This window comes from Mytilus trossulus, chromosome 8 (genome assembly GCF_036588685.1).
Source record: "Mytilus trossulus isolate FHL-02 chromosome 8, PNRI_Mtr1.1.1.hap1, whole genome shotgun sequence".
In the NCBI taxonomy this organism is placed as follows: domain Eukaryota; kingdom Metazoa; phylum Mollusca; class Bivalvia; order Mytilida; family Mytilidae; genus Mytilus; species Mytilus trossulus.
The window spans coordinates 44,874,863-44,937,907 of NC_086380.1; the positions used below are offsets into that span (position 1 = coordinate 44,874,863).

The window sequence follows — 63,045 nt, forward strand, 5'->3', positions numbered from 1 at the left end:
AGACAACGTAAATATATGATGGAAGATACAACGTTCTAGGTTATTGTAAATTTTAATTATGATTTTGATAAAACAGAATGCATATGTTTATATCAGCTTGAATCGCGTGATCTTTGAAAATTTCGCAAAATTCGTTCAAATAGATAATCTTGATATGCATACAACAGTATTTGTTTTTGTGAATTTCAAGATTTATATCAATTCAATTTTTCAATTCAAAGTTTTAATGCCATAAATATTTTACAGTTTGTGACATAAAACAAGAACAAAAACAAATAAAGACAATAACTAAGTAACTCAATATATATAACCAAATTTAGATAAATGTTAAAGGGTCCCCTGTCCTCAGTAATGTAGTCAATAGATTTAGCTCAAGTCCTTTTTAAGAATCAAATATGCATAATTACATTTACTCATGTTTTCATGTTAACAATCGTGTATACACTTTTCGAAAAACAATGAAAATTTCATTGTTGGATAATGATCTTTTTCGATTAAAAATTAATTTAATAGATTAAATATAATCCAAATGCATGCATTAAAAAAGAAACCTCTCTCATAATGGATACTAGGATAATGACTTTATCACACGATTCGTATTTCATTTACAAAAGACGAAATAAACAAAAATGAACTAAACACTGGCTCCTCTGGGATTTCAGCGGTTCCCTTATGTTTTATAATTTTGTCTTGAATTTATTTTAATCTTAAAGAATTTATAAGCTTTGAACATCGGATACCTACTATTGCCTCTAATTTAATAAAACATAATATTTGTGTAGGTGGATAATGTTTTGTACAAATAAAGAAGTTATAAATGTGTAGCCTTTTCATTGCCATTTTATCTTATAAGCCTGGTACTCTTAATTACTATTATCTAATTTGTGGTTTACTAATTGGATAGAGAGGTCGGACGTAGTTCAGCTCATTAGTGCGATGACCTCTATAATATCTAGAAAATGTTGAAATGGCTAAATTTTGTCTTCATCAATCATTTGTATGCTGCACACGTTCAAGCATACAAAAGCTAGACATGTGTTTAACCTCCGGGTGCGGCATTTTCTCGCGGCATTGAAGACCCATTAGAGGTTGTTATCTGCTCTTTTGTATGATTGTCTCCTGGACGTATTACCAATTTTCCATTCTAAATTTCATATATATAAAATAACTTTTTTCATTTAATTTAAAGGGAATTGAAAAAAGTGCATAACGAATATTTTCGAATGTAATTACTGTCTCACTAATTAGCATAATTATTTTTGTTACTGTTTGGATCATACACAACTATAATTTAAATGTTGAAAATATCTCAAATTGTACATACATTTATGTCAATTTCACATTTTCCTCCTTCAAATTAATAAAATGAAATATTTAAAGAATGATAGATACAAAACGACCATATAGGAACCATAATCATTGATTGCACCACTGTTGATATCGCTATCATTTGACTGCATATCACAAGTTCCAAATGTATTCCAACTACAGCTGCCATTTTGATCACGACCACAATATCCTCTGTATATTAAACATGGCTTATATAAAGGCATACACTCCTTGGAACTATTAAATGAAATTGATGTCATGTTAGTCGAGTCCACAGTTAAAGGTTCACGTATCTGCAAGAAAAATGTTGAAATAATGTGACCGTAACACGTATGTGTCTAAAACATTTTTTTTGTTTAACGAATAACTAAATGAAGAAGTTAAAGTAAATGATGCAGAGGCTGCATTTTCTGCATTCAAGAAAATCCAATGAAAATTACTTGCGATCCGGATTATCATAAACAAATGTTTATTTATATATGTTTTAAACCCAATTAAACAGAAACAAGTTTTCGAAAGGCTCACGTAGTGCATTTAACCATATTTGAAAAAAAATCAATGTTTTCTTTTGTTTTTACTTATTTTATAAAACTTTATCGGGGCATTTTATAGCTTTTTTATGCTGTATTGTTGGCTTCATTGTTGAAAGCCGTACAGTGCTTACCGTTATCAATATCTACGTCATTTTGCGTATATTAGATAGTTGTCTCATTAGTAATCATAGCAATCATTAAACATCTCCTTATTTTATATTTGAATTGAAATCCTGTTACTTTTGTTTAAATGAACAGATGTGTAACGTATATGAATATTTAAGAATGATACTAATAAATACATATCCTTACAATTGATTCTTAACGACAAATAGTTCATGCATGTTAAGGATTATAACAAATTTCTTTTTCAATACAGCTCATAGCATATAACTGATGGAAATTATACAAAGGCATAGTGACCTAATAACAGAAATCATTTTAGGATATTTATAGCGATGAATGACAATCATAATTTAATGGTATATATAAATGTGTTAATATTGAGCTTGATTTATTGCTTTCTTAACGACAAATAAAACACAGGTTTCCGGAATTACACGGCAGCATCAATTATATACACTGACAAAGTATTTTATCTAATTAAATCGATCAGATATGTTTATTGTTATGATGTATGCTTGTCTTCGTCTTAAACGTATGAACTAAGATGTGCAAATCTTACAAACTAATTCAAGTAACAATGTAACCGAGGTTATACGGCTTTAACTTTTGTATATTAAAAATATATTTGAAGCTCTTGCTATTTCTTCTTAATATATATATATGATAGGTAAAGATTACTATAAATCATGTTTTCATATATAACCATATATAATCTCAAGGCTTTGCCAAAGATATAATGAGATGGAGGTAAGTCGTAACTACTTATGTGAAAACTGGTACCTAATCATATCTTCTCTGTCAATTTCTACTGCTGTATTTAAAAGTAAATATATGTATGTCCTTTGTTCACTAGGTTACTGATTGGCAATCATGTCACAACTTTTTGCATAAATATATATATACACATTCTACCACTGCATCGAGACAGTTACAATTTCGATTGCAAAAAAATATTGCCAACGTATATTCTTATCTTTCACTTGCAGTTGGTTAATACTTAACGCTATAGACATTGTCTTAATCGGAACATTTTGAAAAATAACTGAATTTTCCGGCAAATCATAGAAGACCTAACCTTGTCAGGTGTTATATAAAAAGGCAAGAAATTACTAATCATTTTCTAAAATGTCATGCCTGAAAAAAGATAGTCAATTTAATGTTAATAAAATGCATGAATCTTACAGACATGTAGAATTGTAACTATATTAGTATCAACAGATTATTATTTTTTATTAAGGTATTAGACGCAGACTGATTTAAATTGTTTTTAGCTTTACAAGTTAAATACATGTCCTTAATATGAATACATACGATACCTGCACGACTTGATATGGATTATGAATCGTGACTCTCAATATTCAAAACCATCACAATAAGTCTTAATATGTGTGATAAGTATACATTAATGCACATCATTTCATATCGGTCAAAACGTAATGTCTATGTGTTTGCAGAAAGATTTGGTGTGCAATAGAGGAAATTCATAAGCATAGATGTGAAAACTGGTGTCTCGTAATATCTTTTCCATCAATGCCTGCTGCTGTGTTGTCAAAATGCATGTCATATTCGCAATCATATCAAAATGCCATATTACAAACATAGTTTTTGCTCAGTCTTTAGTTTTCTATGTTTACTGTTGTTTGTGTGTTGGTCTTTTTTTTTTAAGCCATGGTATTGTCAGTTGATATTTGACTGATAAGTTAGAATGTCACTTTGGTATATTTTGCCTCTCTTCTTTTAGGCGCAAACTGTTTACAATCCTTAACAGTTTATTCACATAAATATTTGAATACGTCATTAATCTTGATATAGACGCAACCTGTACGATTTCATATAAATTATAAATCATGACTCTCGTCCGTTTTGATTACGATCAAATGAAAATTCATTCTGATATTGAATGTTTACGTCTATCCGGTCATTACATAAAAATTACATACAAAAGTATGAATATCGTTTCTAAATGTACGAATGAAGCATTGCAACGTACAGTGCGGTGATAGTTTTACTATATATCTATATCAAACCGTTAAAGACTATGTGTTATATAATGGTAAATTTCATTGTAAGTTTTCATTTGTGAGATGGTCATGGCTGACTCAAAAAAGGTGTTTGATGAGTTAAAGCGCTAGCCTTATTTCAGGTGGAGTTGCCCCGATGCCATTGGGGGATAGGACTGGAGGTATATATAAATTTGCGTTCTTACATTGGGACTTTTGTCTGGAAATAATCATAAACAGTATAATTATAATGTTTCATACAAGTAAACATTCCAAGTATAAATAGTGAAAAAATAGCATTTATTCTTGGTAGTTATTTTTTTTAAATAAATCAATATGACTTTTAGCCTTTGGAACACACATTTCGATATCTCCTATAGACATTTTTTTCAAATATTACCCAATGAGGGTATCATTCTTTGGTTGGCGCTCTATTAGAGGAAAAACAGATTAAACAGATATTTTTAGAAAAACTATTTAAAACACATTCATATAAATTCAAGATCACCTTTATATAAAGGATTTAAAAAAAAAAACGCTATCGAAAACGAAATAAAGGATATTTAGTGATGAATTTAAACCTGTTATTGTGACTTTTTAAACTTTCATCACTTTTTGTTTATACCAGAGCCGTATACGTATTATAAACCAGATTAATCACAAAAGCCATATATCAATTGCTTTATTTCCAGTGTTTTTATTGGATATAAATAATATATTACCGTTTTTTTCTAAAGGTAAACAACTGCAGAATCTTAGTTTTAAATCTGCTGACATTATGTTAAATGTTGTTATCGAACTTGTATATCTTGGAGTATCATTTCTAGGAACATGAACTTTCACAGCAGCGAAAAGACATAAGCTGAGAACGCAACAGTGGCTATAATTTTTATGAACAATATTTTAAAAAGCGGAGGTTACATAATTTGAACATTTTGAAATGTAATCTTGAATTATTTGACAGTAGTTAAGCCAATATTACTGTACATGTGTGAAGTCTAGGGAATGGGTAACACCTCTGTTACAGCACATGCTATAGCACATGTTCGTCTTAAATTTTCTGACATACTGCGTGATCTTAACAAATCAACTCTTGACTTTGAATTTGATCAATTCTCACTGGATATTATTTATCAAATTACGAATTATTGAGCAAAGCTAGTAATTGGAGAGGAAAAGAAACGTCCTTGTATTCTGTATACAATCAGCTGGTTACTGATAATTTCAATGGATGCATAGTTTGATGTAAGAATGTGCTTTATAATTGTAGTCTATCAACTATAATTTATTAACAAATTTATAAGTAAAAAATGATTGTATTATACTGTTAAATTACGATTAACTGACCAGTTCAGAAAGACATGGTATGCTACTCTCCAGAACTTCCCGTTAGCTCTTTTAAAAATATAGATTATTAAAAAAAAACAGTCTAAATTTCGAAACCTACTTTAAATATTTTAAATGACACAAAAAAGGTTGCTTCATTTTGTAGTTTAAGAACTTTGAATCACCAAAACATTCCATAGAAATTGGTTAATGGCAGAATATTCAGAGAGAAAAGTGTTTTTGTCTTTCTGTAATTCCTGTAATATTGGCAACGAATTTCATAAGGTTTAAATTCTTCGGTACTAGACGAAAGTAGACAAACGCTATACAAGTATTATTTTGTGTGCAGACCATATATGATGTGCAAATTTATACGAATAATTAATAAATGCTTAAAATTTTCTGGGTAACCACTTGTTTTCTGTATTTTACATTTTACTTAAGTTTTATACTAGGTGTTTTAATCTATTTGTGTATATCTCTTTATAATTTTACTTTTGATTCCGAGAATGATAATACTTATTATAAAATCCTATCGGGCTGTCACTGGCTAATACAGGACTCTGTGAGGGGAAAATGGAAAAGGATCATAGAATATATGGTGTCGCACAAGCAATGCTCAGTGAAGAAAAAATACTAAAAAAATAGTTTAGAAATTACCATCCACACTGATCTCTGTCCACACTTGTATACAACATTCTTCCTTATAAAAAAATAAAATTGTGTACAAAACAAAAGGCATCCCTAATTATCGGTGTTCCTACCTGACAGCTGCAATCATAAAAATGTGTAATGTGCCGAACATCTTCTGATAAGGGCTCTGTGTATTCATATAGTACAGGAACATCCGTTGAGTTATCTTTGTTTGCTGAAAATAAATCCTCATTTACTACTGTCTAAATAAGACAACAACTCTCTACGTAGAAATATAATGATAGGATATGCATACGATTTGTCGTAGTTGTACAAAACATTAAGAAATGAATATCAAGAAAGAAATGGGGTTTTACCATTTCACCTGAACTTTATGCAATATTGATCTTATCTATATGTTTCGTGGTAGACAAGTGTCTCATGTTACAAATGCTAGCATACTTATCTCCAATTTGTGTTTAATCAAACTAACCTCGTGAATTGTTTTGATCATACATACCATATATTAGGTACTTTTTACTGGGTTCCATACTCTGATTAAAGTGTTCACAAACACCAAAACATCTTATGGATCCACTGAAGTTCTTGAGGAGACTTGATCCATTCTATGTTTAAAAAAGAATATCGTATACATAATGTTTCCTGTTTTCTTTTATGTTGTATACAAAACAAAATTGTCTTTCTAATAAGGGTCTTTTTTTGTGTCTGGTCCTACATTCAGTTGACGTTCTTTCATTTTGAAATGCATCACTGTTGCACTATCTAACCAGAAATGTACGTCTTTTCTGATATATCTGCATGGTAGCTTTTTGACAAGATATAGCGCTACATTTTTGTATAAAAACCATTCGTTCGTTGTCATGTTGAAATTTATATGCAAATACTCTAAAGATAATAAGATTGCCTGATTTATATTTTTATTACGTTTTGAAGCTAAATGTAAGGGTCACCAGTCCAATTCGGTGTGTTTTCTCTGATCCCTAGAGTGATTTTTATAGAGTTTTTAACAGACGATCGTTTAGCAAAATATCGTTTCATAAACTGAACGATTAACAGCGGTCAGTAAAGTTTAAATTGACATGATTTGTAACATACTCTCCGGAATGGGTTTTGTGGTGTGGGTTTTGCTCATTCACGGTTGAAGAATGCACGGTGACCTATTACAGTTATTTGTTCTATGTCAGTTGGTCTCAAGTGGTCTCATTGGGAATCATACCATACGATCTTATGTTCTTTGCTTGACTTCTCTGTTGACAAATCAAGAAATTATTAAGAAACTAAGGTTCCAAATCCCTCAGCCGAAGTTGGCTTGTTTTTACTTTCAAGTATTATTTTTTTTCTGTGTTTCTTGTGAAGGTATACCAAGAAAAGCGTTTCTGGAGGCACGAAAATTTATAAAACATTATTTACATATAAGGTATATAAACAAAAGATACCTTATAAGTATGTAGTATATCAACTTTGTATGTTCTGTTCTCCATATTTTCCAAGCGCTCTTCATATGTCGCGTTTTCAGAATCTGTATTTGTCCACTTTATAACACGTGCCTCAAATACTACAACATACATTTCATATCTATAAATTTTCCTTTCATTTTTTGTACATAAATAATGCCATTAGTTTTCTCGTTTGAAATGTTTTATATGGTCATTTCGGGCCTTTTATAGCTTACTATGCGATATTGGCTTTGCTTATTGTTGAAGGCCGTATGCTGACCTATAAATTTTAATTTCTGTGTCATTTTGGTCTCTTGTGGAGAGTTGTCTCACTGGCAATCATACCACATCTTTTTTTTTAATAGATATAATGTATTGCGTCAACTATCTTGCAATTTTCATATATTACAATCAGTAATCATGATTTTTCTGTGCCTAACATCATATTCTTTTTTAATTATTTGGAATTTAATCATTATTATTTCAAAGCAGTCAAATTGCAGAATAATTTGTGTACCAGGATACATTTCGTTAAGTATCACCAGTCTTGTTTAACAAACGATGTACTTGTACATGTATTTTCAAAACCTTAAATATACATGCATGTACTAAATAATTGCAGTAGAAACCTATAAAGCATATGAATGAATAAAAATCCATATTATGCATCAAATCAATTCTATTTTCGCATGCACCATGTGCATTTCTAAGCCTTATTGTCTCTGAATTATTTTTTACTGTCATAAACAATTTATTTTAATTTTAGTTTAGGAAACTTATTATGCAACAGGGTTTTGTTCTGGTAATTTAAGGAAAATCGTTTATATTAAATTTCTGCGGTTTAATCATATCTATGTTGCAAATTGTGTTTTGAATACATAAAAAATCCCCTCGGAAATCTCATTAATATTTTCATTTAATTTCAAAAAGAAAAAAAATATTTGAAAGATTTTGTTCATACAAAATAGACATAAAAAAATTTATGACATGAACGGATTGGACATATCCTCATTTTGCTGTTAGAATAACCTGCATGTAAGGTAATAGTTCGTTAGTCTCCATTGTTTTTCGTCACCACAATAGGTGCAGATAAATTGTTCAGATCTTCATCCTTTGATCTACACACTGTACGAGTAGCTGTCTCAATGGCAATTATACCACCGTGTGACTCTTTAAAAAAAAATGATCATTTTGTTATACAATGTTTTCAGTAACCGTTCAATATTAAATAAAAATATCGTACCGAAATCTGAATGGCAGAATTTGCTCTGAGAATGAAGATATGTCGGTATGCATCCTAGAATTTGAGAAACTATAGTAAGGAAAAGAAATAAATTCACAAAGACGGATAGTGGCTGAAGTAAGGACGACATATTTAATAGTGTATTTAGGTACGTATGAGTATACAATCAAAAATGTGCATAAAATGCCCTTAATGCTAAAAACATAAAAACATTAATAAACCTCTGTATTACGTTTCTTGTAAACAACCTCCAGCAAATGACTTGTCCATCTTTACTAAACAACAAACCACATACCATAAGGTGAATTAATGATTTAAAGGATTGGTATTAAAATAAACATGTGTGGGTAATATATATAAATAAAAGGAGATGTTGTATTAACGAGACAGAAATCCGTAAACACTTATAAGGGAATCAACAATCACAATATCACACAGAAAGAATGTGGAATAATTTTTTTTTTAAACAATGTCAATTTCAAGTGACCAATATCAGGAAAACTTAAAAATACAAGTTTGCTTCCATTAAAGTATGCTTCATAAAAATCATAAAAATTTATATATAAGATCTTATTTAATTTCCGACAAGCCCTATCATGAAAATTAGCAATTAAAAAACTGGCAAACGGATACATTGAATAATTGAGTATTTGTGATAATTGTAACGTTTCAGTTGGGAGAATTATATAGTGATGTCCATAACTTAGATACGCGTTACCAAGTTCAGAGATTTTCTAAAATGGATACGATCTCGAGAGACATAAAGAAGGGTCCATAGTCACTGAAAAAATAAGTGAAAAATTGGTTAATGGTCGTACACCAGGTCACATATTAAGAATGTAGCTTAAATGATCTGAGGTAAGATTAAACAAATCAAGATTTCAAAATCAATACTTTAAGCTGAAAGAGTATTAGCTAAGGATCAAAATAAACTAAACATATTGATGGGTCTTCGATCTCCTTTTCGATATATTTGATTCATAAAATATGGTGGGAAAAGGCTGACTCGGACCTTTACCTTATATTTGCTTTGATATTACTTGGGTCTTAAATCAATAATCTGCTTAAATTTTGTCACACGACCTTTTATGGGCTATTTAGTCTTATGTTAAAAGTTAATAGGTGTTATGGGGCAAAATATTTTACATTGTATCATAATATGGAAAACACCAAGGAGTCCGTACATTTGACACTAATTTCAAAACCCCACCTAAGTACATCCTAAACAATTCTGGGCCACAATTCTATAGTGTTGATGCACAGATTCTTTCATTGCTAGGTTAGACGTATTTTCAGCGTGTAAGATTGCCCTTCGAGAGAATAGTTTGTGACACTTTAGATGTCAAAACACCAATTAATTTCTCTAATTTTGAACGTATCCCTTCTCTGACACAAAATAGTGCTTTTAATGTCATTGTTTACTTAAACTAACCAAAAAATTTGAAGAAAATTATTGTGAAAGAAAAATATATTTATAACATTTTGAGCCAAAATTTACATGTCTATGAGTTAGCATAAAAAAAATCAGGTTAAATGTGCTCTATGGTATACTAATTTAAGATTTACAGAAAAGTAGGAGTTATTTTCAAATTGGTAGCACCTATGTTCCCAGGGTCACGTTTTTCTTATACGACTTTATAGGTAGGTTGAAAATTTGCATAAAGAAAGATGATATATGTACAATTCAGGATATTCCTGGTTTCTATGAAGTTAATCTTAAGATGAAATATTTAGATAACTGTGAAAATTGCAAAATTTGGTTGAACATGCAGATCGGATTTTTAATTGGTTGTCTAACACCTATATAGATACTACAGGAGCACCTGAAATGCCGATTTTTGGTAGGGTGCATATTGCTGAATCTAAATTGTCTTTGTAATGAGTTGTTGTCTTTTCGTCATTTTTCCTTTCATGGTTATATTGTTTTCAGCTTTTGAGTTTGCAATCTTTAGTCTTTTTTATATTACTATCAAAAGAGGAACATGTTCAGCTTATTAAAAGACGAAAATATAATAGTTTAATTAAAGCTATACCATGTCATAGAATACTTATTCAGCATTATTTCAATAGATATAAAAGTACACATTTTAACTGACAACACGGTTGAACTTTTGCTCTCGGTCTCATCTCGCTAGAGACAGCTTGATTGGTCTATTCCAAATCTACTGACGAGTTAATATAACTACTGTTGCCTCTAATTTCTCCCTTAAATTATAGTTGTCTTGAAATAATTTGACATAAAAATACATAACTGATCTAGGGTTCCTATACATTATTGACAAATGAAATAAAATGGATTTGTATACTTGTTCTATTAACAACTAAACAAGAGGCTCCTAAGATTCTAAATAACTAAGCTGGATATTTTTGTAGATCTTGTATCGATGATATTTGGCTGTTTAATGTTTATTAATGCATGTTTGTTACGTGCTATTTAAAATCTCTCTGTCTATTATAGTTTTTGCAAAACTGTAAACATCTGTTTTCAAGAGTGAACATGCTGAAATGTCTCGCCTGCTTTCTGGCCATTGATTTTAAGTTGAAAGTCCTGAATGCGAAACTTCACTACAAGTATCACATAATCTTAACCAGTAACATATAGTTTGATAAATTGTTCACATTGAGTCTTAACATGATCCAAGAAATAAGGTAAAGGTCAGACAAACAAAACAGGAAATGCTTGTACACCTTACAATCCTTCTCAACACCAAGTATAGTTGACCTTATGCTTAGTTTCTTAGAATTAAACTAAACCAGAAAACTTAACATTCACCAATGAACCCTGAAAATATGGTCAAGGTTTAGATAAACAATGACAGGCAGACATGCCCACCTTACAATCAATCTATGCATTAAATTTGGTTTACCTGTTGCTTATAGTTTATAAGAAACAAACTTAAACATTAAAACTTAATATTGACTACTGAACCATGAAAATGAGGTCAAGGTCAAATGATACCTGGCAGACAGACATATCACTTAATATGGTTTTAGAAAAACATACCAAAACACAAAAAACCAAACACTCAGGGATGAACCATGAAAATGAGTTCAAGATCAAATAAAACCTGTCAGTTGGACATTTACACCTTACTTTCATTCCATACACCAAATATAGTAGACTGTTTGTTTATAGTAACTAATATATGGACTTGAACAAGACTGGCAAGTACATCATAAAATATTTCCATACACTAAATATAGTTGACCTATTGCATATTGTATTAGAAAAACGACAAAACACAAAAACTAACCACTGAACCATGAAAATTAGGTCAAGTTCATATAGTACTTTTCAGTTGGACATGTACACCTTACAATCATTCCATACAACAAATAAAGTAGACATTAAATTTGCTTATAGTATCAAATATATATGGACTTGAACACGAAAAAAATACCTGTTCACTGATCCATGAAATGAGGTCAAGGTCAAATAAAACGGTCTGATGGGCATGAGAACATTGAAAGGTACAATGTACACTCATACTAAGTACATATATATTTATCCATAGTGAGAAAACTAAGCAAATGAGGTCATGGACATATACCAGGTCAGGTTCACTCTTTTTCAGTTAGATGAATTCAGCCTTTTTCAACTGATTTTTATAGTTCGTTCTTATGTTGTACTGTTACACCACTGTCCCAGGTTAGGGACAGTTTGGAATCCCACTAACATGTTAAACCAAGCCACATTCTAAAATGTATGTATGTGCCTGTCCAAAGTCATGACACTGTTATTCAGTGGTTGTCGTTTGTTAATGTGCTACATATTTGTTTTTCGTTACATTTTTGTACATAAATTAGGCTGTTAGTTTTCTCGTTTGATATATGACTATGCGGTATGGGCTTTACTTAGTGTTGAAGGCCATTCGGGTGACCTATAGTTGTTATCTTCTGTATCATTTTGGTTTCTTGTATAGAGTTGTCTCATTGGCAACTATGCCATACTTTTTTATATATAAATATGACAGACTGACACTTCATAATATAAGGAATCTATAAACAAAGAATGAAGCATCCAGGTTTTTCACCTTCTAAAATATAAAGCTTTCTACACGGCCACTCTGCTGACAGATCACTGTTCCTATGTCTAATTCTCTGCAACAAAAGTCATAGGATTGACTAAAATGAAGAAGAAAAAAGTTGAAACAATTGAAGAGTCTTAAATCCTATTAGAGGTCAACTGACAATTTTGGTCATGTAGACTTTTTGTAGATCTTGCTATGCTGAACATTTTGAAACTCTCAAATTTCTGTCTATCTTTCATAATTGCTGAAATAAAGTTATTTGGCAAAATTTTAACACCCAATGAAATAATTTTCAGATCTCATTTTGCTAGGTATTTTATTGTTTCTCATCATTGTAAAAGAGGGACGAAAGATACCAAAGGGACAGTCAAACTCATAAATCTAAAACAAACTGACAACGCCATGGCTAAAAATGAAAAAGACAAACAGAAAAACAATAGTACACATGACACAACATAGAAAACTAAAGAATAAACAACACGAACCCCACCAAAAACTAGGGGTGATCTCATGTGCTCCGGAAGGGTAAGCAGATCCTGCTCCACATGCAGCACCCGTCGTGTTGCTTATGTGATTACAAATCCGGTAAATAGTCTAATTCGGTAGGTCAAATTCATGAAAGGGAAGGTGATTGTAGTTACGACGTACGGAACATATCCGATATCATTTGTGAAATGGTTATTCCATAACGGTCAACCAACTCGTGATGGCGTCCGTAAAAAGTAAAATCACAAAAATACTGAACTCAGAGGAAAATCAATTTGGAAAGTCCATAATCACATGGCAAAATCAAAAAACAAAATTTACGAAGGGATGATTTCAACTTCACCATTTGGAACTCTTGATTTAAAAGCTTCCTTGTGAGCAGTAACCCTCTATCAAGAAAATCATGATAGGAAATGCAAGCACGGGAATATCGTATCAATTGAGAGATATATACCCCGTATGCAGGTGCTGCTGGAATGTTGCTACTTAGAAATGGAAAGTTCACAATTAGAAAGCTGAAATCATCTCTTTTGTCGTAAAGTTTTGTCTTCAACCGACCCTCATTGTCAATTTCTAGATGTAAGTCAAGATATGAAGCTGACTTAACTCTATCTGTAGTATCCTTTATCTCCAATTCGATGGGATAGATGCGTTCCACATAGTCACCAAATTTTGAATTGTTTAGTGAAAGAACGTCATCTATATAGCGGAAAGTAGAGTTAAAGGATATTGCTAACTTCTTATCTTTCTTCCTAAGAAGTTCCTGCATGAAGTCAGCCTCATAATAATAAAGAAACAAGTCAGCAAGTAGAGGGGCACAGTTTGTTCCCATTGGGATGCCGACAGTCTGTTGAAAAACACGTCCTCCGAACGTAACAAATATGTTGTCAATCCATCTTGATAATATCGGTTTCAGAGAATTTTTTGTTTGAATCAGAGTGATTCTTTACAAAGTAGGATTTATCCCTCCCTAAGACAAGTAATATATATGTAAATGAATGTGTATGCTTAATCCTGTTTGTTGTTTATCAGTAGTGATTATCAAGATAAAATATTGAAAAAATTAGTAAGAAATTGTCATTCAAGGGTAATTACTAATTTAATGAGTTGTTTTTTCAGTAATATTGGCCTTTCTGTGGATCTATTTTGCTGTTTTTAAAAATGAGTTTCAAGATACTAGAACAAGGCAAAGACTTTTATCTTACCTCCTATATATTTGTAGGAGTATGATTGGTTAAAAGCGTCCTCGTGGAAACCGTGTATATGTAATATTAGATTAGTTGGGAGGCGGGGCTTATTTCATAAACGGTTAGTAGTGGAGTCCCTTTAGAAAAACAAAACAGTACTGAGAAAAAATCTTAAAAGTTTCAACAAACGAAGAAAGTGATGATAAAGTGAAATAAATTCATAAAACACATTTAAATCTAACAAGTTGTCATTGTTGGCATCTGTTTTTTAGGATCAAAGGAAGTAGTTTCTTAATCATGTTAATGCTAACTGTACTGAAGACTTGCTCATTCTGATAGGTCACTAGTCGAAAATTTTACACGTTAAGATAGTTGGTAAGATATATTTGTTACATAGTGTGCTAGTGACCTAATACGGTATATATGGGGTCAGTAAATTCCGAATGGGGATTCGAGCTTCGCTCTCACCCCATATATACAGTATTAGGTCACTAACACGCTATGTAACTAATAATACTGATCAATTGGGTTTAACTCCTTTATAGAACAGATGGTTTCAATCATATTAGTATATGATCTTGTGTTACAGATCATTTTTTTTCTTCGCAGTATTGTTTTAAGGAAGATGGCAAAAACTCTAAAATTGATCAACAAATGCACAGAGGAATCTGATTCTGATTATTTTGTTAAAAATTAGAAGAGTACCTGTAAGAGGTAGACTTGAAAATTTGAACAACTGTAAACCAGCAGAATTTCTGTTTATACAATGATTTTCAATATGGGACAATTAATTGCATTTTTGTCCTAAATTAATGTTCTAAAACTATGGTGGCGATTTTACTCGACAAACTTACATTTAATTGATTATTTTACATTAACTTCCAAAACAACAATCATGTACCATAAGAAAAGATTGGTAAACATTTTAACAGCAGGTTTGGAGATCTTTGGAAAAATGTTACGCTAAGCAAGTAACTACAAATTATGAAAGAGGAGACCAAGTGTAAGCAATAGCTCAGTTTTAATATCTCATATTTAAGAAATAGCTGTTTTCATATTACCAACTTTTGACACTGGTGTAAATAATTTTGCAACATGTTACCTTATTTGAGATAGGTTATTCTGGTACAGGTCAGAGCATTTACTAGCCAAAGAAAAATGAAGTTTACAATCAATGCAATAAAGGGATAACAGTTATCTATGCACATCAAAATCATTGGAAAACTTTTTTTTTATTCCTTTTCCCCCAAAAAATCCAGTTATAAGTCAGTTATATGACAAATTTTCTTCCTTTCCCCCCAAAAACTCCAGTCATAAGTCAGTTATATGATAATATATTATTGAGATTTCAAAAATAGGCTTCATTGATTGATGATGACAAAAGCTTATGTGACATTTTTTTATTCCAATTATCCAAATCTGTCCACAAATCTTCACTAAACTGAACTTTACAGAAATCTTCATTTCAGAAATTTTCTGGTAAATCATTGTCATTGGTAAAATATGTTGTATCCAAAAGTTTAATGTCGGACATGTGTAACATGATCTTTAAGCCTTCAGTTGAATGGTGGACTGAGTTACTAACTTTATCATTGAAGCTAGACTGGCTACCTGGAGCAATATCCTCATACCTAAAATATAGATTACCATCGTCATAGTTTGGCCATAAAAAATGTTTGTGTATATGTATATATATCACAATATACCTGAATATCTTTTTAATAATTCATGCTTTGAATGATAAGTGTGCCCTTTAAGAAGCCTTTTGTGGTGAAAAAACCCTAAAAGACTATTTTCTGATAATAAAAGATAAACGTGCGTGGTCATTATACAAAATTACCTTTCAATCATTCAATAGTAAAATTGACATATTTTTGTTTTAAATAAAATGGCATTGAATAGTGATTAATCTAGTTTTCTTTTTGAAAATTCTCAGACTGACTTTTTAAAATCAATCAGGACAAGATAAACTTCAATTGATTTAGTTGCTGGACAAAATTTCTTATTTCATTTTCAAATATTTTAAGTGTGTTATCCGTTATGAAATTTCACAGGATGCAATCTGAGAATAATATTTTTAATACATGTTGAATATAATTGACGATCCTTGGTCCAATATTGAGAACTATGACAATGGTTGACTTTTGTTATGTATCATACTATATTTTTTGTCATTTTCAGAAATTGGGTCTTGACTGTGGATGTTTAGTAGTCTCTGATTCATTACTTTTCTAGACTTTGATCAATGCAGATGTTTGATGGTCTCATGTTTACTGTTTGATGACATTCTGATACCATATCTTACTTACAACTACCAGATTCAAATGGTCTCCCCTATATTTGGAAGTATGGCCATGCTTCATTTCTTTTGGAATTATATAGGAATGTAATCATTTTTTAGTAAAAAGTTAAGATTTTGGGAATAAAACCAGAAAAAGACAAGATAGAACAGCAATTCATATTCCCATTTACCAAAGAAATGATAAACTTAAGGTTTCAATTTAATGACAGAAAAAAAGACATGATAGATGCAAGAACGATTTTATTCCAAATCCATAACTACAAACCAGCTTCTAAATGTGATACGTCTGCATCTGGGACAATTGGAGACAATGACACTGTTTCTGTTTTATCAAGACTAATTGCCCTTTTTAGAACAAGAAAAAGATAAAATATTTATTTATTACTTCTATAATCTTTAAGAAGCTTACATCTAATACATGAAGTCTTGATCTTTGTTTTTTTTTAAATGTCAAACACATAAGGAAGTGTTTGAATCATGTAGCCCTGACCTTTATTTTTTATACATAAAAAATTAATCATGGTTTTAGCTGATTAAGTAATGTAACCTTCACCTTCATTGCTTTCAAATTAAAAGCTGTTTAAATTATAAAATCTTAAAACTCTGTACTAAATATCTAATTGAATTCATATCATCTTTTTTAATCTTAGTTTTTTGTGTGTAAAAAGGTAAGTTGTCAATTGTGTACTCATAAGCAGTATGTTTGCACTGTGTGACCATAAAACAACCTCACAAATAAATTATTAGTTCATAAAACACCATATACAGGAAGATGTAGAATTATATTTTTGAATATGAAAAAAAGCAACAAAAAGACTCACATTTTGATATAACGGAAATGACTTTTTGAAAGAAAAAAAACCCCAGCTTTTTTAAATCATTTATTATAGAGTCATTGTAAAATCAAGGGTCATAACTCCTAAATTGAAAATTGGAAGTGGTCAACACCAATCCTGACCACCCTTTAGTTATGAGAAAACAACATATATAAATGTGAAAAGGATTGGTTAAACAGCTTTAATGTTATTGCACCAAAAACCTCAGCCACCTTCTTGGCTTGGTGTTTAGCCAAATCAATAACCTAATTTTCGTTAAAAAAAAAAACTATTAAACAAGTACATATACACTGTTCCATTGGCAGACAAACAATTATTTGTTTTGTATCTAACATGATGCAACATTCAAGGGCAAGTCTGGTTTTTTTTGTCAATTTTCATTCCCATATTTAAATACCAAGATAAGACTAGTTACAACGAGACATTGAATTCTGTTCTTTTGTTAGAAAATGTATATGTTACAAATTACCCTGCGTACATGCAGAATCAGATTACTAAATTTTTTTTGTATGAAATATTCTCATGGAAATAAAGTAAGGTTTGAAATTACAAAATTAATGTAGATGTAAATTAATCTTTAATAATAAGTACATATACACTGTTTCATCGGCAGACAGTCATTTATTTTGTTTCTCAACTTGATTCCTGACTTTCAAGGTCATGTTTTTTTGTTGTTGTTAATTTTCATTCCCATATTAAGATACTAATATGAGACTAATTACAATGATAGAAAATTTATATATTACAAATTACCCTGCACACATAAAGAATCAAATTACCAATTCCACATTTGTGTGCGTCCGTGCGTCCGTTCGCTTCAGGTTAAAGTTTTTGGTCAAGGTAGTTTTTAAAGAAGTTGAGGTCCAATCAACTTGAAACTTAGTCCACATGTTCCCCATGATATGATCTTTCTAATTTGAATGCCAAATTATAGTTTTGACCCCAGTTTTATGGTCCACTGAACATAAAAAAATGATAGTGTGAAGTTCAGGTTAAAGTTTTTGGTCAAGGTAGTTTTTGATGAAGTTAAAGTCCAATCAACTTGAAACTTAGTACACATGTTTCCTATGATATGATCTTTCTAATTTCTATTCAAAATTAAAGTTTTGACCCCAATTTCACGGTCTACTGAACATAGAAAATGAGAAAGTGCGAGTGGGGCATCCGTGTACTATGGACACATTCTTGTTATAAAATGTTTTTCTGTTGAATTTTCTCAAGGAAATATAATGAGGTTCGAAATTTAAAAGTTTTAACAATTAATCTTGAAAACTGTGGGAATTAATAATGTGTTCTTACTTGTTATCTATTTCTTTGTTTTCATCTTGAATGTTGTCATCTTATGAAAAGTAATTAAACACTTTTTCAATTTTACACATTTCACAAAATCCAGTTAGAAGAATAATTTGATTAAACCACACAATTCTATATTAACATTATTGTAATTATTTTAAAATACATCAAATAACATAATTACGAACAAAATCTCAATTCATATTTAATTTTTAGAAATTTCCCTGTATAAAGTCACTTTTTGTGAAGTGGATATTTAATTGGTGTGACATACAGTTAGTAATTCTATAATGCTGCTTTGTGTACTGTCCTAAATTAATTTTAGGTGTTCGTTGTTATCCTGTGGTGAACATGTCGAAATGTACTATTATATTATTTATTTATGTATTTCTCTGTCCTCTGTATTCTTGTATTCTTATTTATTTGTACTGTATTCCTGTCATGTAATGTTGTCATTTTATCAGTATATTAAACTGTGTCTTAAAGCGTAAGATTTGGCTAGCCGCAAAACCAGGTTCAACCCACCATATTTTCTGAAAATGTCCTGTATCAAGTCAGGAATATGGCCGTTGTTATTTAATAGTTTGTTTGAATGTATGTTGCATTGTCGTTTGTTTTTTTATTCCACTTCAGTGTTTCTGTTGTTTCATTGTTTTCCTCTAAAAGTTGATGTGCTTTCCTCAGTTTTACTTTGTAACCCAGTTTTGTTTTCTCTCAATTGATATACGACTGTTCAGTTGTGTTATACTACTGTTGCATTATTTGATAAGGACTTATAGAGATCATTAATGACATTGCAACAATCTTTTTGCAGACTTATGAGAGTCTATATTGCGGGCCATTCATTTCTTTATTCTTTCATATTTACATCATTTTTCATTATTCACAGCATTGTGTAAACGATTCATCACATTTGGTTGATTAAAATTCAAGTAATAGAGAACAGAAACATAAAATTCAGCAATTTGAAAGAGAGCGTAATTCTAGAAAGGTAAAAGTGACTCACCCCAAATTTGAACTTGATCTGTGTTTTGTGGTCATAAGTATCTATAATACTAAAATTACGAAGTCCAATTTATCAGCCGTCATCACGTAAACACGACGAATCAAAGAATTCAACTTTATATATCACTAATATAGTACAAAGGTGTAGATTGAAAATTACACCACTCCAGGCCCTTTTGTTTTCCACGTAATTAATGTTGCCAATAATTAACAAGTTCCGGATCGAATCCGATACCGATACCAATAGTATATTCACCTGTTTCCTATTACCTTATCTGTACGTTCCGCATCTAACAGGGGCACCACCAAACGGTGTATTCAGGGTTAATATGCTATATACACGGGTCATAATCACAGGATTACCTATCATAGTGTAGTATTTTAATCAGTAAGACTCTCTAAGATAACAAGACTAAAAATGAGGAACAGTTTTCAATTTGTTAGTGGGCATACATGACGTAAAACAGCGAATCAAAGAATTCATCTTTATTTATAACTAATATAGGAAAATGTTGTTGATTAAAAAATACTCCATTCCAGGACCTTTTGTTTTCCAAATAATTAATATTACCAATTATTGATAAGTTCCAGTTCGACGGGTTCAAACAGAAAGATTTGAAAGCAGAGAAAAACTGTGTATCTTATAATCGGCATGCCTTTATCAGATGACAATACTAATACTAAAATAAGGCTTGCGCATAGTTATATACCTTAATTCAGTCACGGACCCGCGATATCACGGGTGTGTTCTAGTTTGTGTATAAGTTTAATAACATTTAATTGAGACAAACTCAAGTTAGAGAACAGAAATCAATTTTACGGGAATTACAGACTTACAGACATACAAGGTTAAAACTTAATGCTCCCACTTAAGGTGAGGGCATAACAAAATCTAAAAAACATACCATAATAGACATTTTTTTTTGCGAAGAATCAACCAATATTTGTCAGCAATATGTAACTTTTATTTTGAAATATTGGCAGTATTTTTAGAGGTTTTACCATTTTTAAAATTTAATTAATCAGTACTATTTATAATGAACGTTGTATGATATTGGTTCAATAACTGTTTTCCCCCCAAGTTAGATAACAAAGGAATTCAATTTTATCTGCTTACCTTCACTATGTATTACTAAGGTGGGTTCTTTTAATGTACTTAATAATGTCATCCCTCTGTTATAAACCTGTAAAAAAAACATTTAATTTAAATCTTGTGTTACAGAAAACAGTTAGGGGTATATCAATTGCACTAAAATGAAGTACACATATTTATGAAGTTTAATTAAAATAAAACTCTCGACATACCAAAATCAGAGCAATTGAAATATTTAATTTTAATTAGATTTTGAATTCGCAAGGAGCATGAACATATGTTTATCATTAAAGACAGTAGGTTATCTATTGTTATGTTTCATTTTTGTTCAATTAAGTTACGATGGGTTTCTATTGACATTGATATCCAGATATCCAAGGAAGCTACTAAGAGAAGGAGAACCCATGAAAACTGATATCCTACAAATAATAATGTATCCACAGTAACAGTTATGAATATTGATATTTTATCGTTTGTTTTTCTATTTTGTGATGTTATGCTATTGTTTCAGAAAAAGGGAGAAGGTTTGGGCCTATTAAAACGTTTAATCCCGCTGCAAATGTTTGCACCTGTCCTAAGTCAGGAATCTGATGTACAGCAGTTGTCGTTTGTTTATGTAATATATACGTGTTTCTCGTTTCTCGTTTTGTTTATATAGATTAGACCGTTGGTTTTCCCGTTTGAATGGTTTTACACTAGTAATTTTGGGGCCCTTTATAGCTTGTTGTTCGGTGTGAGCCAAGGCTCCGTGTTGAAGGCCGTACTTTAACCTATAATGGTTTAATTTTTAAATTGTTATTTGGATGGAGAGTTGTCTCATTGGCACTCACACCACATCTTCCTATATCTATGAATATTGAATACATACCTGTTTGTAAGCTTGACTTTTCTTTACATCAGGAACTGGTTTACCAAGAATAGCTGCCAACCATTTAACTGGTGTCAGGAATAATTCTCCACCTAAGCTCTCTATGTTTCCCTCTTCAGTAAGTGAGGATTTGTATTCTTTACCCTGAAACATCATTTTACCATTAAAATGAAGTTACTATCTCTCTCCAACTTTCTTATAACACTCAAACTTTCATCAGTAGAATATAGTTCTCTGAATTTCCTTAAATTGCAAAAATTCTATTCAATAAATTTTCTCATTAAATAAAGAATTTTGCCGAAAGCAATACATATAGCTTTAGTAACTAACAGTCCCAAATTGTGCCAACCTCTTCATTTAGTCTTTATTTTCCTGAAAGCCCTGATAACTGCATTTACAGTATATAAATCCTACCTTTGCATTAGCTGTCATAACATTTCTTCCAGGTTTAATAATTCCTTTGTTAATCAACAGATGAAGTGCTGGGTACTTTAATCCATTAAATATATCCTCGGGATCTGGCTCCTGAAAAACAGAACTACAAAAATTAAATTGTCATAAATCAGAGAATCCTATATGATTTCATAATCAAATAACAAAAGTGCATGTTTCAATTAAGACCATGTAACTTTACCATGGCATTTAACTTATTGTTAAGTTTTACAGTTTAAGTGCAAAGGTTCCACACAAAAAATGTAGCCTTACATTTTAAATTTTTAAAGAATTATTGTGTATTAATGCATTTCCTGAAAATGACAATTTTGTTTATTTTACATTTTTTCTATTGTTAAAAAATCTCAATTTTATAATTGTACCAATATTTTTTTAATTCCTGAGGTTCAAAAGGTGGTGGGCAACAAGAGTCATCTAGTAGTTTTGGTCACACACACAAGATATGTAAGATGACAGGTGATAATAACAAAATCTGAAGGGTAGTAATCATGAATGTATTTTTCCTTGGATGACTCAAAGTGCTTATCAATATTAGTACACAAAATTTGCAATATAAGAGACTTTTAAGAATTTTTATTGATTAAAAAGTTAAAAAAAAACAAAAAAACAAGAATGTGTCCACAGTACACGGGTGCCCAACTCGCACTTTCATTTTCTATGTTTAGGGGACTGTGAAATTGGAATAAATTCTCTAATTTGGCATAAAAATTAGAATGATCTTATCAAAGGGAATATGTATACTAAGTTTCAAGTTGATTAGACTTCAACTTCATCAAAAACTACCTTGACCAAAAACTTTAACCTGAAGCGGGACAGACGGACGAACAAACGGACGGACGAACGAACAGACCAGACAACATAATGCCCCTCTACTATCGTAGGTGGGGAATAAAAAATTAAATAAACTTTACTATAAATGGTTGATACAAGAGAAACAACTTAAACTCAGAAATCTATAACTTTACAATAAATTGTCCATTAGGCACTTTAAATAGTTATATTCAATGCATATTGGAATATGTTTCACTTAATTAAGGTAGGTCATTTGTAAAACCAGAGGTGTAACATGTAAAGTAGACACCTCTGTTGAATACATATTATACTCTCAATCATTTTAGGTATTTGCTTTGTTCACATAAGTCAAACATTCTGAATTTTTTATTTATTTGAAGTGTTTTTCCCGATTATTCTCTTTTTAAATAGTCAGAACAAAAACGAAGAAATCTAAGATGATCTGTTGATTATCATTTGTAATATTATTAAGTATGCTGGTTGAGGGTGGGGAATATGAGTTCCTTCCTAACCTCCCACTTGCCTTTAATGGAATAACCTTATTTATAGATAATAAAAGTAATTTAAACTACTCAACCTGTGCAGATGGTCTTGTGACAGGAAAATGTTCAGTATAAGCTGATCTGAAAGTGGCAAATGAGGCAACGCTTGGAGAAATATCATTGTATCCTTCTCTTGGACTCAATGGTGGGGTCTGAAATGATGTGGAAATCAAAAGCTACATATATAATATAATTGCAACAAAGAATGTTTCAATAAGAATCTTATGTAATTTAATAAAAGAAATCTATGGCAAATATATCGCGTAAATAAAAGATTTTAAATCAAAATCATTTTAATTACTTTTTAAAACTCAAAAAAAATATTTTTAATCAAATCAAAAGATCTATTTGAAATTGTTTTAAATCGTGTAAATTGATAAAAACAATAATAAGGGAAGGCAGATGTGTGGTTTTTTTTTTAATACAGACTTGAAAAAAGTTGCATTTCAAGGTATTTCGTATGGTTACCCAACATTCTCATGAAATTTCAACCTTTTAATATGTAGGTGTGATGTGTATTAAGTACTTTCCCAACCATTACAGAAATTCTATTTAGACCATGTTCCTTAGTGTGTCTGAGACCTAGGCCAGTACATGTTCCAGATCTGGTATGAAAATACTCCTCATGTGTTCCTGAAAAACCAAACTTCTAGAAATAAAGGTTTTCAGGAATTTTATACTATCATGACTATGCATATAGTAGTTTTTCACAACATTGACTTATCCTTGACCATTGACTTGCTGTCTTCAAAACTCAAAAGAGTTCCTCCTTTTAAACTATAAACAAACTGCATACATTTAATCAAAATCATGCAATAACATCACATTGCTTCTATTATTTTGTATATTTACAGATTGGTGACCCTAACCTTTCATTTAACAACCAATAGATTTCTTTTTCTTTTCCATTGAATTTCTATGTGAATAAATTACATTCTACACTTACAAATAAAACTCAAGTCACTAAATGAAATTGAACTTGTTAAAAGTACTGTCTGTCTTTTCTAAGTTAAAGCAAAAATACAAAATTACTCAAAACGGTGAGGAAAATTCTAAATGGAAAGCCCTTAAGCAAATGGCTAAATCAAAAGCTCAAACACATCAAACGAATGGATAACAACTATCCTAAAGTAACCTAAAACTTTGATCCATTGACCTCAAAATAAACTGGCCTTTTTAACTGTAAGTCGGTAGAAGGTCTCCATAACTTTATTCCTGTTCAATTTGAACGTTAACATCATTACCTTGTTCTGTTGTGCTCTGTAAAGTCTAGCCAGTTCTAACTGGGTGCTATTAACATCAACACATGAAGGTTTGGCCCCTGATGGCTCCTCTTTGATAATCTTCATAGCCTTGTCAATGACTTTTCTCATCATTTCATTGTGTGTCTTCCCACCGTCTCTCATTCTGTTGCAACTGTAAGTAAGACCTCCATTGAAGTTTTGGTTGTCTGTACTTCTGTGATCTTCATTTTCTGTAGATGGTCTTTTTTTCCTCCAGCAGTGGTTATTTTCTTTCCCACAAAAGCCATTTCACGTTTCCTATTAATTTTATTGAATATCTCATTTCCTTGACTGTATGTGAGTTTTGGTATTATAACCCTTCCTTTGATTGTCTTTCTTCCCACCTCCGCATTTCTAACTCCTCTAGAGGTCATTGAGTCATCTCTTTCTTTATCCATCACCTTGTTGGTTAGAATTTTTCCCATATTTATTCTACCATCATTGTATTAATTTCCGATATTAGGAGCTCCAACCTTTTACATCTCTGTATTTGTTTGTTTGGCCTCTGTATTCACCCCGATTATAATCTGATGTATTTCTTATAATAACCTTGACCTTGAAATCCTCCTGAGTTCTCAAGCATCCCCTCTGGTATTTGTTTCACATGTTTTGCTGACTTTCACATCAATGTAAATAACATTATCAATTTCTATGACTTCTAAATTTTTAATTGAACTGAATGGTGCAGATAAAAAAGATAAGGATTTTTTTCTTTGACATATCTTGTCTCCCCAATAATGATAAGCTTTCATTAGCATCTGTGTTTTGTGATAAAACAAATGTTGCAGAAGGTGGCACTACAGTAGCTATTTGTGTTGGTTTACTTTTGAAATTTTCACTTTTAAAACTTGATTTTTCTGTGTTCTCATTCTGCAAGACCAACTTCACATGATGGCAATTAACCTAGCTAGCAGGTATAAGAGCTAGCTATAGTTAAGTCTCTATGGAGATGCCTTCACAAGGAGGACTGCCGAATGAACACATGCACAGACATACAGAAAAGGTGATTACTGGGCTTGTACTAATTTCTAATACACATTTTTATGAATAGGTATGTACGATCATTCAGACACGGGTTATGTTCTTATATATGTTATGATGGTATGATACTAAGCCCCTAACGGGAAGGATTGTGCCTGATATTCATATGATGAAATCATAATCTTTCAATCAGTTTAATTGAATATTTATCCAAGTTACTAGGATTATAATATAGTACGCCAGACGCACGTTTCGTCTACATAAGACTCATCAATGACGCTCATATCAAAAAGCCAAACAAGAACAAAGTTGAAGAGTACTGAGGATCCAAAATTCCAAAAAGTTGTGCCAAATACGGCTAAGGTAATCTCTGCCTGGGATAAGAAAATCCTTAGTTTTTCGAAAAATTCAAACTTTTGTAAACAGGAAATTTATAAAATGACCACATTAATGATATTCATGTCAACACCGAAGTGTTGACTACTGGGCTGGTGATACCCTCGGGGACGAAACGTCCACCAGCAGTGGCATCAACCCAGTGGTGTAAATAGTTATCAAAGGTACTGATGTAATTGAAGTCTGGAGCTGGCATGTCAGTTAACTGCTAGTAGTTTGTTGTTATTTATGTAATTGTCATTTTGTTTATTTTCTTTGGTTACATCTTCTGACATCAGACTCGGACTTCTCTTGAATTGAATTTTAAATGTACGTATCGTTATGCGTTTACTTTTCTATATTGGCTAGAGGTATAGGGGAGGGCTGAGATCTTATGAACATGTTTTACCCCGCCGCTTTTTTCGCCTGTCCCAAGTCAAGTGCCTCTGGTCTTTGTTAGTCTTGTATTATTTTGATTTTAGTTTCTTGTGTACAATTTGGAAATAAGTGTGGCATTCATTACCACTGAACTAGTGTATATTTGTTTAGGGGCCAGCTGAAGGACGCCTCCGGGTGCGGGCATTTCTCGTTACATTGAAGACCTGTTGGTGACCTTCTGCTGTTGTTTTTTCTATGGTCGGGTTGTTGTCTCTTTAATACATTCCCCATTTCATTCTCAATTGTATAAGTAACCAACATTATGTTAATAATAAAGACCACATTTACAACATTTATAACAATGAACAAAGATTCTACAATAATTTTTATTCAACTGGTATAAAATACAACTAACAATAATAGTTCATTAAATTACTCTGGTGATTTTAATTTATATTGGTTTCCATGATTTCACTTTTATATGCTGTAATATATATATTTATATACCCATTATAATGAGGTCAAGGTAATGTTATATAGTAAATAAGAAACTGACTTAATCACGGAACAGTTGACTTGGTGTCAGACCACCAATTACTCCCTCCAATTTAGAATGTAAAAGTAGCCCTACTCTGACACAAAATAGTGCTTTTGATGTCCTTGTTTACTTAAACTAACCAACAAATATGCAGAAATGACACTTTTGGTAAAAGAGACATATATATCTAGATCATTTTGAGCCAAAATTTACTTGTCTATGAGTTTGCATTAAAAAGTGATCCAGGTTTTTTTTTGGAGTATCTCTGTTTGAAGGTCAGTTAATTTGTTAGAATGCTTTAAAGGTATGGTGAAAATTGGCATGTAGAATGCTTATACATGTACAATTCAGGATATACCTGTCTTCTATGAAGTTAAACTCAAGGTAAAGTATTTAGAAAGCTGTGAAAATTGCAAAATTTGGTTGAACAGATTGGGATTTTTAATTGGTGGTCTGACACCTGACTAAATTAGCCATTGAAGCATGAACAGTCCAGGGTAACTGACTTTAAACAATATGGATTAACTTATCCACCTTCTGAATATACAGCTTTGACCAAAAATGTAGCCACAGGTTCATTTTTTGGCTTTTGTTGAAGGCAAGGTAAACAGTTTATATTTCACTTAATCATACTTGATAAAACAAAAGCAGACATGCTGATACTTTACAGCAAAATAAGGACATGCGAGCTGAATCTTGAAAGTCATCCATTATCATTTAGTGAACCACAATTATGATGATTGTTATTCCAATTTTAAACTTAAACAGACTTATGAAACTACTGTCTCATGAGGGTTGTTGCCAATTTTATACCTTAATTAATAATATTAAATTTTTATTGACAACCCCACATAGGAAGGTATCCAGTAGACATACTAGATGGAGTAATAAAATGGTCTTTACTTGACTTAAACATATCTGCCTTGCAGTGGGGCTTTTCTCTTAGATATATAGTGAATAAGGAATTAATGACATCAAGTATATTATACGAGGTATGAAATATTCAAGTCTAACAAATTGACCCTGTGGGGAAAGGTAAAGGTAAAAGGTTAAACACAATGCTATTCATCATCTTTAGATGATTTTCCTAAAATAATAATTGTTTAAACCATAAACATTAAAAAGCAACTGAAGATAACATTGAAAAATTGAGGGTTAAATGATGTGACTGGAAATATAATAAGGACATACATGTGTAGCTTTGTCATTGTTCTTCATTATTATATTGAAAGAACTTTTGTCTCAATGGAACACTCGGGACATCCAATTCTGTCTCCTGAAATCCATAAAAATTTTGTTGTATTGACACAGTTTTTTCAATCTGGTTTAAACATTCTTTAGAAAAATGATTTAAAAAATCACATGTTCCTTTTAAACTTTGTATCTCATCTGCTGAAAGTTTTGGTTGTAATATTGAATGATTCAGTGTCATCCAAATTTTCAAAATGTTTGATAATTTTAATGATTCACCATAATGACCGTCTGCACTTGTTTTATGCCTATCCCAAAGAGGAATAGGATCTCCTTTGTTTCTTAACAGGATGTCATTCTGTGTATCATACATATAAATATCAAAGTAATCAGAACTTGTCACAATTGTAGGAATAAACAAAACTTCAGGAAGGTTTTTGCCTTTTTTAAGCTGCTGTACCCTCTGGTAAATTGAATAGGTAATTGTCTGAGCTACAACCCTCTCAATTGTTTCATTTTTTCGTAATGTTGTTGAAATAAAATCAGTTTCAATTATATGATTTTCTGTTTCATCTTCTTCATCCTTTGCTATACTACTTTCCTCTGCCAATATAATATTACAACAACCTCCTTCCATGGTGAACACCATAATGTCTGGTCTTCCATACCATAAGTTTTCACTCCCTAAATGATATAAAATAATGATTTGAATTTAAAAATAAACAGCTGTGCCATGAGTGCATGATACGCCAATCACTTTTTCAATAAAGTTCAATCACTTCTCAATGTTATATCAGAAATTTATAAAAAAAAAAAAATACAGGGAGGTTATCTTAATAGATATAAATCAGTCATCAAAGTTTAATGTAAACTGCTCTTAGCACTTTAAGAATATTGTCCAACAAGAATGTGTCCAAAGTACACGTACATATGCCCCACTCGCACTATCATTTTCCATGTTCCACAGTGGCGGATCCAGAGGGGGGGTTCCGGGGGTGCGAACCCCCCTTTTATTTGGGCCGATCAATGCATTTGTATCGGACATATGTTTTGCACCCCTCCTTTGCCCTGGGTTAGCACCCCCCCCTTTCGAAAATTCCTGCATCCGCCCCTGTTCCATGGACCGTTAAATTGGGTAAAAATGTAATTTAGCATTAAAATTAGAAAGATTATACTATAGGGCACATGTGTACTAAGTTTCAAGTTGATTGGACTTCTATAGTCTACAATTTATAAAAATCAAAAGGGAGCTCATGTGGATAGAAATAAACAATTCACCAGAGTTTCTTGCAAATTGGTGAAATTATTTTTTGAGTTATTGTCCGAAAAATGCAATAAAGGGCTGCACTTTAGCGCATAATACGCTCATTGCTCTTTTAACTTGTCTTTTATTGGAAAATTCCCCCTTTTTTAAGCATAAAAATTCATAACAAGAAAATGAGAAATCTGAAATTTATAAAAATTGAAAGGGAGTTTACATCAATAGATATAAACAATTCACCAAAGTTTCATGGACATTGGTGAAAGCCTTTTTGAGATATTGTCTGAAGTGTTAAAAATCCCCCTTTTTTTATGAATAAAGCCCCATAAATCCAAAACTTAAAATCTGAAATTTATAAAAATTAAAAGGGAGCTTACATCAATAGATATAAACAATTCACCAAAGTTTCATGGACATTGGTGAAAGCCTTTTTGAGTTATTGTCCGAAGTGTTAAAAATCCCCCTTTTTTTATGAATAAAGCCCCATAAATCCAAAACTTAAAATCTGAAATTTATAAAAATTAAAAGGGAGCTTACATCAATAGATATAAACAATTCACCAAAGTTTCATGGACATTGGTGAAAGCCTTTTTGAGTTATTGTCCGAAGTGTTGAAAATCCACCCTTTTTTATGAATAAAGCCCCATAAATCCAAAACTTAAAATCTGAAATTAAAAAAACACGAAAGGGAGCTTACGTCAATAGATATAAACAATTCACTTAAGTTTCATGAAAATTGATGAAAGCTTTTTGAGTTATTGTCCGAAGTGTGGACAACGGACAGATGGACGGACTGACGGACAGACGGAAGGACGGACAACGGTATACCATAATACGTCCCGTCCCGGGCGTATAAAAACTGGTTACTAAATACCAATAATTTAATTGACCATGTTGACTTATAATAAGTGGTTCCCTTCAAACTGATCTAAACACAAACTTAAACATGTATAGACTACGGCTATGCAAAAGTTTAAAAGTCAATAAATATTGTGTTGAGTTACTGTCTCATTTTTTATATAACCTGAGTTTTTTTGCTTGTTTTTTTTAAGTTACACTTGAACATCCCAAAATAATAATATATCAATATACATGTACAATGTATATGTATACATAAATTTTATCAAGTAACTCACCAATTCCAGTATTTCGATATCTGATCGTCTCACCACATTTCATGCAAGGACAAACACAAAACTTATCGTGGTGGACATTGGTTAAGAAATAATGATCTCCAGAGAGCCTAATGGTGAGCCTGGAGAACAGATGATTGGCTAACAAGGTACAAATATAAGATTCTTCATCTTCTATAGGCCTGTCTATTGTCTCTGGTATTCTATGTATACATCTCAAACATTCCTCATGGAAATCTGAAAAGAGAGGATGTTTTTCATATGTAAATATTAATACATCAGGTACAATCATCATGTGGAAATCAGAGGGGGACAAAGTTAGGGTCTGATGGAGCTTTATATACATGATAAATGCATTGACTTAATCTTACAATTATCACTCCAAACATTGGGTTGACAGGGGCCCCTTTTTCAATAATCCTAGATCAATATCTGAAATTGTTTCCTTAAAATTTATCTTAAGTTGATGTTCGTTGTTGCACTTGATGTGTTAAATATTGAAAGTTGTACATGCTGTAAGCATGTGTGTCTGCAAACAAGTGTAAGGGTTTTTTTTCAGTTTTTTTTCACCATTTTCACAGCATACATGTGTATCTGTAATTCATTACAAAAATTTGTATCGACTCAAGATTGGTAATCCTTTTAAATGTTTAAAGGCCATAATTATGTTGGCCCATTGCAACCCTCAGAACAATTTAGTATACATGTAACTATGAGCACTTAATAATTACACAGCATGTTATTATTTATAATTCAATAACCATTTCTTTATTATACACTAAACATGTTTTGAAACATCTTTGAAAAGTATAAGACTGGATGGTTCAGAATGCATGCACAAATCAAGCAAAGCTTTCCATGTTATATACAAACTGTTGCCTTTACCCTTATGGCTGATACTCAGGTGCGACTTATTTAAAAAAATCTTACTAGAAAAAATACTCAGAAGTCATGAACATTCCAGTACATGTAATTTAATTACAATCAATTTTAGTTATATTTTTTTGGGGGAAAAGAGCTCCTAGCCCTTTATCAGATTGCACTAGGAACAGTTTATCTAACATACATTGCATGTGTTCCTGGACAGTAAAATTCATGAGCTCTTTTCCCCGAAAAATATATCAAATACTTATTTGGTTTTTAGACTATCAATCATATTATTTTTGTTTCAAAATTTAACACTATAAGGTCATGAAGATCATGAAATCTGAATTTAGAATATTTTTATTTTGTCTTCTGCTTGAACAGAATATTTTTTTTCATCAACACATGATCAAAAACTTATTTATTATAAGGGATTAATTGACTATTTTGGTCATGAAGACTTATTGTAGGTCTTACTCTGCTAAACATTTTTGATATTTACAGTTTCTCTCTATCTATCATAGTTTCTGCAAAAAACTTTTAAAATTAATAAAATAGTCTTTCAAGGGCAATAACTCCTACTATAAGGGTTCAATTGACGATTTCTGTCAGTCTGACTTATTTGTATATCTTACTTTGCTGAACATTTTTCTGTTACTGTCTCTCTCTATCTTCATTTGTATTATTATATTCAAGATACATTGTAATAACCCCAACCTGTGAAATTTCCTCAAAATTTACATTTTAGGGGAAATAACCCCACAATGTATTGAATGATTCGTCAGAAAATTTCTTGGCAGATCTTGACCTGCTGATCATTTCTATTCCGTCAGTAATGAGTTTTGCTCAAACTCACTCACAGCTTTACATTTTGAGATATATACATGTAAGCCAAAAACTACATTTTACCCTGTATGTTTTATTTTTAGCCAAAGTGGCCATGTTTCTTGAGGAACAAGATTAAAAATCCCAAACTTTATACTACATGTATTTACCTTAAGGATCATTTATCTACATTTTGTAAAGTTTGGTTAAAATTGTTTGACTAGTTTCAGAGGAGAAAATCTTTAAAATGTTTACAAAGGATGAAGGACTTGTGAGCTATCAATCATGTTTCCCAGGATAAACAAGTGAAACTGCGAGCTACTGCTCACTGATGATACCCCCGTCGCAAGTGGATAATATAAATAGTGTAAAAATATGCAAGTGTTCGGTAACAGGAAGTTGTCGAGTGATGAATCTGAAAACGCATCACACGGTATAGCTGACTTAAATAAATCCTGAAACCAAATTTCAGAAATCCTTGTATTGTAGTTCCTGAGAAAAGTGTGACAAAAATTTTCAACTTGGCTATCATGTGTAAAATCATACAAGTGTTCGGTAAACAGGAAGTTGTCAAGTGATCAATCTGAAAACCCATCACACGGTATACAAAAATGTAGCTGACTTAGATAAACTCTGAAACCAAATTTCAGAAATCCTTGTATTGTAGTTCCTGAGGAAAATGCAACGAAAAAATAAATAGTGTAAAAATATGCAAGTGTTCGGTAAACAGGAAGTTGTCAAGTAATGAATCTGAAAACGCATCACACGGTATAGCTGACTTAAATAAATCCTGAAACCAAATTTCAGAAATCCTTGTATTGTAGTTCCTGAGAAAAGTGTGACGAAAATTTTCAACTTGGCTATCATGTGTAAAATCATACAAGTGTTCGGTAAACAGGAAGTTTTCAAGTGATCAATCTGAAAACAAATCACACGGCATAGCTGACTTAGATAAACACTGAAACCAAATTTCAGAAATCCTTGTATTGGAGTTCCTGAGAAAAACGCGACGAAAAATATTCATGGGACGGACGGACTGACAGACGGACAGACTGACAGACGGACAAACAGAGGTAAAACAGTATCCCCCCTTTTTTAAAGCGGGGGTATAAATATCAATCAGTACACATCCAATGGATTGAGTGTTAAAAAAGACGCCATAAACAGTCTCCTTCTGAACATGCATGAAACATTTGCCATGGGGCGTAAAGCAAACAAACAATCAATCAATCATTCTGACAAAAACACAATTCTGAGAAAAACACAATACTCGAATATAATTTTAACCAGTATTGTTAGCCAAACTGGTACATGTACCAGTGTACATGTACATTTAATTTCAACATATATTGTAATATCAAATTCAAAAATGTAAAGAAAACACTTTGCAAAAATATCCGAGACATATAATTGTATTATATGTCTCTGATAATATAAATAAACAATTAACAACAAAGGAAAAGTTTATATCCTGTTCCAATAAACATGATAAAAACGGCGAAATAATATAGTAAGTAAATTTAATGCAAGAGTTTATACTAAAGAAAATCTAGTTTGAACCAGTGTGATTACTGAGGTGTAAAAATATAAATTTCACTGTTTTGCTACATTAATTAAATAATTTAAATCTTAAATTAAACCGTATTCACACGGTGATCACCAAGTTCAGGTGATCCCAAACCATCGGCATGCAAACCTTTATCAAGGAAATCATGATAGGAAATGCAAGCCATGGAATAATGTATCAACTGGGAGATAAATACTCCATATGCAGGCGCTGCATAATATTTACAACAAAAAAAGCAACAAAAAAAAAAAAGAGGGGAGGGGCATTCCCAAAGCACCTGTGAATTTCACATCATCATGATCATGAGTTTCTCATTTGGGGTTTTTGACATAAATCAAAATGTACACAAAGACTACAATTTCTTACATACCTTTCTCTTCTAAGAATCCTACAATGAAAGCGTCCGTAACGAACTGAAGACTTGGATCTGAACATTTCTTTCCTTCGATGTTAAGTTCAAGAGAACGGAAACCATCCTCAAACATGGACTTGAATGATACTCGTTTAGTGACAACCCCATCACTTTTTTTCATTATTTCCCTTGCTTCCATTATATCAAGAACTTTTCCGGATTTATCTTCCAGATACTGTATAGTATCAACATAAGCCCTTGAAAAACTTCTACCTAATGCATATTCTCTTATTCGTAAGGGTTGAAATTCTGTGTCTTCGAAATCACTGAGTGCTTCTCTTATAAGTCTTGAACAAGATGCGTTCCGTGATGATACAGATCCTTTGAAAAACAAACAAGAAACTGGGGTATACGTCAACTGTAAACGAACCTTGTTGCACAACCTCGAAAGAATACTTGTCGCCATGATATTCCGTTCGGGTAGGGGAGAGGCATCAGTCAGCGTACAGGCATTTGTTACTGTTACTGGTAATTTCCTCCTCTTTCAGGAGCACTCCCAAAGGGTTATATCAATTTAAAAGTATAGTCTAAGAAAAGATATTTACAACTTACAACGTTGAACTGTACAGTTATCCCACCACCCTTGGTTATTGCGTATTCTTAAAGCATTGTTCATTTGGCATAGTTTTTAAGTCTATTAACACACTGTCTTACTCTATAAAAAGCATAAAAACAGCCCAATGCCACCAAATGAGCTGTTACGCAGTGGGAACATCACGCACCAGGAGGCTGGCTTCACTGAACTCGTCCTAAGCAATATTGTATACTGTAGTGTAGCGGAAAGGACGTCACTCTTTAAATACGGGATCAATACCGTCAGTATTTTACATTTTGATAAAAATTTCCATATAGATTTTTTTTTACCTGATGTTAAACCAAATATGTAATAAAAAAAATTACCATATACTTAGACTTAATAACATATGATTTTTACCGTATGCTAATAGCATTAAATTAAAGTATTTTCCATATTTTTCGAATTGGTGCTTAGCGGGCTGATATAAAAAGTTTATCACATGCTTTGATTGTTGATCATTGTTATCACATGCCTTTCCGGTGATACTCGGCAAATTCCGGAAATTACACCTCAATGCTATGTTTTCAGTGAAAAACATTACACAGTAGTGTACAAAACAATAATTTGAATACTGGAATGTATATTGTGTTAAATAATTAAATTAAATTAGATTAAAAAAAAAAAATTAAATTAAATAAATGCATTTTTTATAGTTTTTCTGAAACATGATTTAGAAAGTTACTTTAACTGAAAAGTTGACTTTTCCATACAATGTTCATTATGTATGTTGTTGAATCATTTTTTTTTGTCGATTCGTCCATATAAAAATATGGTGTTTTTTTCTTCTCTGTTGAGGAATATGATAGAAAGATTTCATATTGAATGTATCAAATTTTGGGTCCGACGTCCGTGAACTTTTTACTCTTTCAACTTCTTTTCGGGAACCACATAAAAGGATCAATATAAGAATCTGTTATTTTTCTCTACTGTTGAAGCATATGATAAAAAGATCATAACATGTCATTTTTCATATCGCATGTATTATCAGCCCTCGGTCAATATCAGCCCTCGAGCCATGCGGCTCTTGGGCTGATATTGAACCTAGGGCTGATAATATATGCGATATGAAAAATGACATGTAATAATCTGATAATACTCATGTGCTACTTTTTGAGTAAAATGAGGTCGAAATTTTGTATATTTGCTCAAAATTCGGATTTGCAGCCGTATTTTCTCTTTCGAAATAAAGACATAACTTTTAGTTTAAAAGATAAACACAAATTGTTTTTTGTTAAATAATTTGTAATTTCTGTTTTTAATAAGTATCCTAAAAAATTATACATTTATTATTCAGAAATAACTCATATTTTTCAAATGCTCATGAATGTAGAAAAAAGATTATTTTTGGCTGTAAATTTTTCAAATTAAAAAAATGCACTATTTACGTTTGCATGAAAATTGGCACACATAATCTTCTCGCGTAATAAAACCAAATGGCATTTTAAAAAAGAGGGGTCCATGAACTCGTTTTCAAGTTGAATAAGTTTGAATGATAAAAATCAGTCGAAAACTGAATGTTTCCCCGATATGTCATAGTTTAACGTCGCGAAAATAACAATTTACGTTAGCAAAAATATACCTTCATGTGCTGCTTTTTGAGTTAAATGAGGTCGAAATTTTGTATATTTGCACAAAATTCGGATTTGTGGCCGTATTTTCCCTTTCGAAAAGAAGTCATAACTTTTTTGTTTTAAAAGATAAACACAAATTGTTTTTTGTTAAAAAAATTGTAATTTCTGTATTTTATAAGTATCCTAAACACTTACATGCATATATTTTTTCAGAAATAACTAATTTTTATCAAATGGTCATGAATTTAGAAAAAAACGTGATTTTTAGCTGTATATTTATCAACATGAAAAAAAAATTCCACTATTTACAGTCTCATATGATAAGATTTGGTTCTCATTATCTCCCTGCAAAATGAAACAATTTAAAAATGAGGGGTCATGAACTCGTTTTCAAATTAAATCAGTTTGAATGATAAAAATCAGTCGAAAAATGCGTCTTTTCCGGTATATCACAGTTTGACGTCGAGAAAATAACAATTTACGTTAGCAACGTCATTACCTCCCCTGCAACTGTATCCAGTAGGACAACCGGATGTGCCTTTTCGGCCAAAATGTGATTCGGCGGCGCTCAGAAGCCCTACGCCGAAAAATTGACTATTTTGCGTCGGCCGACGTCTAGTGAACCGTATCACTGAGCGCCAAAATCCTTACTCAGGTGCTTCCGGTTGTCCTACTGTATCGTATGCCGGATGTACTAAGGTGATATAAGGTAAAATTAAATAAATCAAGAATTCAAAATTGATACTTTTGGCTGGAAGAGTATTAGCTTAAAAAGATCAAAATAAACTAAACATATTGATTGGTCATGGAGCTCTTTTCGAGATATTTCACGATTTATAAAATATGGCGGGAAAAGGCTGACTCACACTTTTACCTTAAATTTGCATCGATATCATTTTGGTCTCAAATCAAAAGAAAGAAAATCAAGAATCTGCTTAAATTTTGGCATATATCTATAATACTAAAATTACGAGGTCCAATTTGTCAGCCGTCATCACGTTAAAACGACGAATCAAAGAATTCAACTTTATATATAACTAATATAGTACAAAGGTGTAGATTAAAAATTACATCACTCCAGGCCCTTTTGTTTTCCACGTAATTAATATTGCAAATAATTAAGAAGTTCCGGGTCGAGTCCGATACCGATACCAATAGTATATTCACCTGTTACCTATTACCTTATCTGTACGTTCCGCATCTGACAGGCGCACCAACAAACGGTGTATTCAGGATTAATATGCTATATACACGGGTCATAATCACAGGGTTGACACTACTAAATTGTCAAATTGTTACCTATTGTAGTATTTTAATCAGTAAGACTTTCTAAGATAACAATACGAATACTAAAAATCTGGACTAAAAATAAGGCGTATACTGAGGTACAGTTTTCAATTTGCAAAATGATTTGTTAGCGGGCATGACGTAAAACAGCGAATCAAAGAATTCAACTTTATTTATTACTAATATAGGACAATGCTGTTGATTAAAAAATACTCCATTCCAGGACCTTCTGTTTTCCAAATAATTAATATTACCAATAATTGATAAGTTCCAGTTCGACGGGTTCAAACAGAAAGATTTGAAAGCAGAGAAAACTGTGTATCTTATAATCGGCATGACTTTATCAGATGACAATACTAATACTAAAATAAGGCTTGCGCATAGTTATATATACTTTAATTCAGTCACGGACCCGCGATATCACGCCGAGGTGTGTTATCTTATCTGTACGTTCCGCATCTGACAGGCGCACCACCAAACGGTGTATTTTAAAGGATTTTGCTAAATACACGGGTCATAATCACAGGGTCAGATTGTTCGCTATTGTGTTGTATTTTAATCAGTAAGACTTTCTAAGATAACAATATTACGAATACTAAAAATGTGGACTTGAAAAAAGGCGTATAAGTACAGTTTTCAATTTGCACCACCAAACGGTGTATTTTATAGGATTTTGCTATAATACACGGGTCATAATCACAGGGTCAAATTTTTCCCTATTGTGTAGTATTTTAATCAGTAAGACTTTCTAAGATAACTATAAGAATACTAAAAATTTGGACTTGATATAAGGCGTATAGGTACAGTTTTCAATTTGTTAGCGGACATGACGTAAAAAAGCGAATATAAGAATTCAACTTTAATTATAAATAATATAGGACAATGCTGTTGATTAAAAGATATTCCATTCCAGGACCTTTTGTTTTCCAAATTATTAATATTTCCAATAATTGATAAGTTCCAGGTCGACGGGTTCTAACAGAAAAGCAGAGAAAACTGTGTATCTTATAATCGGTATGACTTTATCAGATGACAATACCAATACTAAAATAAGGCTTACGCATTGTTATATACTTTAATTCAGTCACCGGACCCGCGATATCACGGGTGTGTTCTAGTATATATATATATAAGTCGTATGTTAAAAGATAAATAGGTGTTATGGGGCAAAATATTTTACATTGTATCATATGGAAAAAACACCAAGGAGTCCGTACATTTGACACTTATTCCAAAGCCTCGTCTACATACATCCTACACAATTCTATAGTGTTGATGCACAGGTTCTTTCATTGATAGTTAGACGTATTTTCAGCGTGTTCTTATTCTTGATTCTTGTAAGATTGCCCTTCGAGAGAATAATTTGTGACACTTTAGATGTCAGACCACCAATTACTCCCTCTAATTTAGAACGTATCCAATCTCTGACACAAAATAGTGCTTTTGATGTCATTGTTTACTTAAACTAACCAATAAATTTGCAGAAATGAAACTTACTGTGAAAGAAAAATATATTTATAACATTTTGAGCCAAAATTTACTTGTCTATGAGTTAGCATAAAAAATCAGGATAAATGCGCTCTATGATAGTATACTAATTTAAATATCCTGAGAAAACTCAAGTATCAGCTTTGTAGGAAAAACTTAGAAAAACTCTATTTAGTATTTATAAGACCAATTTTTGAATATGCAACTGAAGTTTGGGATAATTGCGGGATAGGATATGTTAATAAACTTGAAAGTTTGCAGCTAGAAGCTGCTAGAATAGTTACTGTTTTGCCTATATTTACAAAATCTGAAATTCTGTATGAGGAAATTGGGTGGGAAACTTTAGCTGACAGGAGGAAAAGACGAAAATTACAAATGTTTTATAACATTCAACATAACCAAGCTCCGGATTATCTATGCAAACTTGTTCCACCTATTGTACAGAGCGCAACTACATATCCCTTGAGAAATGGCAATGACATCATTGTTCCTTTTTGTAGATTATCTCTTACTAAAGAATCTTTTATACCATCAACTATTAACCTATGGAATCATACCGATTTGTCCCTTCAAAAATCAGACTCTATAGCAAAGTTTAAAATACAATTAAAAAGGTTAAATACCACAAATAAAGATGTACCAAAGCACTTTCTATATGGACCGAGGAAACTAAATATGATTTTAACACATTTCAGATGCTACTCATCTTTCTTGAACTATGACTTGTTTAGAGTCAATATAATTGCTGATCCATCTTGCTTTTGTGGATGTAACATTGAGACTGTACACCATTTCCTTTTCGACTGCTCTTTATATATACACCAGAGAGAAATTTTGATGAATAATCTAAGATGGATTCCTGATGACCTTATATTAAATGTTAAGTTACTTACATCTGGTAATCCGAATCTCTCGTATGAACAAAATGTGAATATATTCAAACACGTATTCGAATTTATTTAAAGGTCTGAGAGATTTCTTGTTATGTAAAAAATGAATTTACGGTAAATCCACATCATCATCATCATCATCAACGTTTTCAATGTTTACATCTACTTCTGTTTCATCTGTTTTTTTCTCAATTGATAGACTCGTAAAATATTGTTTATTTTGATATTGCATGCTCATATTAATATTGTATTGTAAATTATTGTCATTCGGAGCGGACTTCATAAGTATGGCTTACTTGTGTCCAATCCAATTTACTTTGAGTAAATAAAATATGTTTAAACTAAACTAAAACTAATTTAAGATTTCCAAATTGGTAGTACCTATGTTCCCAGGGTCACATTTTTCTCATACGACTTTAAAGGTAGGTTGAAAATTTACATAAAGAAAGGTGATGTATGTACAATTCAGGATATTCCTGGTTTCTATGAAGTTAAACTTAAGATGAAATATTTAGATAACAGTGAAAATTGCAAAATTTGGTTGAACATACAGATTGGATTTTTAATTGGTTGTCTAACACCTTTATCAATACTACAGGACTGAAATCGTCGCCGATTTTTGGTAGGGTGCATATTGCTGAATCTAAATTTTCCTTGTAATGAGTTCATTGTTGTCTTTTCGTCATTTTTCCTTTCACAGTCATTTTGTTTTCAGCTTTTGAGTTTGCAATCTTTTGTCTGTTTTATATTACTTTAAAAAGAGCAACATGTTCAGTTCATTATAAGACGAAAATAGAATAGTTTAATTAAAGCTATCCCATGTCATAGAATAAAATCGAGAATGGAAATGGGGAATGTATCAAAGAGACAACAACCCGACCATAGAAAAAACAACTGCAGAAGGTCACCAACAGGTCTTCAATGTAACGAGAAATTCCCGCACCCGGAGGCGTCCTTCAGCTGGCCCCTAAACAAATATATACTAGTTCAGTGATAATGAACGCCATACTAATTTCCAAATTGTACTCAAGCAACTAAAATTAAAATAATACAAGACAAACAAAGACCAGAGGCTCCTGACTTGGGACAGGCGCAAACATGCGGCGGGATTAAACTCAACCCTCCCCCTATACCTTTAGCCAATTTAGAAAAGTAAACGCATAACAATACGTACATTTAAAATTCAATTCAAGAGAAGTCCGAGTCTGATGTCAGAAGATGACATGTAACCAAAGAAAATAAACAAAATGACAATTATACATAAATAACAACAGACTTTCAGCAGTTAACTGACATGCCAGCTCCAGACTTAAATTAAACTGATTGAAAGATTATGATTTCATCATATGAATATCAGGCACAATCCTTCCCGTTTGGGGTTTAGTATCATACCATCATAACATATATGAGAAGAACATATGCTTATTTAGCATTTTTTCAAAAGATATAAAAGTACACATTTTTGAACTTTTGCTCTCTGTCTCATCTCGCTAGAGACAGCTTGAATGGTCTATTCCAAATCAATTGACGAGTTAATCTAACTACTGTTGCCTCTAATTTCTCCCTCAAATTATAGTTGTCTTGAAATGATTCGACAAAATAAAATAACTGATCTAGGCTTCCTTTCCTTACATGACTAAATAAGATAAAAAGGATTTGTATACTTGTACTATTAACAACTTATGTAAACAAGAGGCTCCTAAGATTCTAAATGACTCACCTGGGTTTTTTTTATAGATCTTGTGTCGATGATAGTTTGTTGTTTAATGTTTATTGTATATTAATGCATGTTGATACATGCGAATTAAAACCTCTCTTTCTATCATAATTTCCGCAAAACTTTGAACATTTGCTTTCAAGAGTGAACATGCTGAAATGTCTCTGGCCATTGATTTTAAGTTGATAATCCTGAGTGTAAAACTTTACTTCAAGTATTACATTATCTTAACCAGTAGCATAAAGTTTGATATATTGTTCACAGTGAGTCTTAATTAAATAACATGATCCAAGAAATAAGGTCAAGGTCAGACAAACAAAATAGGAAATGCTTGTACACCCTACAATCATTCCACACACTATTAAATATAGTTGACCTAATGCTTAGTTTCTAAGAATCAAACTAAACTAGAAAACTTAACATTGACCAATGAACCCTGAAAATATGGTCAAGGTTTAGATAATCGATGACAGGCATACATGTCCACCTTACAATCAATATATGCATTACATTTGGTTTACCTATATTGCTTATAATATCTAACAGATAAATTTAATCTTGACCACTGAACCATAAAAACGAGGTCATGGTCAAACGATACATGCCAGACAGACATATCACTTATGGTTTAAGAAAAACAGACCGAAACACAAAACCTAACACTAGGGGATGAACCATGAAAATGAGGTCAAGGTCAAATAAAACCAGTCAGTTGGACATGTACGCTTTACTATCATTCAATACACCAAATATATAATAGTAGACCTTTTGCTTATATAGTGTCTGATATATGGACTTGAACCAGGCTGACAAGTATACATCATAAAGTAATTCCATACACTAAATATAGTTGACCTATTGCATGTTGTATTGGAAAAAAAGACAAAAACACAAAACACAAAAAAATAAATTTTAACCACTGAACCATGAAAATGAGATCAAGGTTTTATAGTTCTTGTCAGTTGGACATGTACACCTTACAATAATTCCTTACATCAAATATAGTAGATCTTTTGCTTGTAGTATATGATATATAGACTAAATGAACACAAAAACTTAATCTTGTTCACTGATCCATAAAATGAGGTCAAGGTCATATAAAACGGTTTGACGAACCTTAAAAGGTACACTGATACTAAGTATAGTTATCCATAATGAAAAAAACCTTTAATGAACAGTTCTAATACATGCACGTACTAAATAATTGCAGTAGAAACCTATCAAATACATGAATGAATAAAAATCCATATTAGGCATAAAACTAATTCTATTTTTGAATGCATCATGTGCATTGCTAAGCCTTAATGTTTCTGAATTTGTTTTAACTGTCATAAACAATTGAAAAAGTTCTGTGTAGGAAACATATTATGTAACATGGTTTTATTCTGGTAGTTTAATGAAAATCGTTAAGATTAAATTCCTGTGGTTTATTTCATATCTACACATTTCAAATTGTGTTTTACTATTGAATAAATAAAAAAAAATGTCTAAATGTTTATGGATGTTTCGTACTGTTCTGACCCGGTGGATGTCTCATTTCTCATTAATATTTTCATTTATTTCTTTTATTCACAAAGGGAAAATTATTTTAAAGATATTGTTCTTACAAAATAGACATAAAAAATTATGACATGTATCGATTGGACATATATACTCCTTTTACTGATAGAATAATCTGTAAGATAATAGTGAGGTCAAGGTCATATAAAACGGTCTGACAGGCATGAGAACCTTGAAAGGTACACTCATACTAAGTATAATTATCCATAGTGAGAAAAATAAACATTACAAAAAAATCTGAACTTTTTTCAAATATTCCCGTAACTATGAAAATGAGGTAAAGGACAATGGACATATACCAGGCCAGGTTCACTCTTTTTTAGTTAGATATATTTCTATTTATACCCATCTAATAAATTAAGCCTTTTTCAACTGATTGTTATAGTTCGTTCTTATGTTGTACTGTTACACAACTGTCCACGGTTAGGGAAGGGTTGGGATCACACTAACATGTTAAACCCCTCCACATTTTGTAATGTATGTATCATCTATGTGCCTGTCCCAAGTCATGCACCTGTAATTAAGTGATTGTCGTTTGTTGATGTGCTACATATGGCCCGAGAACACAGTTATTTCGTAGTGCATTTCTTTTAGACAATAAATTCAAATTAAAAAAAATCGCACCTGCTCTTTCTCAAAAATATTTTTACAGTGTAGTATACTACCAGTGAGACAAATAATATCAAAATTATAGAAACTTCTCCCAGCTCTAACTAAAAATATTGACAATTCTGTGTTAAGGGGGTGTAAAATTCAGTTTCACAGCTTCAGACGTGACAAAATTTGACCTTTTAGAACTGGACCAATTCACTACTTAACATAAAGTTTCAGCACCCAAATTTTTTTGACATGTAATTACATCCCCCTACTTAATATTTCATGCATTTAATATAAATAAATAAATTGGGAAAGTGTATTAAATAAAACATGCAAGTTACGATAACTGTGTCCGTGGACCATGTTTGTTTTCGTTCATTTTTTGTACATAAATTAGGCACATTGACAACCATACCACACTTTTTATCTCACCTGGCCCGAAGGGCCAAGTGAGCCTTTCTCTTCACTTGGCGTCCGTCGTCGTTAATTTTACAAAAATCTTCTCCTCTGAAACTACTGGGCCAAATTTAACCAAACTTGACCACAATCATCGTTGGGGTATATAGTTGAAAAAGGTGTCCGGTGACCCGGCCAACAATCCAAGAAGGCCGAAATGGCTAAAAATAGAACATAGGGGTAAAATGCAGTTTTGGCTTATAACTCAAAAACCAAAGCATTTAGAGCAAATCTGACTCGAAGTAAAATTGTTTATCAGGTCAAGATCTATCTGCCCTGAAATTTTCAGATGAATCAGTCTACCTGTTGTTAGGTTGCTGCCCCTGAATTGGTATTTTTAAGGAAATTTTGCTGTTTTTGGTTATTATCTTGAATATTATTATACATGTAGATAGAGATAAACTGTAAACAGCAATTATGTTCAGCAAAGTAAGATTTGCAAATAAGTCAACATGATCAAAATGGTCAGTCGACCACTTTAGGAGTTATTGCCCTTTATATTCAATTTTTAACCATTTTTTGTAAATCTTAATCATCTTTAAGAAAAATCTACTCCTCTGAAACTACTGGGTCAACTTTAACCAATTGGCCACAATCATCATTTGGGTATCTAGATAAAAAATGAGTCCAGTGACCCGGCCAACCAACCAAGATGGCTGCCAGGGCTAAAAATAGAACTGCAGTTTTTGGCTTATAACTCAAAAACCAAAGCATTTAAGGCAAATCTGACAGGTGATGAAATTGTTTATCAGGTCAAGATCTATCTGCCCTGGAATTTTCAGATGAATCGTATAACCGGTTGTTAGGTTGCTGCCCCTGAATTGGTAATTTTAAGGAAATTTTGCCATTTTTTGTTATTATCTTGAATATTATTATAGATAGAGATAAACTGTAAACAGCAATAATGTACAGCAAAGAAAGACCTAAAAATAAGTCAACATGACCAAAATGGTCAATTGACCCCCTTAGGAGTAATTGCCCTTTATAGTCAATTTTTTACAATATTCATAAAATTTGTAAATTTTCACTTAAATTTTCCACTGAAACTAACTGGGCCAAGTTCATTATAGATAGAGATAATTTTAAGCAGCAAGAATGTTTAGAAAAGTAAGATCTACAAACACATCACCATCACCAAAACACAATTTTGTCATGAATCCATCTGTGTCTTTTGTTAGATATTCCAAGGTGAGCGACACAGGCTCTTTTATAGAGCCTCCAGTTTATATATATGATAGACTGAAACTTCATAATATAAGGAATCTATAAACTAAGTATGAATCATCCAGGTTTTCACCTTCTAAAATATAAAGCTTTCAACACTGCCACTGCTGCTGTCAGATCCATATGTCCAACTTTCTGTGACAAAAGTCACAGGATTTACTAAAATGAAGAAGAAAAAGTTGAATCCCTTGAAGAGTCATAAATCCTGTTAGAGGTTAATTGACAACTTTGGTCATGTAGACGTTTTGTAGCTTTATTGAACATTTTGAATTTCTCAAATTTCTGTTTATCTATCATTGTTTATTTGACAAAATTTTAACACCCAATGAAATAATTTTCAGATCTCATTTTGCTATTTTATTGTTTCTCTCCATCCGTCATTGTAATATATATGTACATGTATGTGTATGCTAAATTATGTGTGTTGTTTTATTATCAAGATAAAATATTGAAAAACTAGTAAGAAATTGTCATTCAATATAATTTTGTGTTACATATCATTTTCTTTTCTTTGCAGTACATGTATCACATTAAAGGAAATTGGCAAAAACTCTAAAAATTTATTGACAGATACACAGAGGCATCTGATTCTGATTATACTGTTACAAATAAGAAGAGAACTGGTCAGAGGTAAAGCTTGAAATTTTGAGGAATTTAAATCCCAGTAGAATTTCTGTTTCCATAAAGGTTTTCAAGAAATGAGACAATTAATTTCATTTTTTGTCCTAAAGTTCTATTTTTAGCTATGTTCGTCCATTTCCATTTTACTGGGCACTTCAACATGTATCTGATTAACTATAATCTTAATGTCCACAACACCAATCACATCAACATTGTTAAATATTTGTAGAATCGTTTTGGAGGAATCAATGAAAAAATATTTATGATAAACAAGGGACTACAAATGATGAAAGAGAACAAGCTTAGTTTTAATGTTAGAAATAGCTTAATTTTCATATTCCCTTTTTGGCACTGGGGAATATAAATTTTCATCAGGTAACCTTTTTTGAGATATGTCATCCTGGTACTTGGTCAAGTAAAAGCAACTTACAGAATTAAAAAGAAGCTTAAAATCAGAGCAATATTAGGGGACATGTTTTTTTACACACATCAAATTCATCGTTAAACAAACTAGAGGCTCTAAAGAGCAGGTGTTGCTCACCTTGGTCTATGTGAATATTACACAAAAACTACAGATGGATTCATGACAAAATTGTGTTTTGGTGATGGTGATGCGTTTGTAGATCTTACTTTACTGAACATTCTTGCTGCTTACAATTATCTCTTTCTATAATGAACTTGGCCCAGTTGTTACAGTGGAAATGTAAGTAAAAATTTACAAATTTTATGAAAATGTTAAAAATTGACTATGAAGGGCAATAACTCCTTAAGGGGTCAATTGACAATTTTGGTCATGTTGACTTTAATTTTAGGTCTTACTTTGCTGTACATTATTGCTGTTTACAGTTTATCTCTATCTATAATAATATTTAAGATAATAACCAAACACGGCAAAATTTCCTTAAAATTACCAATTCAGGGGCAGCAACCTAACAACCAGCTGTCTGATTCATCTGAAAATGTCAGGGCAGATAGATCGTGACCTGATAAACAATTTTACCCCTTGTCAGATTTGCTCTATATGCATTGGTTTCAGAGATATAAGCAAAAATTTACATTTTACCCCTATGTTCTATTTTTAGCCATGGCGGCCATCTTTGTTGGTTGGCCAGGTCACCGGACACATTTTTTTAACTAGATACCCCAATGATGATTGTGGTCAAGTTTGGTTAAATTTGGCCCAGTAGTTTCAGAGGAGAAGATTTTTGTAAAAATTAACAGAAGATGACGGAAGACGGACGCCAAGTGATGAGAAAAGCTCACTAATATGAAAATAGGCTTTTAATTTTGTTAGAATAGACTTCAAAGATTGATAATAACAAAAACTTATGTGACACATTTTAATTCCAATTGTCCACATCTTTCCACAAATCTTCACTCAGTTTAACTTTACAGAAGTCATCATTCCAGAAATTTTCTGGTAAATCATTGTCATTGGTAAAATCTGTGACATCCAAAAGTTTAATGTTGGACATGTGTAACATGATCTTTAAACTTCCAGTTGAATGGTGGACTGTGTTACAAACTTTATCATTGAAGCTAGACTGGCTTAGTGGAGTAGTATCATTACACCTGAAAAATATATTGCTATCGTGATAGTCTAGCCATAAAAATTGTTGATCTTGAGTATATATATAAAATAACACTGTATAACTGTGAATATCTTTTTAATAATTCATGCTTTGAATGATAAGTGTGCCCTTTAAGGATCCTTTTGTGCTGAAAAAAAAAGAAACCCCAAAGACTATTTTCTGATAATGAAAGTTAAACATGCATGGTTATTCAGTGTTCCAGCTAGGATTTCAAAAGGGCAGGGTGCCAATCCTGAAAAAGGGCATTTAACGCAAGATATGATAATATGAATAGGGCATGTTTTAATAAAAGATATTACATGATTTCCTTTCAATCATTCAAAAGTAAAATTGAGATACATTTTTGTTCTAAATAAAATGGTATTAAAGAGTCTAGTTTTCTACTTGGGAATTCTCAGACTGACTTTTTTCCATCAATCAGGACAAGATCAACTTCAACTGTTTTAGTTGCATGTTGCTGGACAAAATTTCTTATGTCATTTTCAACTATTTTAAGTGTGTTATATGTTATGAAATTTCAAAGGATGTAATCTGAGAATTATCTTTCATTATATGCTGAATATCTATATATAAATGACAATCTTTGTCTGTCCAATTTGTGAACTATGACAATGGTTAACTTTTACTATGTTATAATCTTAATATTTGTCATTTTTAGAAATTTCATTTTTAGAAATTGTGTCTTGATGGAAGATCATTTATAGTCTCTGATACATTTACATTTATTTATCACTTTTCTATACTCTTATCATTGCAGATGAATGGTTGCATCATTTTTTTCATTTTATGACATTTTGCATGATGTATAATAAATTTAGTATCTAATTACTTGTTACAAATACCAGATAAAAATTGTCTCCCCTAGTTTTATTAGTATGACCATGCGTCTTTGTGATTATTCATTTACATAGAAGTGTTTTCATTTATTAGCCAAAACAAATTCAGATTTTGGCAATAAACCAGAAAAAAATTGTAAGGGTTCCACGGAACCCAGTGTCTCGCCTACTTTTGCTGTAAATCCCAGGCTCAACAAAAATGAGGAAAAAAATCTATAAAAATATTCCTCTTGATACTATCTTATGATTGTAAGAAGCTTCTGTACAAGTTCGGTAAAAATCTAGGATAGTTAATGAATCTAATAAATGTTTTGAAAACTTTAACTGCAGACTGTATGTAATGTTTCCCCGCAGAAAAACAAAGTCCATTTAAAAGTAAAATACAGAAAAAACGGATTTATTAAAATAATTTTTTTACAAAATTTACTTCTGGATACTATCTTATGATCAGAAACAAGCTTCTGTCCAAGTTTGTACAAACCCAGGACAGTTTAAGAAAGTTATTAAAATTCTAAAAACTTTTAATCAACCACGGAGTTATTTTAATGTTTCCCCGAAGAAAAAAACTAAGTCCATTTATAAGTAAAATACGGAAAAAATGGAATTTTATTTTTACAAAATCTACTTCTGGATACTATCTTAAGGTCATAAACAAGCTTCTGTTCATGTTTGGTAGAAATCCAGTATAGCTTAAGAAAGTTATTAAATTTCAAAAACTTTAACCACAGAGTGTTTCAATTTTATGACAGAAAAATAGATGCAATTAAGATTTTATTTCAACACTACAACTACAAAATAGTCCATTTTTCCAAATTTTTCTGGACTGAATTTTTTCTGTTGGTTTTAAGGTTTATGCTGAATTGAAAATATATAAAGATTTAAAAAAATCTTGTATCTGTTTTTGAGGATATCAATCCATGAAAGTGGAAGGATACCATGTTTACTGGAGGTAGTAAAGCGGCTAAGTAAAAACAGCAAACAGAAAGTAGAAAAATCTGGAGAGGAGGAAGCAAGGTACTTTTTATTTGCCCCCACCATGTATACACTTTAAATTGGATATTTCATTTAAATGTGCAAGCAATTTTTCTTAAATAACCACAACCCATCAAATTTTAATAAAAGTGCCTTCCTCCCCCACTCCTCATACAATTAATTCTGGAAAAGCCCTTAGGTGATCAGCACCTCATAGTTAACTAACTTTATCAGAAACTTTCACCCGAGAATATAATACATGTAATTACACACAATGATGTTTTGAGCCATAAAAAATGGTAAAAACTATCATTTGGTACATAATTTAGAAATTCCCATCATAAACATTCTCTATGTGCTGGTCACAAGACAGAAGTCTTAAGTTCAGTAGTTGTTGTTGGTTCATAGATATAGGAAGATGTGGTGTGAGTGCCAATGAGACAACTCTCCATCCAAATAACAATTTAAAAAGTAATGTCTGTCATATTTGTTTTTCATAAAGAAACCACTTTGATAAAACGGCAATGACTTTTTGAAAAAATAAACCAATGTAAGCTACAATAAAACTCAGACAGAACAAAAGACAACAAACAAGCGTTTTTATATCATTTATTAGAGTCATTATAAAATCAAGGGTCATAACTCCAGAACTCCAAAGTAGAAAGGGTCAACACCAATCCTGACCATCCTTTTGTTATGAGAAACAACATATACAAATTTGAAAAGGATTGGTTGAACAGTTCTCCAGTTATTGCACCAAACAACCTCAGCTGCCTTCTTAGCTTCGTGTTTAATAGCCAAATGAATTATCAAAATTTCATAAAAAAAACTATTTAATTTAAGAAATAATTCATGGGGGCTTGAATATATCGTGATTTTACCACGGGTTGGCCCTTTATGACAAATATTTTACCCTGAGCGATAGCGAGGGGTAAAATATCGGCATAAAGGGACAACCCGTGGTAAAATCTAGATATATTCAAGCCCCCATGAATTATTTTGATTCTAATAGGTCAAATACGGCAATTCTTTTGGATCGAAGCGCTCTAGGTTGAGGCAAATATTTGCCATTCCCATAAATAAACGCACTATTAAATTGGTGTTAAAGAACGGAGTAAACTGAATTAGTGACATGCTTAAACTATTTAAAATAACGCATATAGATAGTTTTGAATTATTTTAAATGATAAATTACTTATATGTCTTAAATGTTTAAACAAATATGGCTTATAACACATTTTAGCATCGTTTGTTTACTTTGCCATGTTATGATGATTTTCGGTTTTTCAAGCGTGTATTTTCCCGTAAAATGCTCATATTCTAACGTCATCGTATTATGACGTCGCGAAACTCATTCATAAAAAAGCATATGACGTGGGAGTACGATCCGAACAGCCCATGAAATATATTCAAATTTTACCACGGGTGTGAACTCAAAGCGTTTGAAGGACGTCATGTTAGAATAGTACATATACTCTGTTCCATTGGCAGACAGACAATTGTTTTGTATCTAACATGATGCAAAATTCAAGGCCAAGATTTAATTTTGTCAATTTTCTTTGGTATTTAAATGCTATGATGAGACTAGTTACAACAAGACATTGAATTCTGCTCTTTTGTTAGAAAATGTATATGTTACAACTTATCCTGCCTACATGAAGAATCAGATCACTAATTCCAAGTTTAATAAAATGTTTTTCTATGAAATATTCTCCTAAAGGAAATATTATAATAATAAGAAATTACAAATGTAATAGTTTTAACAATTAATTTTTAATAATAAGTTCATATATACTGTTTCATTGTCAGGGAGACAGTCATTTAATTTGTATCTTAACTTGATGCCTGAATTTCAAGGCCATGTTTTTATTTTTGTCGATTTTCATTTCCATATTAAGATACAAAGATGAGACTACTTACAATGATAGAAAATGTATATGTTACAACTTTCCCGCCTACATGAAGAATTAAATTACCAGTTCCAAGTTAAAAAAAAAAATTTTTCTTTGAAATATTCTCAAGAAACTATAAATAATGAGGTTCGTAATTTAAAACTTAAGTAAATTTATAAATAATGTGTTCTTACTTGTTATCTATTTCTTTGTTTTCATCTTGACGGTTGTCATCTTCTGAAAAGCAATAAAGTAATTTTGAATATTTTGAATATTTCACAATTCTATATTAATATTCTTGTATTAAATTGTTATAAAATACATCATATAACATACAAACTTAATCTCGATTCATATCAAATTTTTATAAATTTCCCTGTGATGTCTCTTTTTGAGGAGTGTATAAACTCTTGTGACATACAGTTCATAACTCTATTACTCTGTTTTGTGTACTGTCCCAAATTAATGTGAGGTATTTCTTGTTATTCTGAGGTTAACATGTCGAAATGTTCAGTTATATTATTTAAGAATTGAATGCCTCTTTAAACTTTATTGAGGTGTAAAAGCGTTGACCGAAGTACATTTTGTATGAAGCGTGGAAGCACTTCCTTCTAAATTAAAGCACTGAAAGCACTGTAGGCAGTTAACCAAAAACCAAGGCAAACATAATTATGAAAACTGGGGAAATGTTCACCAACTTTTTTTTAAAGATTTAAAAGAACAAACATAAAACATTCATATATAATTGTACATTTATGTTCATTAAAAGAATTAATCATTAAGGCAAATAATTCAGATTTATCAAGGTTTTCAATAGCAACGCACATGACCACAAATGGTCATGAGTCTTTCATGAGTCAGCAGTGGTACAAATTTGCAATGATTGCAGTTCTTCTAGTTGATCGTATTTGTTTGTATTAGTTGACTGTTAGTAGTTCAAGTTGACTTTAGTACGAGCTTGTGAAAGTATGAATGGACTTGCTTCCCTGGAAAAAAAACTGAGTTTGTGTTGTACAGTACAAAAGTTATGAGACACAAATCAGACAAATGTTAACTACTACAGGGATCAATGGTGAGGTCTGACTGACCTGTCCGTAGTAAATGTAAATGACTCCCACCTTCACCCCAAGGCCATGATGTCTAAGTTTGGAATAAAATGACAGGTGTTAGGGTCTAGCAAAGTGATATGCATATGTGTCACCTATGAGATTGACCTTGTATGTCATTAAATCTTTTTTGAAATAACAAACAGGAATGAATATGGTTTAGGTGTTGGTATTTCAATCTTTTACAAGTTCTCAAAACACACACAAGAGGGTGTGGGGTGACCCTAGGGACTACCCCTATTTTACATTTGATTTTTTATATTGTCTTATACATGAATATATATGATTTATGGATGGGGATCTCGACGGTTATCAAGTTTTCAAACAGGAGGGGGTGGGGGACCCTAGAGACTTCCGCTATATTTCATTTGATATGTTATATTGTCCAATACATGAATATATATGGTTGAGGTGTGGGGATCTCATCTTTTTCTATTTTATCAAACAGGAGTGGGTAGGGTGACCCTAAGGACTCTCCCTATATTTCATTTGATTTGTTCTCATACAAGATTATATATGGTTTAATTTAAAGGTGGGGATCTCGACTGTTTCCAATTTCTCAATCAGGAGGGGTGGGGTGACTGCAGGGACTCCCCCTATATTTCATTTACTTTAGAGTTGGGGATCCCAACTGTTTTCCAAGTTCTTAAACATGAGGGGTAGAGTGACCACAGGGACTCCCCTTATATTTCGTTTGATTTGTTATATAGTCTTATACATGAGTATATATGGTTAAAGGGTGATGATCTCGAATTTTTCCAAGTTCTCAAACAGGTAAGGAGGCCTTATTATTCCTTTGATTTGTAATATTGTCCCATACATGAAAATATATGTTTTAAGATTGGGGATCTCAACCGTTTTCAAATTCTCAACTCGAAGGGGAAGAGTGGCCCTGTCAACGTATATTTGTTCCACCTAACAGAAGTTCCAATGGAAATTTTTGTTATAAACAATGTCATAATACCTGTTCCTGTTGGAACAAATATTCTATACCATTTATTCCGTTAGGAACATTTACTGTAATATATATTCCAGTGGAAATAATATTCCAGAATATTGTTTCCATTTGGAACTTATATTATGAAGGAACTTCTATTCCGTGACAGCCCCACGAACTCCACCTATATTTAATATGATTAGTTATATTGTCCCATACATGTATGTATAAAGTTTAGGGGTAGGGATCTCGACTGTTTCCAAGTTCTAAAATATGAGGGGGTGGGTGACCCTATAGGGACTTCCCCTATATTTCATTTGATTAGTTATTTAGTCTCATACATGAATGTATATAGTTGAGGGGTGGGGATCTCATCCGTTTCAAAGTTATCAAACAGGAGGAAGTAGAGTGGCCCAATGGACTCCACCTATATATCATATGATTTGCTTACATTCAGGTATCATATAATATAGTTGCACTATTTGTGCCTGTCACAAGTCAGGACCCTGTAATTCAGTGGTTGTCATTTGTTTTTGTGTTACATATTGGTTTTTTGTTAAATTTTTTATATAAATAGGGCCGTTAGTTTTCTCATTTGAATTGTTTTACATTGTCTTATCGGGGCCTTTTATAGCTGACTATGCGGTATGGGCTTTGATCATTGTTGAAGGGTGTACTATGACCTATTGTTGTTACTGTCTGTGTCATTTTGGTCTCTTAGGGTCAGGGATTGGGTAATCGTAATCTGTAATCGTAATCGATTGTAATTGATTACATTTTTTCAAGTAATCGACAGTAATCTGTAATCGAAGACATTTTCGATTACATGTAATCGTAATTGAATACAGCAAAAAATTGAATGTAATCATCGATTACTTTTCGATTACATTTCTATTACTTTAGTAAATAAGTTTGAAAAGCAACCTATTTCAGAGGAAAACATGTATGTAATCACTTTGAAGTACAGATAAAATATTATGCATCAACAATACTTGAGAGTTAAGCAACTGCCTTATTTCTATCTATTGTCTCAAGCTGCATTATGAGCAACCAGATCCCCTACCTAAATTTACTTTATATCTAGCTTTTTAAAACAAAAGGATGTATGTGCTTGTCAATAATTCAAGAGCTTTAAAATAATAAAATAGATTTGAAATAATAAAATATATCTTAAATAAAAAATGTGTCTGTCTTTTGTTAAGTTCTGTACTACATTTTTAAAAGTAGTAAGTTTATTTGTATTGTATTTCCTGAAAACATCATTTTCAATCAGAGTTGAAATTAAAGCTTAGAATAGATAATCAGTTGATTTCTTAAATGTTATGATATACATGTATATAAATTGAATTAAAAAAGAATAAAAAATCCTTTAACATTAATGAACTAATGGGAATGCATTTTTAGAAATAGATACATGTATGACACTATAAATATATTTTGTACATAATTTGATTGGAGAAGTCAACAAATCTTAACAACATTCTTGCCTTTCCCAATAAGATGATCAAAGTCTTCTAATCAATAACAAATATAGCTTGTTTTTATTTCAATTATCTTATGTCTAATTAAGGGCGTATGACATTTGCGCCGATTTGGAAAATTTTCATTCTTTCATTTGCGCCGATTTCATTTTTTCATTTGCACCGATTTTATATTTTTTCTTAATTGGATTTACAGGTAAGTTACAGGTAAGTTCATACTTTTACATTGGCTGAGCACAGAGTATAAAGACAAATCAAATGACATTGCAATTAGTAAATGGCTATCCCAATGTTTCGGGTTACTGTTTCTTCCCCTAAATGAAATGGATGACTGCTTCACGTTTGACATTGTCTGACGCTCCTTCTGATGACAAATGTCATAATTCTTAGACAACGTACAAGTACATATTCCATAACGGTCAACCAATTCATGATGGCGTCCATAAATTAAAGAAGGGATGATTTCAACTTAACCATTTGGAACTCTTTGTTTAATAGCTTACTTGTGAGAAAATGCAAACTCTAGAAATGCCTCCACCAGTACGTATGCCAGACAAAGAAAAGATGGCCTTCGTTATCGACAATTTTTCCAAATATAGAAGAGACGAAATCATATAAGAAAGGAATACATTAGATGCGTTACCTATACATACTAGACAAGAACAAATTTATGATTTGAATGTATTCCGATTTTATGGATTTGAATGCTGCTACATATATTTTTAATTCGTCATTTTAGTATAAACAAAGTTTTTTATCTTAGGTTTTTTACTTCTTGATTTTAAGCAGAACAACAGGACAATTCATAACACATGTACAACTGGCTAACGGAAGAGGTCTTTAATGATAAATGAAAATAACATTACTGGGATGGAGAGGTGTCTCATTGGCACTCATACCACACCTTCTTGTATCATTTCACCTGTAATTTACCTGTAAAAAAAATCGGTGCAAATGAAAACAAAAATCGGCGCAAATGAAAGAAAAAAATCGGAAAAATGAAATGCAGATCGGCGCAAATGCAAAACGCCGCTACTTAAGGTGGTACCCAACACTTTCACTAAAATTAATTTGGCTCGTTTAATTTTCATAATATTTTGACAATGCATTTACTTTGACCCTTTAACAAAAATATAAATATTTTAAAAAATTTGAACCAACCGTTTTGTCAGAAAAATTACACTGGTTATATAGCAGTTTGACAAACACCAATTTTGATCAGTGAGAAGCTTAATATTCCCTTAACAACACAACGTCATTAAAACGTTTAGCTGATTTTACAGAGTTATCTCCCTGTAGTGTTAGGTACCACCTTAAGATGGAAATTTACAGTATTTAGCCCAAGGTTATAAATTGTACTCCAGTGGCAGTTAAATAATCTGTAATTAGTGTGGTTGTCCAAACAAAAGGTTTAAATTATGCACATGTCATTATAAAAATAAATTTTTATCTTAAAAATTAGCTGAACTAATTAATTATTCTATTTTTTCTTATATTTCCTTAAACATTATAATTAACTATGCTGAAACATTTTTTTTTAAAGAATAAAAACAAAAAAGCTAACTGAAGTCAGTAAGAAAGCAAATTTTTGAAAAACAATTAGTTATGGATGAGTGATTGTTGCAATGCGATGTCATCTTTTATTTATGTTGAAAGTAAAAAGTTTCAAGATTTTTAAAAATATTTCTTATCTTCATTAAGAGATTTGATCTGAATAATAAGCTATTAACTTATAATTTAGAAACAATGCTTTAAATGATGCATTTGGTAAAGTTCTTAATTTCCACTATACAAATGTTGAGCAATATAATTGTGTTTATTCATGTTATTGTTTGGGTGAAATGTTGAGCATGTAATTGATAGTAATCAAAAAGTAATGTAATTACTTTTGATAAAGTACTCGATTGTAATCGATTACATACTAAAATTTGAGTAATCTATTATTAATCGATTGCACAAAAATCCTTCCTGTAATCGATTATTAATCGATTACATTTGTCAGTAGTTGTGCCCATCCCTGCTTAGGGTTTAGGTCTCATTGGCAATCATACCACATCTTTTTTTTATATAGGAAACTTCCAGCTATTTTAACTGACCTATTAAAATTGAGAAGAAAAAAATACTGCTTGAAATTGTAGTAATATGTTTAACTTGAAAAGCATCTAACATGCATTACCAACATTTATCACTGATAAAGAAAATTTATACTGTTACCAGGAACATAGAGATTGTTAGAAAAACTGTGCCCAGCTGTCACGTTGTAATGGATTTTGACATTAAAATTGGTGTACAAAATATTTTCTGCTTTTTCTTTCTTTTACATATATCTTTTGGTTTTCAATTCTAGTGTTTATATTTATTTACCATGCATAGATGGATTTTTTTAGTTGATATCCAAAAAGTGGAATTACCCTTATCCGCTTCTGGAATCGGATTCGATATTGTAATTGTCTTCTCACAGCAGGCATTTTGTTTTCAATGTTGTTTTTGACAGATAGTGAGATACGATTTTACTCAGATTTACACATTATTTGTCGGTGATTATCTTTATAAAGCTAGCGGTTGAACAAATTGAACATCGCTGTCATGAATAGTAATGATGAAAATAAGATTGAGATCGTTTATTAGGAAACTTTGGTAAAAATGTTTGCAAAGTTATTTTTTTAAATTTTCTTTCAAGGTCCGTCGGGCATGTTGGGCGTAGCTATTAACCAAGTAGAAAGTCTGACTGCAAAAGTGGAAGGTAGCAGACCTCAGACCACCGCTAATTTGAACCCCTGTGTCCAAATTGAAAAGATACGAAAATTTCGTCTTCTAATTCAAAATTGCCACCAACAGCGTGATCAGTTGAAATTATATTAATAGACTACTGACGTAGTTGACAACGTATTGACAACAAACAATATTCCTACGACTTTTGCAATTTGGGAAATCTTAACTACTTGTCTTTAGAGATTTTCGGGGATCAAATATTTCATATATTTGTTCTTTGACATCTTAGCCAAAAGCTCAGGGGAGAATAAACTACATAAGGATTTCTAATGTGCTCTACATCCTATTGCAACTTTAAAACTTTTGGGAAAATCGACAATCATTTAAGGTTTTTCTGGTCATATTTTATTGTAATCCAGAATGAAAAGTATGAAAAAACTGTCCAATAAGTTATAAATAATATAGTAGCCAGGTAGATGATAACAATGGCACTTATTTCAACATTTATTGGGGAGACCACAAATCCAGGGTGCTTGCATAAGGCAGCTTAACTGCCTAAAAATGTGAGCATGGTCAACGCTTTTACAACCCTATGATGCTACAAAAAGAAGCATTCAATACTTATAATTACGTTTGTTTAGCTAGGATCATGAAAACATGAATCATTTTTTTTTAATTCACCTGTGCACTTTATTGTGGGACCACGTGTTATCATGAATGATAAGTTTTATTGAGTAATGCAATTGCTTAAGGAATAATTAGATATAGGAAGATGTGGTGTGAGTGCCAATGAGACAACTCTCCATCCAAATAACAATTTAAAAATTAAACCATTATAGGTTAAAGTACGGCCTTCAACACGGAGCCTTGGCTCACACCGAACAACAAGCTATAAAGGGCCCCAAAATTACTAGTGTAAAACCATTCAAACGGGAAAACCAACGGTCTAATCTATATAAACACTTGATGTGCAGTTAGCCATCAGAATAACGTATTATAGTGAAACATACATCTAATGTAATTATTTATTTATGTTTTTCTCTGTCCTGGGTGTTCTTGTATTTATTTGTGCTGTATTCATGTCATGTTATGTTGCCATACAGACGAATTAGGATAAAGCTCATGCAATGCTCCCTCCACTAAAAAGGGGGCATAAAAAAAATTCTATAATTTACCATAATAGACATTTTTTTCTAGCAAAGAATCATCCAAATCTAAGCAATATTTCACTTTATTTGGAAATTTAAAGCAGTATTTTTAAGAGGTTCTATCATCTCCAACATATAATTGATCATGTAGTTATAATAGAGGCTGTATTATATCTTGCTATATTGTTTCAATAAAACAGGTTTTACCCCTAGTAAGATAAGGAAGGAATTCAATATTTTCTATGTCATATGCCTACCTTCATCATGTAATACTAAGGTGGGTTCTTTTAAGATACTTATCAATGACATCCCTCTATAATGAACCTGTAAAAAAATCAATTTAAAATCTTATGGTACAGGAACCAATAACAAGTATGTCTGATTGTCAGTTATATTGGATCACACTTAAAAATATTTTGGTTTGCCCAAACCCAACCCCAAGGAAGAGACAAGTGTGTAGTTAGGTTTGTAGACATTTTCTTTTTTTTAGAAAAGAGAAATTGAAGAGTCAGATATTCTTCATGCCTTTAGCTGATTTTTTTTTTAAAGATTCTGAGTAGGCAGCTTTTTTCTGGGTGTGAAGGGTGAGGGCAAACAAACATATTCTTTTTTATACCCTTCATTCATTATACACATATGTATGACTTGGAAAGGTGCATGAACATATTTTTATCATTTTAAAAGACAGCAGGTTTATCTATTGTTCTGTTTCATTTTTGTTCAATTATTGAATTAAGTTGATGGGTTGCTATTGACATATAATTAACCAATGTCTCTTTACATTCATACATCAAATAATTAGATTAAACAAGAATTCATTTAGATTCAGGAAAATTTATGCCTTCACTAGAGCAGCTATTATTAACCTATAATATCAATTGAATGTTTGTATTTAGCAATATTCTTTGATAGTTCTAAGCTTGACCACTTTGGGTTCAGAGTCAAGAGAATTTACATGAACCATTATTGCCTCAAGAATAGAAAATGGTAACCTATCAATTCAAAGGACATGTAGGTTACTGCTGATTCGTTAATTTTCGTGGGTACCAAGTTTCACAAATTCACAAAAAAATGCATATTTTCATACACATTAATTTTGATTTCCTCGTTTTGCAAAAGTTAGCATACAATCCTGCAGTACTTTTGTTCTTTGATGAACCCATGAAAACTGGTATCCCACAAATTATAATGTATCCACAGTAACAGTTATAAATATTGAATACCTGTTTGTAAGCTTGACTTTTCTTTACATCAGGAACTGGTTTACCAAGAATAGCTGCTAACCATTTAACTGGTGTCTGGAACAATTCTCCACCTAAGCTCTCTATGTTTCCATCTTCAGTAAGTGAGGATTTGAATTCTTTACCCTGAAACATATTTCCAACAAAATAAAGTAACAATCTCTCCTAATTGCTTAAACACTTTAATCAGTAGAACATGGTTCTATGACTTCTCCTTTAACTTCAAAAATACTATTAACTAAATTTTCTAAACAGATCCAGAATTTTGCTAAAAGCAATACCAGTATATAGTTTTGCAACTTAGTAGTTCACAGTTCCAAATTGTACCAACCACTACATTTAGCCAACAGTATCCTGAAATGCCGTACAAATACATACATAAATAAATATAAATCTGAACCTACAGAATATAAATTTTACCTTTGCATTAGCAGTCAGAATATTCCTTCCAGGTTTAATAAATCCTTTGTTAATCAGCAGATGAAGTGGTGGGTACTTTAATCCATTAAACATATCCTGGGGATCTGGCGCCTGAACATGCTGAAAAAAGAACTGTAATAATTCAATTGAATTGTCATAAATTATAGAGTTCTACTATTTCATTATCAAATCACAGAACAAAACGGCATGATTCTCACTTATCGTTTCAGTAATTTTTTACAATTATTTTCATAAGTGCGAAGAAACAGGTTTCACAAATAATATAACCTCACCCTTTAAATTTTTGTCATGCATTAATTTCCTACAATTGTTTATCCTCATTTTTTCTTGTTCAACAATCTCAATATTAAGTGCACCAAAAAAAATCTGAATTCACAGAAATTATAGTAATGTACACTATAGCTGGATTTTCTTTACCCACATGTCCAATTTTGATTTTTTATTCTTTTATTTTGTAGAAATGTTTAGAAAAGGAATGTTTATTTGCTTACATTATTGAACTTTATGTGCAAGGCTTATGGTATAATAGATAATAAAAAAAAAGAAATGTCCCCTACATGTGGTGGGCACAATAATAGGTCTATTTAGAAGTTTTGGTCGTGTCCGCAATGGACAGATGAAAATAACAAAATTCACTTGAGCTTTAGGGTAGTTACTATAGAGACAAGAATGTATTTTGTTTTTGTTTGACATAAATTTCTTATCAATACAATTGATCAGTATTTGCAAATTAAAGAGACTTTAAAGATATTTGTATTGATGTCGTAGATATAAGAGAAACAACTCCATCTAACAAATTTGTACATGTATTGTTGATTTAATAGACACTTTATATAGCTATATTCAATGCATTTTAGATATGTTTTAATATAGGATTGAAAAATAATCCAGCCCATGTAGAATATAAACTAACACACAGCAATATGGATAGTAAAACTCAGTATAAAAAAGTCTGAGTCAGATGTAAGACTAGCTAGGTTACAGAAGAAACTAAGCAAAATGACAATGAAGTACATTATACTCCCAATCATTGCAGATGTTTGCTCTGTCCAATTCAAGTTTGATTTAAAATTCTCATACAAATTACAAGCCAAATATTCTGAATTTGCTTAACAAGAGGCTCTCAAGAGCCTGAATCGCTCACCTTAATTTTTTGGGTTAAATCTCTCATCAATGATTATTTTGGCTTTTCAATTTATTTAAATGTTCTTCGAATCGTCCTATTTTCTTCAAAAGCAAAAAAAAAATCATTTTCTCCTTTGTTCTATTTTAGCCATAGGAGCTATGTTTCTTGACATACAAGGAAATGAAATATAAAATTTATACTAGATACTTTGAAACTCATTTAGGCTCAGTTTGGCTGAAATTGATACAGCAGTTTCAAAGGAGAAGATTTTTAAAAGTAAGTCAACATGATGAACAAATTGTGAAAAAAGTCTTTAAAGGGCAATTACTCCTTAAGGGGTCAATTGACAATTTTGGTCAAATTGACTTATTTGTAGATCTTTCTTTGCTTAACATTTTTGCTATTAACAGTTTATCTGTATCTATAATAGTATTCAAGATAATAACCAAAAACGGCAAAATTTCTTTAAAATCATCAATTCAGGGGCATTATACCTGAAAAACCAGTTACCCAATTCGGCTGAAAATTACAGGACAGGTAGACCTTGACCTAATAAATACTTTAACATCTTGTCTTATTTGCTCTAAATGCTGTAGTTTTTGAGATATAAGCCAAAAACTGCATTTTACCCTGTGATCTATTTTTAGCCATGACGGCAATGTTTTTTGACCAAATAAAAAATAAAGCACAAACTTTATTTTATACACCCTACTGATCATTCAGTTAAAGTTTGGTTGAATTTAGTTGAGTAGTTTTAGAGGAGAAGATTTTTTAAGTTAGCAAATATGATGAACAAATTGTGAAAAATTGTCATTAAAGGACAATAACCCCTTAAGGGGTCAATTGACAATTTTGGTCATATCAACTTATTTGTAGATCTTACTTTGCTGATCATTTTTGCTGTTTACAGTTTATCTTTATATATAATAATATTCAAGATAATGACCAAAAACTGCAAAATTTCCTTAAAATTACCAATTAAGTGGCAGCAACCCATCAGTTGGTTGTTTGATTCATCTGAAAATTTCAGGGCTGATAAATGTTGACCGAATGATCATTTTTACCCCTGTCAGATTTGCTCTAAATGCTTTCGTTTTTGAGATATAAGCCAAAAACTGCATTTGACCCCTATGTTCTATTTTAAGTAACGGCGGCCATGTTTTTTGACGGATCAAAAATCAAAGCACACACTTTGTGCAGGATAATCTAAGGAACAATCATGCTAAGTTT

The 63,045-nt window shown here is 31.6% G+C and overlaps 3 protein-coding genes and 1 long non-coding RNA gene across 4 annotated transcripts in view; all 4 read right to left on the reverse strand.

Moving 5' to 3' along the window:
- Positions 1 to 360: 360 nt before the first annotated feature.
- Positions 361 to 8,800, reverse strand: LOC134681936 (uncharacterized). Its single transcript, XM_063541562.1, has 5 exons — positions 8,648 to 8,800; positions 7,405 to 7,523; positions 6,468 to 6,573; positions 6,079 to 6,182; positions 361 to 1,622 (listed from the first exon to the last, which is right to left on the reverse strand). Exons 1-5 carry the CDS (start codon positions 8,775 to 8,777, stop codon positions 1,353 to 1,355), a joined length of 729 nt encoding a protein of 242 aa, XP_063397632.1. The 5' UTR covers positions 8,778 to 8,800; the 3' UTR covers positions 361 to 1,352.
- Positions 8,801 to 26,980: 18,180 nt separating this feature from the next.
- On the reverse strand, positions 26,981 to 35,030 carry LOC134681007 (uncharacterized). The gene is made up of 3 exons (XM_063540351.1): positions 34,302 to 35,030; positions 30,679 to 30,912; positions 26,981 to 28,965 (listed from the first exon to the last, which is right to left on the reverse strand). The coding sequence occupies exons 1-3, from the start codon at positions 34,747 to 34,749 to the stop codon at positions 28,295 to 28,297; spliced, it is 1,353 nt and encodes a 450-aa protein (XP_063396421.1). The 5' UTR covers positions 34,750 to 35,030; the 3' UTR covers positions 26,981 to 28,294.
- A 12,627-nt stretch (positions 35,031 to 47,657) lies between these two features.
- Positions 47,658 to 51,862, reverse strand: LOC134681937 (uncharacterized). The gene is made up of 2 exons (XR_010100725.1): positions 51,818 to 51,862; positions 47,658 to 47,903 (listed from the first exon to the last, which is right to left on the reverse strand). It is a non-coding gene; the product is annotated as an uncharacterized LOC134681937 (long non-coding RNA).
- Positions 51,863 to 58,936: 7,074 nt separating this feature from the next.
- The window catches only part of LOC134727701 (ankyrin repeat domain-containing protein 31-like), a 5,829-nt gene continuing 1,720 nt past the window's right edge, over positions 58,937 to 63,045 (reverse strand). The window contains exons 3-6 of the mRNA XM_063592083.1: positions 60,669 to 60,788; positions 60,231 to 60,374; positions 59,265 to 59,331; positions 58,937 to 58,998 (exon numbers count right to left, since the gene is read on the reverse strand). Of these exons, the coding sequence (XP_063448153.1) occupies positions 58,937 to 58,998; positions 59,265 to 59,331; positions 60,231 to 60,374; positions 60,669 to 60,788 (393 nt within the window). The remainder of the gene's footprint in view (positions 58,999 to 59,264; positions 59,332 to 60,230; positions 60,375 to 60,668; positions 60,789 to 63,045) is intronic.

Excerpts from the sequence above, each read along its gene's own strand:
- LOC134681936 (XM_063541562.1), bottom strand. The coding sequence starts at position 8,777 with ATGTCGTCCTTACTTCAGCCACTATCCGTCTTTGTGAATTTATTTCTT. Across the intron at positions 7,524-8,647 it reads ATTCTGCCATTCAGATTTCG|TATTTGAGGCACGTGTTATA; the intron begins GTACGATATTTT and ends TGTATGTTGTAG. Across the intron at positions 1,623-6,078 it reads TTTATGATTGCAGCTGTCAG|ATACGTGAACCTTTAACTGT; the intron begins GTAGGAACACCG and ends TTTTTCTTGCAG.
- LOC134681007 (XM_063540351.1), bottom strand. The coding sequence starts at position 34,749 with ATGGCGACAAGTATTCTTTCGAGGTTGTGCAACAAGGTTCGTTTACAG. Across the intron at positions 30,913-34,301 it reads AGGATTCTTAGAAGAGAAAG|ATTTCCATGAGGAATGTTTG; the intron begins GTATGTAAGAAA and ends CTCTCTTTTCAG. Across the intron at positions 28,966-30,678 it reads ATATCGAAATACTGGAATTG|GGAGTGAAAACTTATGGTAT; the intron begins GTGAGTTACTTG and ends TATATCATTTAG.